The sequence below is a fragment of the Quercus suber genome, unplaced genomic scaffold, assembly GCF_002906115.3.
Source record: "Quercus suber isolate HL8 unplaced genomic scaffold, Cork oak 2.0 scaffold_393, whole genome shotgun sequence".
NCBI lineage: Eukaryota > Viridiplantae > Streptophyta > Magnoliopsida > Fagales > Fagaceae > Quercus > Quercus suber.
The window spans coordinates 510057-582145 of record NW_027069845.1 but is presented as its reverse complement, the minus strand read 5'-3'; the positions used below and the strand labels follow the sequence as shown (position 1 = coordinate 582145).

General features: G+C 33.9%; 2 protein-coding genes across 3 annotated transcripts; both read left to right on the top strand.

Annotated features, from left to right (window-relative positions):
• The first annotated feature begins 42280 nt into the window (after positions 1-42280).
• On the top strand, positions 42281-59500 carry LOC111993465 (uncharacterized). Of its 2 annotated transcripts, XM_065761049.1 has the most exons (8): positions 42281-43036; positions 43666-43815; positions 44407-44574; positions 52356-52475; positions 53563-53649; positions 54131-54442; positions 56583-57043; positions 58719-59500. In XM_065761049.1, the coding sequence occupies exons 1-8, from the start codon at positions 42505-42507 to the stop codon at positions 59328-59330; spliced, it is 2442 nt and encodes an 813-aa protein (XP_065617121.1). In that variant the 5' UTR covers positions 42281-42504; the 3' UTR covers positions 59331-59500. The 2 variants fall into 2 exon arrangements, with proteins under 2 accessions (XP_065617121.1, XP_065617122.1); XM_065761050.1 differs by lacking the exon at positions 43666-43815.
• A 5154-nt stretch (positions 59501-64654) lies between these two features.
• Positions 64655-67380, top strand: LOC111992035 (uncharacterized). The gene is made up of 3 exons (XM_065761046.1): positions 64655-65547; positions 65769-65918; positions 66993-67380. Exons 1-3 carry the CDS (start codon positions 65058-65060, stop codon positions 67286-67288), a joined length of 936 nt encoding a protein of 311 aa, XP_065617118.1. The 5' UTR covers positions 64655-65057; the 3' UTR covers positions 67289-67380.
• Positions 67381-72089: the final 4709 nt, after the last annotated feature.

Here is a 72089-nt window from a genome sequence, read left to right as displayed (position 1 = left end):
TTTTAACACATACGGCAACCATTAGGGACCAAAATAATAACTTACTCTCACTACAAAAAAACTGTACTATTGTGACGGGCCAAAACCGTCGCAAAGCCCAAAAAACTGCCACTAAAGGTCTATCTAGCCTATTACGGCGGGGGCTATTGCAGCAGTTCTACCCACCATTGTTGTGGTGCCACTATAGATCTGTTGCGGCAGTCACAAAAAGCGCCGCAATAGATCACCCATTTAGCAGCACTTTTGGCCTATTGCGGCAAGCAGAAAACCATCGCCATATGAAGTTACCATTCAGGTCAAATGACCCTTTAGCGGTGGGCATTAAGCGCCATTATAGGGTTTATTAAATAATAGACTATACGCAACTTTTAGCAGCGATTACTCTCGCCGCTATATGTGTAAGGCTTTAGCAGCGGGCTATAAACGCCGCTATAGGTTTCCAATTATTTCGTAATTTTAGTTCTTCAGCAGTGTTTTTTGCTCGCCGCTATAGGTTAATTTTTTTTCCCTCCTGCGTTCTAAAACCACATTTCTATTACAAATAACCTATAACAATTTTAGCTCCACTAAGACATTACCACAAATGTAACTTGATAACACCACAAATGTCTTCAAATAGGGCTGTAAACGAGCCAAGCTCGAGCGAGTAGTGCCTGTTTGAGCTTGGCTCATCGATAAAAATAAAATGCTCAAGCTTGGCTCGAGCTTGAGACAAGCTTAAATATAATGTTTGAACTCGAGCTCGTGGGAAAACCCAAAAGCTTGAGCTCAGCTTGGCTTGGCTTGATAAATTAATCAAGCCAAGCTCGAGCTTAACATTAAGCTCAAACTCAAGCTCAAGTCAAGCTTTTTTGCTCAAGATCTAACAAAATTGCATTATCAAGTGCTCAAATCTCCAACAATCAAGTAAACAAAAATAAGAAAATAATATACTCTTTTGTTCATGCTTCTAATTCCACTTGTGATTAGCAATTACTCAAATTAAAGCTTTACATAATTAAATCTACCCATTCCAACTACATACCAGGCTCCACAACCACAATCCACTAATTACAAAGTTAAGTTATTATCAACGAATTCAACCAACAAAGATTTTTCTAAGTTATATAGAAATTTCATAAACAATCATAACTTGGAAATCAAAACGATTTTGCAATATCAAACAAACTACAGTGCAAACAACTATAAAAGTATATAGAAAATTTTTAAACATGAAAATTTACCTATGGTGAGAGAAGGCTATGAATGTCCTGGAGGATGGAGGTAGAAAGTCAAATACTACACCGGAACTAGAGCTATTGTCGGAGCTCTTTGCACACCCATTAGAACCCTTAAATTACATGGTGATTCGGTGAACACCGGACTCTAAATCCTCTTTGCTAGAATCTAACTCTTCCAAATCTAGGACTTGTTCATTTGTTGCAAAGAGATATAGGGCAGATTTGGTGGAATTTCTTGGCCTCACGAGAGAGAGAGAGAGCTGATCAATTCAAACCTTGAGAATTTGGGGAAGAGAAAGAAACTGATAATAGAGAGAAAGATTAAAGCTTCTCAAAGAAGCTTCAGTCTTTCCAAGAAAGCCTAAGAGTTTTAGGCTGCAGACTGCATAGGACAGAAATGGACTTAATTGAGTGACAGCCGAGAATTTCAGTTTGAATGAAACTGAATTGGGTTTTTTTTGTTCAATGATAGTTTCGATAGAGAGAACTCAGAGAAGAAACTAAACTAGTAAACTGACTTGGGTTTTTTTTTCGATGGAAAGACCGAAACTAAACTAGTAAACTAACTAGTAGAGAGAACTCAAATGGAAAGGATACTTAGCATTACTTTTATTTACTTTACTTAGAAAATGACTAAACTAGTAAACTGGCAACAAAGGGACACCTAAGGGCTAAGATGGTGAAGTCCAACTGTATGCATGAAGTACTATTGTACTGGAGAACTCTAAAAGAGTAGAAGTGGAAACTGAAAAGTCTAGAAAAAGCAAGAATTCCGGTCTTGTTTTATTCATTTATTTTATTTGCTAAAAATGTTTATAAAAAATAAAAATAAAAATAAATATAAAAAAAGAAAGAAAGAAAAAAACTTAAAGTAATGGGTACTAAAAGTGGTCTCACGTGGAAAATTTTATTATTAAAATATGTGTAATGTAAAAATATTTAGTTTATTTAGCAAATATATACCAAGCCTTTTATGAAGCTGCACACAAGCTTAAGCTTGGCTTGTGCTAAGGCTCAAGCTTGGCTTATTTATAAACAAACAAACATGAATGAGCTTTTTATTGAGACGAGCTCAAGTTGTTCACAATCAGCTTGGTTCGTTTACAGCCCTATCTCCAAACTAACATTATATTAATATAGAAATATATTATCAAATACATAACATTGTCTATAACCATCATCAAAGTTCCAAGCTAATACCACAATCAAAATTCCAAAGTATTTAAACAATCAATCAAGTCCCACCAATATGAAATTAAGATTAAGTAAACAAATGGCAAAATTTGCAAACCAAATGGATTTATGGTAGGAAGGTAGCAAGATCACATAAACTAAAGGCCCTCACCTTGATAGCATACTTCCTCATGGGGAACTACATCTCCTTCTTCTTCTCCCATTCAATCTTCAATGATGCCTATGCAAACAAAAAGAAAGTAAAATAAATCAGGCAATAGCCAAGCCAAACACCCCAAGCACAAATATAAACATGTTAATGGGACAAGACTATACAAGTACACAACGCAAAATGTAAACCCTTCTTATTTTCTCAACAAGCTATGAACATAATTTTAGCTCCACTAAGACATTACCACAAATGTAACTTGATAACACCACAAATGTCTTCAAATAGGGCTGTAAACGAGCCAAGCTCGAGCGAGTAGTGCCTGTTTGAGCTTGGCTCATCGATAAAAATAAAATGCTCAAGCTTGGCTCGAGCTTGAGACAAGCTTAAATATAATGTTTGAACTCGAGCTCGTGGGAAAACCCAAAAGCTTGAGCTCAGCTTGGCTTGGCTTGATAAATTAATCAAGCCAAGCTCGAGCTTAACATTAAGCTCAAACTCAAGCTCAAGTCGAGCTTTTTTGCTCAAGATCTAACAAAATTGCATTATCAAGTGCTCAAATCTCCAACAATCAAGTAAGCAAAAATAAGAAAATAATATACTCTTTTGTTCATGCTTCTAATTCCACTTGTGATTAGCAATTACTCAAATTAAAGCTTTACATAATTAAATCTACCCATTCCAACTACATACCAGGCTCCACAACCACAATCCACTAATTACAAAGTTAAGTTATTATCAACGAATTCAACCAACAAGATTTTTCTAAGTTATATAGAAATTTCATAAACAATCATAACTTGGAAATCAAAACGATTTTGCAATATCAAACAAACTACAGTGCAAACAACTATAAAAGTATATAGAAAATTTTTAAACATGAAAATTTACCTATGGTGAGAGAAGGCTATGAATGTCCTGGAGGATGGAGGTAGAAAGTCAAATACTACACCGGAACTAGAGCTATTGTCAGAGCTCTTTGCACACCCATTAGAACCCTTAAATTACATGGTGATTTGGTGAACACCGGACTCTAAATCCTCTTTGCTAGAATCTAACTCTTCCAAATCTAGGACTTGTTCATTTGTTGCAAAGAGATATAGGACAGATTTGGTGGAATTTCTTGGCCTCACGAGAGAGAGAGAGAGAGCTGATCAATTCAAACCTTGAGAATTTGGGGAAGAGAAAGAAACTGATAATAGAGAGAAAGATTAAAGCTTCTCAAAGAAGCTTCAGTCTTTCAAAGAAAGCCTAAGAGTTTTAGGCTGCAGACTGCATAGGACAGAAATGGACTTAATTTAGTGATAGCCGAGAATTTCAGTTTGAATGAAACTGAATTGGGTTTTTTTTGTTCAATGATAGTTTCGATAGAGAGAACTCAGAGAAGAAACTAAACTAGTAAACTGACTTGGGTTTTTTTTTCGATGGAAAGACCGAAACTAAACTAGTAAACTAACTAGTAGAGAGAACTCAAATGGAAAGGATACTTAGCATTACTTTTATTTACTTTACTTAGAAAATGACTAACCTAGTAAACTGGCAACAAAGGGACACCTAAGGGCTAAGATGGTGAAGTCCAATTGTATGCATGAAGTACTATTGTACTGGAGAACTCTAAAAGAGTAGAAGTGGAAATTGAAAAGTCTAGAAAAAGCAAGAATTCCGGTCTTGTTTTATTCATTTATTTTATTTGCTAAAAATGTTTATAAAAAAAATAAAAAATAAAAAATAAAAAGAAAGAAAAAAAACTTAAAGTAATGGGTACTAAAAGTGGTCTCACGTGGAAAATTTTATTATTAAAATATGTGTAATGTAAAAATATTTAGTTTATTTAGCAAATATATACCAAGCCTTTTATGAAGCTGCACACAAGCTTAAGCTTGGCTTGTGCTAAGGCTCAAGCTTGGCTTATTTATAAACAAACAAACATGAATGAGCTTTTTATCGAGCTGAGCTCAAGTTGTTCACAATCAGCTTGGTTTGTTTACAGCCCTATCTCCAAACTAACATTATATTAATATAGAAATATATTTTCAAATACATAACATTGTCTATAACCATCATCAAAGTTCCAAGCTAATACCACAATCAAAATTCCAAAGTATTTAAACAATCAATCAAGTCCCACCAATATGAAATTAAGATTAAGTAAACAAATGGCAAAATTTGCAAACCAAATGGATTTATGGTAGGAAGGTAGCAAGATCACATAAACTAAAGGCCCTCACCTTGATAGCATACTTCCTCATGGGGAACTACATCTCCTTCTTCTTCTCCCGTTCAGTCTTCAATGATGCCTATGCAAACAAAAAGAAAGTAAAATAAATCAGGCAATAGCCAAGCCAAACACCCCAAGCACAAATATAAACATGTTAATGGGACAAGACTATACAAGTACACAACGCAAAATGTAAACCCTTCTTATTTTCTCAACAAGCTATGAACAACTAAAAGGTGAAAAAACCTATACAACATTAGTCCTACAATAATTCACCCAAAATGTTCCAAAACTTTATGGCAATTCCAATTTAACATTTTCCAGTTACCCCATATTTAATAACATAAACAAACACACAAAAAATTTTAAAAACTATCACAATAGATGAACCAAAATTGGAAATAGCATACCCAATAAAGTAAAAAGTAACAAGCATAAAAAAATGCATATATGAATCAAACTCGCAAACAAACATACCTGGCACTTGGTAAGCCTTCTCCTAATGGCCCTAGTCTTCTTGGTAAGCCAATCTTGTAATAGTTGACATGTACCAACAATACAAACAATTAGTCTGATCTTAACATAGCCAAGTCTCAAATAATTGCATTAGAACATAATGAATTCTTTAAGAAATTTCACACAAACATTGAGATATAATTTTAAGGAGAAGAAACTAACCAGAGAGAGGTTTTGAAACTCTAATCATTAAGGCAAAATATAATGAGTGATAACAAAAGTATTATATACACTCATCATCACTAGACTAATTCATCGCTAAACTCTTCATCATCGATAAAGTCTTGTTCAAGCAATTCATCTTCACTGATCAACGGTGTATCATTAATGGTTCCTTCTTCATTAACTCGAGCCCAAGCATGGCTGTCATTTGCATCATCACATGCATCATCAATAGTTATATTATAAGGAACATTCTCAAGATAGGTACCCACTTTATCATCATCATCATGTGAAGCATTAATACCAACATCAAACACCTCCCTAGGTTTTGTTTTAACCACCACCGCCCAATCATTATGTCTCACATCTTCCACATAAAACACTTGTAAAGCTTGAGATGCTAATACATAAGACTCATCAATCAATTAATCACCCATGTGTATCAATCGTGAAAAATTGACAAGGGAAAATCCAAACTCATCTTTTTTGCATCCTCTCCCACTAATAACGTCAACCCATTGATATTTCAATAGTACATATCGATATTTGTTAAAGTAGTTCAACTCAATAATATCGATTAGTACACTATAATAAGTAGCACCACCTTCAATAACAACACAAACTCCACTGTTTTGAGTTTTCCTAACTGCCTTAGAGTCTTCGGTGTGAAACTTCAAATCATTTATAACATAACACTTGAACTATTTTGCTTCATTATCTAGATATCGAGCAAGCCATATGACTTTATCAGAGAGTTTTTTTTTCTCTGATGCATCCATTGACATCACCTATAATAGACAATAACATTTATTATAAGTATTCTATCTAAAGTGTTACAACCAAGTTTTATATATAGACATTGACATCACCTATTATAGAAAATAAAGTTATATATATATATATATATGTTTTACTTACATAGTTCCTAAACCAACTGCAGAATTTTTCCAAGTGTTGCTTTTGAATAACATCATCGGTTACATAAAAACGGGAATTAACCTTAATCTTCACTATGTGTACACTATGTAGACAAATGTGTTAGTGTCAACTTAGAGTATTGTACTTGAATGTCATGAACGGATATGCAATGACATATTACTTACTCGTGAAATAGGGTGATTTCTTCATAATTGAATAGCACATAAATATGTGCTTGGATCCATGAATTTGAATTTAGTATTATAATGCTTACCACCGCACCCATGGATTTCTTGACATTCTTTACAGGCCAATTGAATGCAGTTTCAATAGATTTAAAATAGCATGAGCAGAATGCTAGGCATTCCTCTGCTATATACCCTTCTGCAATTGAGCCTTCTAGATAAGTTTTATTATGCACGTACGAATTAAGTCTTGACAAGTAACTATTGGAAAATCCAAGATCAACAACTAGAAATTGATAAGTTATCACGTACGAATTAAGTCTTGACAAGTAACTATTGGAAAATCCAAGATCAACAACTAGAAATTGATAAGTTAAGCAAAACCAAATAGACCAAGTTAACATATGTGTTACCTCTCTATGGAATACATCCAATGATAATGAATTAGGCCACCAACTTTGGCTTCACTAGCCAAATGCATGATTAGATGTACCATCACTATAAAGAAAGAGGGAGGGAATATCATTTCCAATTTACACAATATCAATGCAATTCTTTCTCTAGAGCCCCAAGTTCCTCCATATTTAATACTTTGGAGCATATCTCCCTAAAGAAACAAGTCTATTAAATGCCTACTCACTTCAGGGGGAAAAGATCCACGTATTGCTATTAGAAAAGTTATTGCATTAAGATGTGATTATCATGGCTCTTCATCCCACTAATCTTGCGTTCTTTGAGTTTAACGTAACATGAGATGTTTGAAGAGTATCCATTTGGCACTCTTACATCCTTCAAAACTTACTGAAAACTATCCTTTTCACAAGCATTCATATGGTAGCAGGCATGTGGCATACATGTCTGATCATTCCCAACTTTTTCCAAGTGAAGTTCACTTCTTATACCCATATCCTTTAAGTTTGACATGTTTTTAAGTTATCCTTTGTCTTGTTATCCAAGTTCAACAATGTGACGATTATATTATCGACTACATTCTTTTCAATATGTATCACATTAAGATTATGATGCAGCACATGGTGCTCCCAATAAAGGAATGTGAAAAATATACTTCTCTTCTTCTACAAAGTTAAGGCTTCCTCCTCTCTTATTCTTTTATTAGGCAAATTAACTGTTTTCTTTCCAAACACACAATCGACTACAACATCTGTTTGTAACATGATTTCTCCTCTGAATACTGTAATAGGAGCTAATCTCGTATCAACATACCTATCAAATGAATTTTTCTACTTACGAAATTTATGATCACTATCCAAGAATCGCCTATGTCCAATGTAACTAAATTTTTTTCTATACCTTAACCAACGAGACTAACTATCATAGTTACAAGGGAGACATGTAAGAGCACCTTTAGTGCTCCAACCCAAGATATCACCATATGTAGGAAAATCATTTATGGTCCACAACAATGTAGCATGCATTTGGAATGATTTTTTGGAAGACACATCAAACGTTTCTACTCCAACATCCCATAACTCCTTCAGTTCTTCTACTAAGGGTTGCAAGTACATGTCTATATCGTTCTCGGGTGAGGTTGAACCGGGAATTAATAATGATAGCATGAAAGAAGACATTTTCATGCACATCCATAGAGGGAGATTGTATGGGATCAAAATGATAGGCCATGTACTATGAGTACTATTCATATTTTCGTACAGGTTGAATCCATCAGCTACTAATCCAAGCCTCACATTACGAGGCTCGGATGAGAACTCTATATACTTAGAGCCAAATGATGTCCAAGCTTCAGAATTAGTAGGATGCCTTAGTAACTCGTCATTCACACAACCATTGGCATGCCATTTCATATGATTGGCTGTTTCAGAAGACATAAATAATCGTTACAATCTTAGCTTTAAGGGGAACCACCATAGGATCTTTGTAGGTCCCTTCTTTTTTTCTCCTTGGAGGAAGCATTAGTACTTTATTGACCTTTAGACTTATTACTTTCCCATCTTGAACAGTTACAGTTCGGACTGCTTGCTCACTCCCAAGTGCAAGAGATCGTAGCAATATAATTCTCGGAGTACCGAGGTCGAACCACATGGAGCAAGGTAAATTCAAAGACAATATAATTAAACAGTAATTTGGGTGAAGAAGAAAAATACTTTTGCTTGGTGATTGTTAACAAGAATAATAATAAAAACTAATTTAAATCAATAATGTAAATACTAGGGCATCGGGGTGTTTCCCTATATCGATATGAAATTCTTTGTGATCTAAGAAAATATATATTTCATAATTGATTGTTCTTATACAATTAAAAACTTATGATTCGGTTGAACTGAGACAATTCAAGAACGCATGATAACCTCAATTAATAATGCAGTTAGAAAAGTTTTCAGAAAAACCCATTCACTTTAAAACATGATTTCTATTTGAAACTATTAGAAATTCCTCTAAACAATAAGAAAAACATGATTGAACTTATTGAAAGTATGGAAGAACTAATACATCAAAAGAAATCTAATTGAACAATCAAATATGTCATTGATAAAATCCTAGAAAGAATCACATTGAATATTCATACCGTAGAGAAGAAACATAACCCCTAACCCTAGCAAAGAGTTTAGGCTGCCATTAGAGAAAGAAAAATACAAGGTTTTCTTTGCCAAAATTCGTTCTCACCACCTCCCTTCTAAAACCCTAATGTCTAAGTATCCAAAGAAAATAAAACTTTTCACTATTTAAATTTTCGTCCAGGTTTACAGTAGTAACTTGTGAGTTAATTTTGGCCTTCAAAAATTGATAATTTCGAAAAACTCAAAACTGGAAAGTTGTAGATATTTAAGTCACGGTTCTAACCCATCCAGTCTTGTGTCAATTGAATTTTTGAGTAGAGAGATACGCCCAAAATACTGATCAGTGCTCAAATCAGATTTTTCATTTTCAGATTCTGCCTCTTTGATTTCTTTCCTTATTTGAAGCTTCCAATCGTGTTAGATGATCCAAGCACTCCAGCTGCACCTCCTTAGACATTTAGGCATGGTCCTTTAGCTCCACTTTAATTCTAGTTTGGCCTCCATTATCTTTCTCACATGATTTCCTGAAAGTAGAAAATTACACACAATGAATAGCATCTTATTCAAGAAATTATGTAAAGATAAATAATAGGGACTAATACAAATCATGGCTTAATTATACAAATTCAGCATAGTAATAAGGAGATAACGCCCACATAAATATATAACAAGTACACATTTTAAGGCGTTATCACGGACAAGATTCAAGGTTGGCATTCTCCTTCCAATATAAAATACAATCTTTAGGACAAGCATGAATCTTCTCATAGCTCAAGCCCAAATCCTTAATAATCTTCATAGCCTCATAACAATCTTTTGGCAACTTAGCATTTGAAGGAATAAAATCAAGCAAAAATTGTAGTAACATGGTAAATAATTTGTTGGTCCCATTTCATTTGGTACAAATGCACAATAACTGACAATTTGCTAAAATGCTTACAATCTTCATAACAAGGTTGATTAGTAATAATGCAAAAAATCAACAGTTGAGGTCCTCGTCATAGTAAATGGACGATATTGTGGATGAGGTCATCTCTGTAGGTGAGAATCTTGCAGAATGAACTGAAGGGAAGAGTAACACGTCAGTGTGGCATCAGCCAAACCATCTCCTATGCTTAAGACAGTAAGGGAGAAAGATTCTAGAGAGAAAATGAGTTGAGAGTGATTTCGTAGAGTCTTTGTGTGTACCTTTAGCTTTTGTTGTCTTCTCTTTGTTTGGAGATCACAGCTCATTTTGTGACTATTTCTCCGTCCGTTACATTTCGTCATTAATGTTCGTAATAAATGTGTCACATCTTATCTAGGTGAATGACGATCTATGTGAAGTGACGATGGTAATTTTCTGGTTCATCAACTGCCCCTTGTTCATTTTCTCGTCTTTCAGACGAGATAAGAACAAATTCGTCTAACCTTTTGTATTCCATGTACTGCGCATTTATGACGATTTGGTGCATGGGTGGTTGGGCGCCACGTGTACGTCTAGGATGTGTTCGATGTGTGAACATGTCTCAGTTTTCCCGTGTGAGTTTCGACCACTTGTTTTGCATTTTTCCCTCCTCTTCCTTTTTTCTGTGTTTTTCCTTATTCAACTTCCTATTCTAGGGTTTGTCTTCTCCTCTGAGCTTCATCTCTCTGTCCTACATTTCCTAATAAGTCCCTTGCACTTCTTCTTTTCTGATTTTTCCATGGTAGATTATTCTGTTGTTAGAGTAGATTGTCCTTCGATAGCTTTCTTTTTCGCTTACTTAGGTAGTTTACTTAAGTCCGTAGAGGGAGAGTGTCTTGATAGGGTCTTCGTAGAAGAGGACTGTCCATATACTTCTGTCCTTACTTCTTTGTTTCCTTTAGTTTCCCATTCTACTGAGGTAGCTAGGTTACTAAAGATGTCCAGGTAAGATCTAGTGACTTGGAGATGGGGTTACCCTTGTTTGATGATCGTGTGGTCTCAGATGCCACTTCTATTTCCACCCCTTATAAAACTTGGAAAATTTCGTGTTCCCTTATGAGGAAGGACGAATAGCGAATTATAGACAAATTTCAGTTCCCTAATTCTGTAAAAATTAGTATCCCAAGTGACGAAGAGAGGGCTTGTCACTTGTATGCTGATAAGGTTTGCTACTATAAGGCAGACTTTACCAGTGGTCTTCGTTTCCCTGCTTATCTCTTTGTTAGGGAACTTTTTTCTTACCTGCATCTTGCTTCGGCACAGTTGGTACCTAATTCTTGGCAAATCCTTGTTTCTTGCATGGTGGTGTGGATGTCCACCAATGATGGTGATGTTATTAGGGGGGACGAATTCCACCACTTTTATCGTCTTAGAAAATCCAAAGACCCTAGCTATTATGAGTTCAAACCGTGGGATAGGGCTTCTAGGTTAATTCTTTATTACCCCTCGTCTCTTCGAAACTGGAAGCCAAATTTCTTTTTTGTCTTTGGAAGTAGTTGGGAGTTCGTCCTTGGTGAGGACTTGGACGAAGCCCCTAAATTTTTTCATAGTTGGGGAGTTCTTGTGTCTGGTGCGTCTTTTCAGTTGTTTTTCTCTTTTTTCCTGAGTGACAATGATAAATGACTTACTTGCACTTTTACTTTGCAGTTTCCCAGCATCCTTGTCTGAAGAGAGATACCAGCGTCGTGCTGAGAAAGTGAAGGAGTATCTTGAGTCCGTCAAGGATTTTAATGAACTTGTTTCCCTTCAGTCTTTGTTTTTACATTTTTTTGGGTCTAGAACCATCTACCAAGGTTTAGAAAAATTTGGAAGTTGTGAGAAAGAGTACGTATTTCTACCCTCTTCTTTCTTTCTTTCTTTGTTTCTTCTTCTTCTTCTTCTTTTTCTTCTCCTTCTTTTTTTAATATTATTATTATTTCTGTTAGTGGTCTCTAGTCTAGGAAAAAGGTCGGTGATGCCTCTAAGAAAGATACTATGATAACGCCTCCTCCTACCCATTCGCCTGCCAAGCACCCTGCCTCCCCCATTTCGTCATTAGAGATGATTGCTTCTGGTGGGGAGGAGACTAGGAAGAAGAAGAAAGTTGGTGGTAAGTCTTTCCTTCCTACCTTCTAGGACAATATTGATGCAGTGGCTTTAAAGGCTCATGATGCGCTTTCTGTGGATGATCTAAGCCCTCTGATGGCGAAGTCATCTAGTGAGGTGATATCGTCTCATATCTAGAAGCTTGTGCAGGTAAGCATTGTGGGCTAGTTTTTTACTTATTCCTTCTCTTTGTTTTACTTCTACTAAAGGAAAAATATCTTGTAGGCTTTAGGGGAGTCTTGTTCGTCTCTGGAAGCTCCTAGTCTTAGAGAGGAAGGTGGCCACGTTGAGCCCTTGGTCAAGTCCTTATCTGCTGAGAATGAGATGTTGAAAAACAAGGTTGCTATTCTTATTGTCGAAGCCGAAAACGACAAGGAGCATGTGGCAACCTTGGAAAAAAGCCTACAACTAAAGAAGGACTTTTGCAAGCTAAAGGACAAGCAGATTGGTGATCTTGAGTTGAAACTACAAAATGTTAGGTCGTGGCTATACAAGACTTCAAAGACTCTGACAAGCATTTTGATGACTTGTGCAAGTACTACGTGGAGGGCTTTGATCTCCTTGTAAAGTGGATGGCCAAGCATCATCCTGACTTGGACATCTTTGGCTTAGTTGTTGGCAATGTTGAGAAGGAGCTCATGGCTAATCGTCCTTCTGAGGTTACACAGAGAATGTGATAGAGGAAGCCACAGAGTTGCAAGTGATGGAGGAGGCTGCAATTACAACCCCTATAGAGCCTATCCCTGATGACCAGTAACTTTACTTTTTCTTTTTCTTTTTCTTTTTTCCTTGCAAGGCAAGAACAATATTCCTCTTTGGGCCTGTTGTTTTGGGCAACTAAACAATTCTTTTGGACCATTGTTTTGGGCAACTCTTATGGATTTCTTGCTTTTAGTTGTAGTAACCAACTCTTTTATGCTTTGACTTTGAACGGCTTCTTATTGAGTTATATTTGAATGACGGTGTTAGTTGTGTTTGATCAACTTAACATTTTTTAGCTGTGCTTGAATAGCTTTTTGTTTAGTCATGTTTGAATAACGATGTTAGTTGTGTTTGAACAACTTAGCATTTTTTAGCTATGTTTGAACAGTTTTTTATTGAGTCATGTTTGAATGACGATGTTAGTTGTGTTTAAATAACTTAGTATTTTTTAGCTGTGTTTGAATAGCTTTTTGTTTAGCCATGTTTGAATGACGATGTTAGTTGTATTTGAACAACTTAACATTTTTTAGCTGTGTTTAAACAGCTTTTTATTTAGCTATGTTTGAATGACGATGTTAGTTGTGTTTGAACAATTTAGCATTTTTTAGCTGTGTTTGAAGAACTTTTTGTTGAGTCATGTTTGAATGACGATGTTAGTTGTGTTTGAACAACTTAGTATTTTTTAGCTGTATTTGAACAGCTTTTTGTTTGAATAACGATGTTGTGCTCTACTCATGACTTAAAGTCGTGGTATTGGAGCATCTTTTAGGTTAACCATTTTTGTTTCATCTTGAATGATGATTATATTGGTTGTATTTGAACACCTCTAATTTTGTCGACTTTGGTAGTTGTGTATCAACAAATTTAATGGCTATGATGCCGTTAACTGTGCGTAAATAGCTTTTGGTTCGAAATTTTAATGACGGAGGTCCATGAGACATCTCCTAAGGATGACTCTACATTTTAACATGATATCTCCTTTGCTTTAAGTAGAAGCAGCCACATAACCTACTAATAAACCAACGATAAAAATTAAAACTAAATGAAACCTCATTAAATTTCAAGCAAAAACTAATAGAGCCCACCTAAGACTAATGTTGTTTCTAATGCTTCCTGCCACTGTGAACTTTAATGTATAAATGTAAAATGATAGAGAGTTGAGGAATGCTAGAATTCGCATTAACTGTATTGAATATTAAACAAAAGGAAAAAACTATATTTTCGTCCCTACATTTTCACGCGATTCTCACTTTGATTCCTATATTTTATTTTCATTGCTTGTAATCCCTATTTAGAAAAATGTCATCTATTTTAGTCCTTTCCATCAATGCCCTAACAACAAAGTCCTAGGTGGCAAACGGAGTGCATCGCTGGCACACTAAATGCTGACATCAGAATTAAAATAATAATATAATATATTATTTAGCATTTTAAAAATGCCAAGTCATCTTTTAAAAACAAAAAATTAATTTTTGAATTTTAACTAAATGAAAAAAGAAAAAAAGAAAAAAAAAGAGAGGAAAAACAGAAATAAAAACAAAAAATAATATAAATTGAGATCTAGCTTTATTTAAATATGTATGTGAAGCTCCTTTTTGGTGACTTCAACCCAAGTTTTTGCTTTCTCTCAGCCACAAAAATTTTGTACTTGTAAAATGGTCATCATGCAAAGGGTACGGTAGTAATTTAACTCATTGATGAACAATCAAACTGTTTATGCAATCCTATACGGTGCATGTGACCAAATTAGATATTCATGTCATCAGATCTTCTCATTATGCTACACCCATCTAACAGCTAATATTGAAGCATTTGGCCTATAAAATGGTAGTAAGGCACAAAGCTCGGAAAGCTATCCCAATTCTGAAACCCAAGTATTTGATTCTAATAGCTTAAAAATGGGCTCCATGGGTTCAGAAGAAACCCCAAAACCCCATGCAGTTTTTCTCCCATACCCATCACAAGGCCATGTAACTCCCATGATGCGACTAGCCAAGCTCCTTCACTCAAGGGGCTTTCATATAACCTTTGTTAACACTAAGTTCAACCACAGACGCTTAATCAAGTCCAAAGGACTTGACTATGTAAAGGGCCTGCCTGATTTTCGATTTGAAACAATACCAGACGGGTTGCCACCGTTCGATCGTGATGCAAAACAAGATATCCCAGCACTATGTGAAACCCTTTATTATAAAATATATATATATATAGCGCTATGTGAAACCCTTTATTATAATATATATATATATATATATATTTTTTTTTATATATTTTTTTTTTTTTTATATGGGAAAATAAGTAAATAAACCCCGTCAGTGTTTATCAAAAAAAAAAAAAAATTAGTGACCCATTGTTCTTTCCTGATATCAGAAACATGAAATCAACGATATGTTGATTTCATCAGAAACCAAGACCTGACAGTCATCCAATGCCTCGTTCTATTCGGAGAAAGACCAAGAGTCATTGATGGGTCAGACCATAGCACATCACTAGGAATCAGATTTAAGCCTTCCCATGGAGGATCAAGAACCGACCTTCGAGCTCTAGATAATTCCTCCAAAGAACCAAGAGATAATGACTTGGGCTCGAAATTGAAACTTACTCTACACCTCTTCTTTTGTTTTGCTCTCTTTGATTTGAAGCCTTCCCACCTTCTTCTTTCTTGAATGTTACACCACTACGGGCTGCAGCTATCATTATGCCAGAATCTCAAAAATGCTGGGTTAATGGCTCTGTGGGTATTTTGTTTAAATTTGGGTGGGAGTTGTGTTTGATTTTCTGGGTTTGTGCTCATGTGTTTTGGGTTTGATTTTCTTGTGTTCTTGTGTTTGATTTTCTGGGTTTGTGCTTGAAATTTTTGAGTTTGTGTTAATTTTCTGGGTTTGTATTCTTTGGGTTTTGAAAATTTTGGGTGCTCAATCTGGGTTTTTTCTCTCATCTCACATTAGATTTTTAAAAAATATTTTTTTTTTTAACCAATCTATGGTATTTCTGGGTTTTGGCTAATCATGTGTGTTTCAGCTGATATTGTGTTTGGTTGCCAACAAAACAATGACTGGGTTTGTGTTCTTGTCTGTTCTTACTCAAAATAAAATTAGATCTCAATTTATATTATTTTTTGTTTTTATTTCTATTTTTTCATTTAGTTAAAATTCAAAAATTAATTTTTTGTTTTTAAAAAATGATGTGGCATTTTTAATGCTAAATAATATATTATACTATTATTATAATGCTGACATCAGCATTTAGTGTGCTAGCGATGCACTCCTTTTGCCACCTAGAACTTTGCCATTAGAGCATTGACGGAAATGACTAAAATAGATGACGTTTTTCTAAATAAGGACTAAAAGTGGTGAAAATAAAATATTGATACTAAAGTGGGAATCGCGTGAAAATGTAGGGATGAAAATGTGGTTTTCGCCTAAACAAAATGAGTCAAGTAAAATAATTACTAACTAAGCTACTTATATACAATCATAAAACAAAGCATGGCTCTAGGCGCGAAACAAGCTAATAGAATTTTAACTAACTAACTAATGGCAAATTGACAGCTGTTTCCTCTAACTGAATTCTTCTTTCCCTTTGCACGTGTGACTTCTGTGAGTTCATTAATCAAAACTCCCCGTTTTGAACTTCTTCTTTTCTTCGTCGTTTCACTCTTAAGTCTACCTTTACCTCTGTCGTTTGCAATTTCTTTGTCTTCAACAAATTTAACCAACACATCGTTGTCTTCACAACACACGCCTAAAAAATTAAAAATAAAAAGGCTTATTCTTTTCTAAAACAATGCTTAATTGATATTTTGTGCTTTCTTATTTAGCCTTTAGGCCAACATGTTCCCTCTTTCTTTCCATTTTTTGGAACGTAGAGACCTCTTTCTCTGTTTTAGATATTAGTATGGCAAGGTTCTAGAGATGACGATGAAAGTGAAACTACTCATTCCGGCAAATGATATGGAATATTAGTATATTACTATACTAGCCACTGTTTAATGTTTACTCTTCTTAAAGGCGTTGGTTAATTACACAACAACTGATCAAGGAGATGCTTGCTAACAAGAAGAAAAGCTTAGAATGGCAGTGACCTAAACAATTCAAATGCTTAAATTATTAAAAAATATATATGATTATAGAAAGTAACTAGCCATTAATTATAGTTGTTGTCTGTTACCTAAATGTCCATCTGCATTGCCGAAGCTGATCCTTCATTGGGGATAGCACGCAACGAGGACGGTGAGACCCTTCTCTTCTTGGCCGCGCTTCATGGTGAAATAGACATCTTCCTTCAACTCCATTCCATCTGTTGCTGCAAGCTAAACTCCTACTATAGAAAAAATAGTGGTGAGACTATTCTACGTACACTGTGCCATCAAGAGGGAGTGTTGGGGTGAGCATTTTAATTTGTTGAAAGTTTTTAAGTTCACCTATATATCAAATGCACAGGAATAGATTGTGTTACTTTATAATGTTTAATTTCCCCTCTCCATCAATTTGATGTCAGATCATCTTACCAAAAGTTGCTATATGTAATATTTAACATCATGAATAATCATGTCTACTTGCAACAAAATTTTAGACATTACACAACACTGCTAATTACTGTCATTTGGCAGATTTGGCATATGAGATACTTCAACTGCACAAAGAACTTGCTAATAGTGTGAACGAGAAAAGGAATAGGGCCTCTCCATCTCTTAGCAGAAAAGCCTTCCGCCTTCTGAAGTGGTTGCTATCTTGGATGGTGGAACAGCATCATTTATTATTGTTAAGTGTTATACTAAATTCGAGTTAAACATAACATTATTAGAGGGATTATTGCTATTATTATTATTTGGATAATTCAATAGTTACAAACTTAAAATAAAGAGAGGGTTAATTTGAATTCCGAACATCCACTTTAAAAATACTAAAATGTACTGATTAGGTTACAATGCTATTGGCTTTGCTTAAGAAATTATTAGTTGCAACTAATACACTTAATAATTTCTTTGCATTGACATACTTTTTTTCCATTTGTGAATATATGCACGTACATATCTCTTTTCTTCAAAGGTTACCTTTAAGTGATATCTATGGTACAATATTACATGTTATTATTCTCTGTTACTGTTTTGGAAGGTACAACGGCTGATTTGCCCAAGGAAATCAATACAACATTACTAAACAAATTTCCAAAGAACGACCAAACATGCATCAACTTCATCCAATTTCTGTACAATATGGTTCAAGCTGGTAAGTGAAATGAATCCTTACATTAAGAATAACTTATTACAAAGGCATTGCAAAACCAAATTACAGAACACGAAATCTCATGGCAACTAAAGCACTAGGCTTTCGAATTGAAGTAAGAGTTTTCACATTCACCTTTTCACTTCATATTTAAATGTGGGCATTATCTTTTCACCTTTTAAACTGTGGATGTAAATTGTATATAAGAAAATATTTTCTCTTAAAATAATAAGCGAATATGACTGCTACATCGCACATGCATATATAGATCATGATTAAAACTTTAGCACATACACTATAAAAACAATGTAAATCAATTTTTTAATTTTTTTAATTGCTGTGTGCCTAAGTCTGCCACGAAGCTACCTTCCTTTTCTAGTATTTACCGGCGTAAGACCATATAATAAAGGCAAGAAAGCAGATGAAGAGAATCCCAAAGGATCGATTTATGTCACTCTCAAATCAAGTCAAGAAGGTGAGGAATTCAAATTGTTACAGAATCATACATCGGTTGAGTTTAAGACTTCACTACACTTGGGACTTTATAAGGGAACAAAACGGATATAATAGAAAAATAAAAAATTAAGATAGAATGTTAATCGCTCTTTTTTGAATGTTTGAAAGAAAATGACTGGAATAGAATAGAAAGTAACTTGTTTGAGAGTTATTATTAAACTCTCAAACAAGAGAATGAAATAAATATTTTAAAAAATCTTTTTTATTCTCTCCTATTTTCCTCTCCAAAATAAATTGTTACCATATATTAATGCTAAATCTTACAAATACCAGTTACCTTAATGTTATTGATCAAGCCCAACTCAAAACTAAATTTGCTAATTTACCTTATAATTATTTGCATATTATAATGAACCGTTTATTTTGTAAAGGAACATCCCAAACCGAAAGTGAAGATTGCAATAGTGTCAGAGCAAAATTGGGCAGTCTTGGATTTGGTATACCATCTTATTAGCATTTTAGCCTTTTCTTATTAAGATTAAATTACACTTTTGATTCTTAAATTTGGATTTTCTTTTTCTTTTTTTGTCTCTTAAGTTTAAAATTTGTAAACCATAATGAAAATTCTCAAACTAAGAGACCACAATGAAAATAAATCCAAATGTTAAGAATCAAAAGTGTAAACCAGTTTAATATTAATGTTTCAGATAAGACGTGTACACATGAGGTGAGCATGGTAAACATGTTCATGTTACTATGTGCATATCAAAATATTTTTTTTGTTCATAAATAACATATATCAATTTTATGATTGCGAGGATTAGAGGAAATAAAGAAGATAAAAGAGAAGCACTTATTTTCCGCTGCAATCTTGAAATTTGTTGCCGGATCTATAAAAGTAGAACAGTTCTTCGAACACGGGAGAGACCCTGTTCTAACACCATATAAAACTGATCAGTCAGATTTTGTCAGTGTTCCTGAAGAAGAGCCTACTGATGGTGAGAAGGGCAGCAATCCGCAACCAGAGTTAAAAAATGAGTCACCATGTAAAACTGATCAGTCTGATGAATCTGATACTAAGATTACCAAGATTTCTAAATAAAATCCTGATGCTGAGAAGGGCAGCAGTCTACCCCTAAAGTTAAAATATGAGTCACCCTTATTGACTGCAGCAAAAAATGGTATCATGGAAATGGTCAAGGAAATACTAAACAGATTTCCAATGGCTATCCATGCCACAATCAAAGAAGAAAAACATAATACTGGTGGCAGTAGAGAACAGACAACCTCAAATATATCAACTATTGTCCAGGAGCAAATTACGGGCAAATTTACGGACAAATAGCATGTTTCAAGCACGGGATAAAGACAAAAACAACGTATTGCATCTTGCCGCTAAGCTAGAAGAGCATCAGTCTTGGCTAATTCCTGGGGCTGCATTGCAAATGCAGTCAGAGATCAAGTGGTACGAGGTATGAACTCAAAACCATATAAGGATCATCCCTATATGAAATTGAACTAAATATTATAGATCGAAAAGTATATCCAATATCACGTAACTTTATAAACTGTATTTGGGATAAAATATAAACCTTGAAATAGTTCTCGATTTTACTTGAAATTCATTTCACTTATATTAAGACCTTATTTTCAGATTTTTTTTTTTTTTTGGGTGGGAATTGGACATTTGAATAATGTTAAGGATATGATATTTTTCATAACTACCAATATGACCTGTGTTATAATTGGAGCAACCAGATCACTTTGAACAAAACTCAACACTGATACATTTTGTTAGAAAAAAAAGTGTTAAATCCCTATAATTTTTATTTTATTGTATTTTATAATATAGAGTTATATCCCTTCACTTGAGAGACTTGTCTGTTTTACCTTTTTCATCATTAAATGTATAATTTCTACTCAAATTGTTTAAAGACACTCAAAACTGCACGTGTTACGTATATGTATTATTTTTTCAATGCAGCTTGTCAAGAGCACCGTGCCAAAATACTTACTTTACCAAACCGACAACGACAGTAAGACCCCTGCAGATATTTTCACTGAAAGTCACAAGAATCTTGTCAAAGAGGGAGGTGAATGGCTAAACAAAACCTCTGAATCCTGCTCAGTTGTGGCTGCACTCATTGCCACTGTTGCCTTTGCAACGTCAACCACTGTCCCAGGTGGTGTCAAGGCAAATAGTGGCACGCCAATCCCCGAAAGTCATCCAGCATTCGATATCTTTGTTGTAACCTCACTTGTTGCCCTATGTTTCTCCGTCATTGCCTTGTTCTTGTTCCTCTCCATTCTCCCTTCTCGGTACCAAGAAAAAGATTTCCGTGTAGACTTACCAGGGAAACTTTTGCTTGGCTTAACTTCATTGTTCGTATCCAATTGCCGCGATGTTAATATCTTTCTGTGCTGGACATTTCTTTGTGCTCAAGGATAAACTTAAAGACAGGGCACTTCCAGTGTATGTGGTGTCGTGCCTGCCCAATACATTTAATGCCGTTTCACAATTCCCGCTCTACTTTGATCTTGTAAGGGCTCATTTTAAGAATGTACCTCGGCCGAGACACACGATGGTGTCTCTCTGGGGTGTTTCTGCTGTCTGCTGCTACATTCTGCTGCTTTATGTTTTAATATTTTACTTTTTCTCTATCCATCGAGTTTCTTGGCTTACTTCATGTTTGAAATAATTAAGCTGCTTGTTTTACGAGTTCTATGTCAAGCAATATATCTGCTTGTGTATGTCTTTTATTTGGGCTTGGAATTTTGACTTTAAAGAAAGGTTTGGACTGTGAATATAATTATTGAATAATAGAGTTCTTCAATGTTAAATCTCATCCTCTCTCTGACACAAGAAATCTCACCTCCGAACTTGATTTATAGAAAATAACGTATATTTTCACAATTTGAAATCCTCAATTAAGCATGGTTCGTAATGGAATGATAGATATCTCAATTATTTCTTTCTCATTACATACTCATTTCTAGCCAAACCAAGTTATCCACATAAATTCGAGTGGTAAAACGTTTTTGCAATACCTCTACAAAATGAGGCATTTAATCTACAAGTGGTATAAAAGCTTTTTGAATTTCCTAACTTTCAACAACTAATTAAGACAATTTGTTGAGAAGCACCTAATTTTCAACCGTGTGTTAAGTGTAGTTTGTGCTTCAATCGCAAATTGGATTTTTAATTTTAATTTTTTTTTTTAATTATAGAGTTTCAACCCATGGCATTTTCTTTTTTGATGATTGCGCTCTTTATCATTAGACCAAAACACTGATCAGATTTTTGATGTAAATAGGAATTGAACCGTAAATCTCTTATTCAACTATTAGAGACTACTAGTTACCTGAAACCCACTTAAAAAAAAAAAGTTTTGGTAGACAGTTATCTCTGTATTTTATCCTAACAACTAATTACTAATTATAAGTTTACCTGCTTGTAAAGTTTTGGTAGACGTACATTCTTCATCTTCAGGAATCAACTAAAAATTGTGTCATCCACCTTGTATATAGTGGCCCACCTACCGGCAACATTGTTTTCTATGGGAGTGTTTCTACTCTACTTTCATTTGGCATGGGCTACCTTGAAGAAGGTGCCACAAAGTAAATACATGGTGAATACTCATCACTGGCTTTTGGAAGATAATTAACTAGTATTTACATTCCAATCTTCTTCAAGGGTTTGATGGCTCAAGTTATTGATTGATATACTTTTTCCACTAATATTGATGCTGGACTTGTATTGTGTGTTCTATTTCAAAAAAAGTAAAACAATTTTTTGTGTGAATTCAATATTATCTTCCTTCTTAATTAATTTATTGGACTACAATTAATAGTTGGAAGTTCAATTTGTTTGAATGTTCTATTTTGAGTAAATTGTAAATTACACCTCTAAAGTTTGGGAGTGTTTTGATTTCACACGCTAAAGTTTAAGAATTTGAATTTCACCCCCTAAAGTTTTGGGGTGTTTGGATTTTACACCCTCAAATTCTGAAACTTCAAGAGGTAAAATCCAAACACCCCCAAACTTTAGGAAGTAAAACTCAAACACCCTTAAAATTTAGAGGGTAAAATCCAAATTCTAAAACATCAGGGGCATAAAATCCAAATACCTCCAAACTTCAGGGGGTAAAATCCAAATTTTAAAACTTTAGTATAAAATCCAAACACTCATAAACTTTAATGGTGAAATTTGTATGTGAGTTCAACTTTCTATATAGTTAATTTGTAGGGAAAAAAAATTATAGGGTTGGTTATTTTCATTTAAATTTGTTAGATTAGTCATTGTCTAACCAAATATATATATATATATATAATTGTAATTTCCAACTAGCCTTTGTTGTCTTTAATTCTGTATCAAATTTGATTGTAATTTCTTCAATCATTTCCCTATATTTATGTGGATTTATTTGTAAGGGATAAGTGTGAGAGATTGGTGAGAATCAAGCGTCAAAGAAGAATCAGTGCAGTTCGCAAGTAGTTCGTGAGAAGAGTAACTTGCGAAAGGCAACGTGTGAAGCACATGACTAGAAGTTAAAGAGTCATGCCAGGTTATCAAATTCGCGAGTACTTCACGAGAAATGCCATCTCATGAGGTACCCACAAAACTCTCTATTTGGCAAAAAGAAAAAGTGTTTTATCAAAAATTTTACTCACACTATATATACCCTCATTACCCACGAAATGTAAGAAGTACTTTTCAGAGAGGAAACCCTAGTAAAAATACTTAAGAGTTAAAGATTGTTATACCCACAATCATCTACACATTTTCTCTTGGTTTTTCGCCGAGTTCTTCAGTTTCCTCTTCGATAACACGTCTTGGTGTTATCTTATGTTTGCATCTCTCTTTCCTACTCTGTAAGCTTTTCTTTTATTGTTCTTTGTGGTTGAATATGGCTTAGAGTTTGTTACCGGTTTATTGCGTTCATTTACTCTTGTTTCGCACTTTGATAAGTTAGAGTAAAAGCAATCTAGCCGTATTTTTAAAATTGGAGTCTAAACAAGCTTTAATGTTTTCACACCAATTTGAGCTTTCAATTGGTATCAGAGCTAATTAGGCATGGGACTATAAATAAGTTGTGCTATTTATGAAGAACTAGTCATTCTTCCATTCATTGTATGGATAGTTAAATAAAAATTACACACACACACACACACACACACATATATATATATATAAATTTATTTCTTTATTTTACTTGAAGGTATAATCAACCTCATGTAATCCATTTAAAAGTAATGATGTTAAAACAAATGAATAATTATCCTAACAATTACAATCGTATTATTGTATATTCCTAACCTTCATGTTTGGAAAGACTTTCACTTAAATTTAAAGGGGCTGAAAAATTACGTTGATGTGGCTCAATAAGAAGGTAGCAATAATAAATGTTATTCTTAAGATTTTAGATATTACAAGTTGAGATCTATATATATATATATATATTTAATAAATTTGGATTTAGAATAGGTGCTCTAAATTGAAACTTGTCTTTTCCTATTATATAAGTGCACAAAAATGGACCAAATGTACTGAAAGGACCGAAATAGACTATAATGGACTGAATTAGACCACATGGATCAAATTGACCGAATAGGACTGAGGTGGACAAAATAAGACCGAATAGGACCGAATAAGACTGAATGGACTGAATAGGATCAAAGTAGACATAATGGACTGAATAAGACCGATGTTGACAAAATAAGACCAAAGTGGAATGAATAGAACTGAAGTGGACGGAATAAAACCAAATGGACCGAATAGGACCAAAGTAGACCGAATAAAACCGAATAGGACCAAAGTGTATAGAATGGGCCCAAGTGGATAGAATGGACCAAAGAGGACTGAATAAGACCAAAGAGGACCAGATAAACCTAAATGGACCGAATAGAACCAAGTTGATCGAATAGGACCAAATGGACCGAATATGATTGAATAGGTCCAAATAGGACCAAGGTGGACTGAATAGGACGAAATTAGACTAGAAAAGACTGAATAGGACCAAATAAACCTAAGGACCGAATAGGACTAAATTGGACTGAATGAGACCAACTGGACTGAATAGAACTAAAGTGGACCAAATAGGACCATATAAATCCAAAGTGGACCAAATATGACCGAATAGGACCAAAGTGGACAGAATGAACTAAATATGACCGAAGTGCATAGAATAGATCGAAGAGGACTGAAAAAGACCAAAATGGACTAAATATAACCAATTGGACCAAGTAGGACTAAATTGGATCAGATAAGATTGAATAGGACCAAATAAAACCTAAATGGACCAAATTGGACTAAATTGGACCGAATAAGACCAAATTGGACTAAATAGAACTAAAGTGTACTAAATAAGACCAAATAAAACCAAAGTGGACAGAATTGACCAAATATGACCGAAGTGGACTGAATAGGACCAAAGTGGATCAAATAAGACTAAAGTGGGCTAAAATAGAACCAAAGTGGAGCGAATAAGACAGAATGAACCGAATATGACCAAAGTGGACCGAATAGAACCAAAGTGAACCGAATAGGAGCAAATGGACTGAATAAGATTGAATGGACTGAATAATACTAAAGTGAACAAAATGGACCGAATATGACTAAAATAAACAAAATAGACCGGAGTGGACCAATTAAGACTGTAGTGGACTAACTTGTGTATAAAGAGTTTATTATGATAAAGTCAAATCCTAAATCTACCGCTAAGAATGAATGCTTTTAGGATAGGGTGACTAAGGAATATTTGTCCAAGTCATTGATTTATTTTTATTATTATTATTGCGGTTAAAGGTACAAATCATTAATTAGCCTATTCTTTTTTTAAACTAATTAATGCACCACTAGTATCATGTGTATTCCCATTTAAGTTAACATATTTCTTCTTTTCCTTTTTTCCTTTTTGTCCCCCTCTCTTTTTTTAAGGCAAGGTTCTAGACTTCTAGTTCCTCCTTCTTTATTTTATTTTATTTTATTTTATGGTATAAACAAAAGAGAAGGCTGAGTTCTTGTTAAAAGTTGACAAAGAGGGGTAATTATTGGGTATTCATGGAGTACCATAAATGATAATCCCCCCTCTCACATAATGAAGGTTCCACTAATTAAATTTATGGTGAGACCCACAATTCATGTGAGAGTGAAGAGTACACATTTATAGTATTCCCAGAGTATTCAATAATTTTTTGAAAAAAAGACCACCCTAGCCATGGTTTATTCTTGTTGAAGCAGTTCATTACATTAGATCCAATGCTTAATTATAGAAAGTAACTAGATATTGATTTTTTTTTTTTTTTTTTGCCAAGGGCCTTGTGGTTGAATTGGTATCTTCCCATACACAAAGCGCTTGGGGTCTAGGGGGAAGGGTTTTCTAACTATCTCTTTTTTTGTGGGAGAAACAATAAGGTAGACACTAAATATTGATAATATCATAAAAACAAAATTTAGCTATAAAACTTGTTGTAGCCTAAAACTACAACTTTACTCAATAAAGTAAATGCTATTACATATTTTGAAAATTGAACCGTTAAATTGCATGTTCTACATGCTCTTGATACACATGCCAAATTTTGTATCAATTGGATATTATTTACTATATAATCTATAAACTTATATATTATGCATAATTTTAATTACAAAAACTTTCAATTTAAACAAATTATTGATGACATAGCTATTAATTTTTAATTTTTTAGAAATTTTGCAAGTATGAAGGATATAAAAAGAAGATGTAATCCAATTGTGGATTTTTCAAAATTCACCTTAAATAAAAAGATATTGACTATAACCAATTTTGTAGCCTTAGGCTATAACCAATTTTGTAGTTTTTTAAAAAATTTTTTTTTTAAGAACCAATTTTGTAATTAAACTTTGTCCATATCATAATAGTTATTGTATGTTATCAATATTATATTGGAGTCACTCCTTATATAGAACTGATGTCAATATTTATTACCTTTTCAATTGTCAAAAAATAAAAAGAAAGGTATTTATTACTTTTTTCGTATTTCCTTAATTTCAGCCATCCTTCACTGTGGCAGTACTGAATATTAGGTTACGGCTGTAACCATCCTCGGAGGAGTGAAAAATTTCATCAAACTGAGATCGTGATTTTCAGTAGTATATCCTGAGGTTTTCTATGATGGGGTTTAACTGGTTCTCTCATATTTGGTGTCGGACACGGATTCTCAGACATTCTATTCGCTATATTTGGTTATTCTGGTCGGGCAGTTTGTCCTTGTTGGACACTCTACATTTTTTTTTTTTTTTTTGGAACTGATGTACATAACGTAACAACGTTGGCATTTCTACAGTTATTGCATGCATGTTCATATCTCCCATTCCAATCGTTTCCTTAAAGTATGAACTATGCACAATTGATGATCCCGTGAATGCTTTCTCATTTAAGTTGTTAATGTTCCCTCTTTAGTTTTTCTCTTTTTCAAGGCAAGGTTCTAATTGATTGAAAAACAGTAGGTTGAATGAAATGTCACTCTTACAAAGTCACAATATTGTAGTATTTTTTATATTCTGTTTATATATTTGANAAAAAAAAAATCCTAAGAAGCAAATTAAAAAAAAAAAAAAAAAAAAAACAACAACAACAACAACAACAACAATAATAAGGCTAGTCCAACACCAATTGTATCTCAATATAATCATAACACTGTGCACTTCCTTCTCAAAAAAATAAATAAATAACACTGTGCACTTGATTGTTTTAATGTTGATTTTCATTTGCTTGTTATGTTAATTAATATGGATTTTTTTTTCTTGAATAAGAGGCATTTATTAGCACTAAAGAACATGAGGGCCTTAGCCATCTCGATTCACAGCACATGTGTGGTAGTAGCACTACAAGTTCCCAGCATGGAATAATTAATTATCCACTTTTTCTTTTTTCTTTTTTTCTTTCTCTTTCCTTGTCCATTTCTTTTTTTTTCCTGTGCCGACATCATTGGGCTTTGTTGATACTTTTTGATACTATAAAAATTGGTAGACAGTTCCGGCAGTGTGAGCTCCACAAACATACCTTTTGCATAAAATAGAAGTATGTTCTCCAGGGAGTTTAGTCCAGCAGCTCTTGAAAATTTGGAAGAAATTACAGAAAATTTCGAAGAAACTATCAATTTCGAAAAAAAAATATACAAAAAAATCAGGTCCTGGCAGTGGGCTGAAGTTGTCAACATATATCGGGAACATTTTGATCAGGCTCACAAGGTGATGGCGATGTTAAGGGAAACAGTCTTGCACTTAGCTATCGCCCATGGCTCAGAAGATATCGTTGAGGAACTCGTAAAAATAATTGATGATAACAAAGACCGGTTCAAGAATGTTCTACAATATAAAAACGATCAAGGGAATACCCCTTTGCATGTGGCAGCATCAACAGGGAGTCTGAGTACGTGTGTCTGCATTGCTAAAGCTGATCCATCAATGGGGAATGAACGTAACAAGGAGGGTAAGACCCCTCTCTTCTTGGCTGCTCTGCTTGGTAGAACAGAGATTTTCTTTCACCTCCATTCCATCTGTGGAAGCCACCTAGGCACATCCTTCTATAGAAAAGAAGATGGTGAGACAATTCTACACTGTGCCATCAAAAGGGAGTATTGGGGTGAGCATTTTAATTTATTTGTTGAAATTCACTTCATGCCTGTCAGATAATTTAATTTAATAAACTAATGTTTAAACCAATAGTTGCTACATGTTTACTTGTAACAAACTCATAGAATCTACGGTATATTGGTGAAATTGGCTGGCTGATTGAATACTTGCTAAACCATATTTTAAACATTGTGGTTGACAGATTTGGCATATCGGATACTTCTCCTACACGGAGAACTTGCTACTTGTGTGGATGAGAATGGAATATTGCCGATCCATCTCTTAGCAGAGAAGCCTTCTGCCTTCCGTAGTGGTTGCCACCTTGGATGGTGGAGCATCATCATTTATCATTGTAAGTGTTACTATATTGTCAAGCCGATGGGAATGCTCTTAGTTGTTAAAATCCGAGTTGTTCAATACATTCACGAGAGATTATTAGGTGCAATTAGCACACCTAATAATTTCTCTACGTTATACCTTCGAATTATTTCTGTTGTACAGCATTACATGTCATTATTTTCTGTTGTTTTTTCGAAGGGACACCGGTTGACGTGCCTAAGAAAATTGATAAGAGTCTTACAAGACCATTGAATAAAAGGCGTGAACACAAATTTCCGGAGAACTACCAAACATGCGTCAGCTTCATTCAATTGCTGTGGAGGTGGACTATAATTCAAGTTGGTAAGTGAAATAAAATCTTACATTAAGAATAACTAATTAAAGTCACTTAAAAAAATCACATTAAAACAAATGATAGAACAAGAAATTATGGCAATGGGAATGAATGAGTGATTTTGTTTTAGAAGGAAGGAATGAGCAGCAGTTCGAAACTTTTTCTCCCTAGAACCCTAAGCATTTTATATATAGGGAAGTACCAATTCAGTTATAAAGCATTTGGCCGTGATTAATACTTAATATAACATAACAGGTTCAAGACTATAAACTTAAGTTTTGGGGTTTAATATAATGTCCATGTATGCTATATTAGCTTCTCATTTGGAGTCTCCTATATTATTTTCTCAGCAAAAACTTTAACACACACAAAAATACATAACCAATGAAAAGCCTCTCTTTTTTCTTTTCTTTTTTTTATATTTATATTTAATTATGTGTGCACTTCGTCACATAACCAAACTAGTTCCTAATTTCTCTCCTAATCTCTATTGGCTATTATAGGAAAAGTATGTGACAAAGTCAAAAATGCAGATGAAGAGAATCCTGAAAGATCGAATGTTACCACTAAATCGAGACATGAAGGTGAGTAGTGCAATTGTAACAAGTGTGTTCTAAATGCTAAAAATCCTGCATCGGTTGGGTTCAAGACTTAGTAAAGGTTTATGTCCAAGTTGGTCCTCTCCACCTATTAATTTTTGGGTTGGATACTTTAATGGCCTTCTAATACTATGCTAAATCTTACATATGCCATTTAACTTTGTGCCCATAAAATTCTATTCTTTTAGGTTAAAATTAATTCCGGTCTATTCTGGCCTGTTTCATTCATTTCGGCAAGTTCCAGTGTATATTGGCCGGTAAACAAATTTCGGCCGATGCCCAATAAACTCTTAACTTTCTCTTTTCCCACCGTTAATCACAAATTTTTCCCATTTCATCACTCATTTCTAACTACTAAGCCAAGAGCAGAGATGAATTTAAGAAAGGACCTATTCATTGCTTTGGAGGTTGAGATTTGAGATCCATTAGAGTATTTTTTTTTTTTTTTTTGGTGCTAAGATGCCGTTGGTGATACTTCAGAGCCATGGATGATAACGATGAACTAAAAAATAAAAGCACATCCCAGTGTAGATCTACGACGAAGCAAGTTTAGCTTCAAGATTAGCTTTTTTTTCTACTTGAATGGGTGATTTGCAGATGGGTATTTGCTGTTAGTCAGCGATGTGAAATGGGTATTTTGGGCTAATAGGTAATTTTGAGTTTATCAATACGTGGTGGAGAGCTAGTGAGTGACTATCCCTACACGCCTAACAAATCACTCACACCATAAGGTTTAATGTTAAGGGTCCTATCAAAAAAAAAAAAAATGTTAAGGGCATTTTTGTTTGGATAATAAATCAAACAGGCCCAAGGCCCACTAGCCCATTGACCGACAGAATCAAGCTTAGATTATAGACAGGGCCCGTGCAAGGTAGTTATGAGAGAGGAGGGATCACCAACATAAGTTATGGATGTCATAAGCAAAATGGAAAACACTGATCCGGCCCAGACTGCGAGGCCCAACACCAGTCAAGTAGGAGCTTCGGCTAAGCCATTTTTCCAAGTTAATTTCGCCTTTTTTAAATTTTAGGCAAAAATGTAAAATTTACTCTTTAAATTTTATCATAATTCATTTTAGTTCTCTAATTTTGCTTTTGTTTAATTATGTTCTCTAAGTTTCAAAAGTATTCAATTAAGGCCTTTCATTAAACTCCGTTAAATTGATCCATTAGATACACTTAAAATGGTGTTATTTTGGTCATTTTGAAATATTTATTGAATAAAATTTTGGTAATTTTGGTAATTTCAAATTATTATTTTATTATTATTTCAAAATTAATAAAAAAAAAAAAAGTTAAGTTTTTTTTTTTTTTTAAAAAAACTAAAAACTGAAACCTAGAATCAACTATCAAACCCAAGTTCTTTTACCCCAAATAATAGAACCAAAAAACATTCCACCTTCTAAGATCCGAAATTAAACCAAAAACAAAAACGTAAGTATTGGAAACTGAAAAGTACTTCTTCTTCTCAATTACCTCCAAAAGCAACGAGGGAGACAAAGAAGATGACTAGTCATGAGTGCAAAGGGTGCTCATCTTTGAGCAGGTACTATTTGATGATTGAAGAACCTAAACTTGTGACCAATTCTCTCACAAAAAGGCTCTCCAATTCTTTTCCACAAATACAAACCCTTTCCCAACTTTCTAGCAATGTAGAGGCGAAAATGTTAGAGTTACAATTTTTTTTACAAATTAGGTGGGTAGTTATTAATAAGTAAAAAAGTGATATTAGTAATGAGCTCAGTTGAGAACTAGTAAGAATTGGCTACATCAATAATTTGTAAAAACAATATAAAATAGTTTGTAGTAATAACATTACTCATGTAGGGGCCTTCTCACACAAAATACTGTAGCAAAATAATTTTTAAATGTGTGAATAGTGTCGTGAGACCATTTTTAATGAAAAAATTGCTGAAAAAAGAAGTTTGTGAGTCCTGTGAATAGTGCACGAGACCCACTGAACAGCCAACAGCCATAGAAAATCACAGCTCAAAAAAAAAAAAAAAAAGGAAACACAGACGCAAAACGTGCTGCTTTTCATCGATACCCAAACGAGTACTAAATTTTCAGTTTTCAGTTTCAGCAAAATAAGTTTAAAGTACATTTAGATAGTAAATTTTTCAATTTTGCTTAAATTTTAATTGAATTCCAATTTTTGTATTAATTTTTGTAATATTGGAATGCAAGGATCTGTCAAAGATGGAGATGTAGCCGCATAGGGACAAAGCCAAAAATCTGCTGGGCGGGGGGAACCTCTAGGACCAAATATGATGACGCTCAAATTTTACAAATCACATATCAAACAATCAGAGCAAAAAGTAACGGTCAAATTCACTCACTTTATCAACCTGATCCACCATTTTTCTCTAAAATTACAATGAAAGTTAAATTAAATTTTTTTTCACAAACACTATGATAGGATTTTAGTATAGTTCAGGTTTTGTTTTTGAGTTTTTTTATTTATTTAATTTTACTAATGTCATGTGGCAGCATGCACATGGCATAAATTGATTGTTGGGCTCTATAGAGTCTAGTTGTTTTTAATTCGGATTATAACTCAACTAGATAAAAAAGTGGGTTTTTAATGAGTTTTGTTTTGAGGCTTAGTCCACGGAACAAAGGTTTGACCTGAAACCATAATCTGAAACAACGGTATTTCTATCATGCACAAAGGATCCACAATGGGCTAAAAACAAGCCAAAAACTATACTGCCACATCTTATATTTTTCCTTGTGAATAGTAAAATCACAACAACTCCGTGGACATAAGCAAATTACTGAATCATGTAAATATTGTCTTGTATAATTGTTTTCTTTAGTGCATATTGTTTTTCTCTATTTTTGCATCTCATAGATCTTGAAATTTCGTGTATATTCCCTTCATTGACTACACACATTGAGTTTAAATTACAAATCAGTAGTATTGATTAATTCAAATCCCAGAAAGTGAATAATTTTTAATATATAGAAGGAATCATGAGCCATGTTTGATTTAATTATTGTACGATGAATATTAATTGTGTGTTTTTTTTCTATGTGTAATTAAAGAATACAATCTTACACTTCACCATCAAGGGTGGTTGGTCTAGTGATCATGGGCTCAATCCTAAGGGTTTGGGAGGTGAAGGTCCTATGTTCAAATCTTGCAATGGGAAAGGCCTGGAAAATTACTCTATGCTCTCAGCTCATGCTCACTAGCGTCTTCGATGGGGCTGGGTGCACAGCTATGGCTCATTCAGATCCTCTGCTCCAGCAGGTCTAAGCTCGACGGGTAGAGTATCACTATAGTTACACTCAAGTGAAAGAGTAGAGTATCACTATAGTTACGCTCAAGTGAAAGATACCAACTCAGGTCGCCCCCTTCTACCATTTTTTTCTCGACAAAGAAGAATACAATCTTACACTTCTATCAAGAGCTTTCCAGTTTAATAGTACTGTCTTATTATTATGTAAAAGAGACCCCCATCTCCCACCTTGATATAAGCACCCAAAAAACAAAAGAAAGACGAAGAAGATACCCCTACAGGCCTACATGTCTCTTTTTAAAGCGAGGTAAGAAATATTTTTGTTCAAAAGGAAAAGCTTGGAATCTAATGAAAAATATGGGGTCAAATCAACATCATTTGGAACATAATTCGCTTGAGGTCCAAGTCAAGCCTCTCCTTTATTTATTTATTTTTTTTTTTTTGGAGAATCTAGTCTCTCCTTTTTAACTTGATGTTCGATTCGACGTTATATTTCCCATATACAAGAGCCAAATGATCCAATTTGAGCATTTTTAAGTCTTCATAAGAAAACAACCCAAAATAGGAATTTATGCACACAAACAAACAAAATAAAACAAAAAAAAATAAATGATAGACATGATTGAAAAAATCAACTAGTCAAAAGTCAACAATCAGAAGGTTATTAAGTAGTCAAAGAAAGTCAAAGACTTAGTAGTATTAGATCCAAGTCAAAATTAGTTTGAGATTTCAGGTCATATAAAAAACAAGATTTATTGACATAGCAAGTGTCGTATATCATTGACATCATTGGTATGTGCTTAGGGCTAAAGAGAAATTACTAAATTGTAACACATGGAATGTCATTCAAATCTCTTGCAGCATTAAACATTAGCCTGGAAAAAACTCGAGCAATAATGCAACTTTAGGGTGCCAATTGATAACCTTTCGTGATCATTAACGTCATTGAGTCAATTGCCCTTCTAGGATTGTTCAAAAAGTTTGGTTGTGTTAGGTCTTGGCTTTAAATATAAAGTTTCTAAGTCTAATGTTCAAAGTTCAATTACACAAATCTTAGATAAAATGAAAGAATTGAGTAACCATTCTTTTATATATATACACATACAGAGGTTTTTTTGTATTAGTCATTTGTTATGCCCCAAAGTAAATGCAAAAATTGTAAATTTGAAACTTTATATTACCTAGAAATAAAATAAAACCAAACGAGGTTATAGTTAGAAGTTGTATCACTTCAAATATAAAGTAAATGACATTTTAAGAAAACAACCATACTTTTTATCTTTCTTTTTAATATTAGTCACATCATTTCAAAGCTAGAAATGTAAATTAGAATCATGGGAGAACTATGTTGTACTTGAATTCATAACCTTGTTAATTAATGATCCTATATGGTTGAGTGTCTATAAATTATTATCAAAAATAGTCTTTTGGATTTTAACATTGAATCCATGCAACAATGGCTGGGAAGGTGTTTAAAATTTTGGTGGCCTACCACTGTTATATACAATAGCCCGAGAAAAAAAAATTCCAAATTATTTTATTATATAAATTTCTTGATGAAATTCCAAAATCCTTTGAGCCATTAGTCTTTTGTTATTGTAGTGGTCATTGTTTCCTTTGGTCTTAATGAATACAACACATAATGAAGTCCATGCCACGAGGCTTCCTTCATCTCTCCAACAAAGATGGCAAAACTCCAGGGGACATCTTCATGGATACGCATAATGCTCTTGTGGAAGATGGTGGGAAGTGGCTAAGCAACACATGGAATGCATGCTCAATTGTAGCAGATCTCTTTGTCATAGTTGCCTTTAACATGTCAACCACTGTACCTGGTGATGTGGATGAAAAAGCTAGAAGCCTGAAATGAATTATAGTGAAACTTAGATAGTAAAATTTTCAATTTTACTTAAATTTTAATTAAATTCCAATTTTTATATAAAGTTTCTTAATATTGGAATGCAAGGATCTATCAAATATGGAGGTGTAGCCGTGTGGGGACGGAGCCAAAAATCTACTGGGCAGGAGGAACCACTAGGACCAAATATGGTGAGGCTCAAATTTTTCAAATCACATATCAAATAATGAGAGAAAAAAGAAATGGTAAAATTCACTCACTTTATCAGTTTGATCCACCATTTTCCCCTAAAATTACAACAAAAGTGAAATTAAATTCATTTCACAAATGCTATGATAGGATTTTAGTTTAGTTCAGGTTTTGTTTTTGAGTTTATTTATTTATTTATTTATTTTCACTAAGGTCATGTCGTAGCATGAACGTGGCATAATTTGATTGTTAGGCTCTGTAGAGTCTAATTGTGTTTGATCCGGATTATAACCCAATTCGATAAAAAATGGGTTTTTAATGAGACTTTTTTTTAGGCTTAGTTCATGGAACAAAGACTTGACCTAAGACCCTAATTTGAAACAACGGTACTTCTATCATGCATAGAGGATCCACAATAGGCTAAAAACGAGCCAAAAATTATATTGCCGCATCTTATATTTTTCCTTGTAAATACTAAAATCACAACAACTTCATAGACGTAGGCAAATTGTTAAACCACGTAAATATTGTCTTGTATAATTGTTTTCCTTAGCATTATTTTCTCTATTTTTTGCATCTTATAGATTTGGAAATTTCGTGTATATTCCCTTCATTGAATAGCACATTGAGTTTGAATTACAAATCAATAGTATTGATCAATTCAAATCCCAAAAAGAATCATGAGCCATGTTTGATTTAATTATTGTACGATGAATATTAATTGTGTGCTTTTTGTGTAATTAAAGAATACAATCTTACATTTCACCACCGGGGGTGGTTGGTCTAGTGGTCATGGGCTCAATCCTAATATTTTGGGAGGTTTAGGTCCTAGGTTTGAATCCTGCAATGAAAAACGCTTGGAAAATTAATCCATGCTCTTGGCTCATACTTACTAGCATCTTCGATGGGACTCAGTACATAGCTATGGCTCATTCAAATCCCCTGCTTCCGCAGGTCCAAANTTTTTTTTTTTTTTTTGGTGCTAAGATGCCGTTGGTGATACTTCAGAGCCATGGATGATAACGATGAACTAAAAAATAAAAGCACATCCCAGTGTAGATCTACGACGAAGCAAGTTTAGCTTCAAGATTAGCTTTTTTTTCTACTTGAATGGGTGATTTGCAGATGGGTATTTGCTGTTAGTCAGCGATGTGAAATGGGTATTTTGGGCTAATAGGTAATTTTGAGTTTATCAATACGTGGTGGAGAGCTAGTGAGTGACTATCCCTACACGCCTAACAAATCACTCACACCATAAGGTTTAATGTTAAGGGTCCTATCAAAAAAAAAAAAAATGTTAAGGGCATTTTTGTTTGGATAATAAATCAAACAGGCCCAAGGCCCACTAGCCCATTGACCGACAGAATCAAGCTTAGATTATAGACAGGGCCCGTGCAAGGTAGTTATGAGAGAGGAGGGATCACCAACATAAGTTATGGATGTCATAAGCAAAATGGAAAACACTGATCCGGCCCAGACTGCGAGGCCCAACACCAGTCAAGTAGGAGCTTCGGCTAAGCCATTTTTCCAAGTTAATTTCGCCTTTTTTAAATTTTAGGCAAAAATGTAAAATTTACTCTTTAAATTTTATCATAATTCATTTTAGTTCTCTAATTTTGCTTTTGTTTAATTATGTTCTCTAAGTTTCAAAAGTATTCAATTAAGGCCTTTCATTAAACTCCGTTAAATTGATCCATTAGATACACTTAAAATGGTGTTATTTTGGTCATTTTGAAATATTTATTGAATAAAATTTTGGTAATTTTGGTAATTTCAAATTATTATTTTATTATTATTTCAAAATTAATAAAAAAAAAAAAAGTTAAGTTTTTTTTTTTTTTTAAAAAAACTAAAAACTGAAACCTAGAATCAACTATCAAACCCAAGTTCTTTTACCCCAAATAATAGAACCAAAAAACATTCCACCTTCTAAGATCCGAAATTAAACCAAAAACAAAAACGTAAGTATTGGAAACTGAAAAGTACTTCTTCTTCTCAATTACCTCCAAAAGCAACGAGGGAGACAAAGAAGATGACTAGTCATGAGTGCAAAGGGTGCTCATCTTTGAGCAGGTACTATTTGATGATTGAAGAACCTAAACTTGTGACCAATTCTCTCACAAAAAGGCTCTCCAATTCTTTTCCACAAATACAAACCCTTTCCCAACTTTCTAGCAATGTAGAGGCGAAAATGTTAGAGTTACAATTTTTTTTACAAATTAGGTGGGTAGTTATTAATAAGTAAAAAAGTGATATTAGTAATGAGCTCAGTTGAGAACTAGTAAGAATTGGCTACATCAATAATTTGTAAAAACAATATAAAATAGTTTGTAGTAATAACATTACTCATGTAGGGGCCTTCTCACACAAAATACTGTAGCAAAATAATTTTTAAATGTGTGAATAGTGTCGTGAGACCATTTTTAATGAAAAAATTGCTGAAAAAAGAAGTTTGTGAGTCCTGTGAATAGTGCACGAGACCCACTGAACAGCCAACAGCCATAGAAAATCACAGCTCAAAAAAAAAAAAAAAAAGGAAACACAGACGCAAAACGTGCTGCTTTTCATCGATACCCAAACGAGTACTAAATTTTCAGTTTTCAGTTTCAGCAAAATAAGTTTAAAGTACATTTAGATAGTAAATTTTTCAATTTTGCTTAAATTTTAATTGAATTCCAATTTTTGTATTAATTTTTGTAATATTGGAATGCAAGGATCTGTCAAAGATGGAGATGTAGCCGCATAGGGACAAAGCCAAAAATCTGCTGGGCGGGGGGAACCTCTAGGACCAAATATGATGACGCTCAAATTTTACAAATCACATATCAAACAATCAGAGCAAAAAGTAACGGTCAAATTCACTCACTTTATCAACCTGATCCACCATTTTTCTCTAAAATTACAATGAAAGTTAAATTAAATTTTTTTTCACAAACACTATGATAGGATTTTAGTATAGTTCAGGTTTTGTTTTTGAGTTTTTTTATTTATTTAATTTTACTAATGTCATGTGGCAGCATGCACATGGCATAAATTGATTGTTGGGCTCTATAGAGTCTAGTTGTTTTTAATTCGGATTATAACTCAACTAGATAAAAAAGTGGGTTTTTAATGAGTTTTGTTTTGAGGCTTAGTCCACGGAACAAAGGTTTGACCTGAAACCATAATCTGAAACAACGGTATTTCTATCATGCACAAAGGATCCACAATGGGCTAAAAACAAGCCAAAAACTATACTGCCACATCTTATATTTTTCCTTGTGAATAGTAAAATCACAACAACTCCGTGGACATAAGCAAATTACTGAATCATGTAAATATTGTCTTGTATAATTGTTTTCTTTAGTGCATATTGTTTTTCTCTATTTTTGCATCTCATAGATCTTGAAATTTCGTGTATATTCCCTTCATTGACTACACACATTGAGTTTAAATTACAAATCAGTAGTATTGATTAATTCAAATCCCAGAAAGTGAATAATTTTTAATATATAGAAGGAATCATGAGCCATGTTTGATTTAATTATTGTACGATGAATATTAATTGTGTGTTTTTTTTCTATGTGTAATTAAAGAATACAATCTTACACTTCACCATCAAGGGTGGTTGGTCTAGTGATCATGGGCTCAATCCTAAGGGTTTGGGAGGTGAAGGTCCTATGTTCAAATCTTGCAATGGGAAAGGCCTGGAAAATTACTCTATGCTCTCAGCTCATGCTCACTAGCGTCTTCGATGGGGCTGGGTGCACAGCTATGGCTCATTCAGATCCTCTGCTCCAGCAGGTCTAAGCTCGACGGGTAGAGTATCACTATAGTTACACTCAAGTGAAAGAGTAGAGTATCACTATAGTTACGCTCAAGTGAAAGATACCAACTCAGGTCGCCCCCTTCTACCATTTTTTTCTCGACAAAGAAGAATACAATCTTACACTTCTATCAAGAGCTTTCCAGTTTAATAGTACTGTCTTATTATTATGTAAAAGAGACCCCCATCTCCCACCTTGATATAAGCACCCAAAAAACAAAAGAAAGACGAAGAAGATACCCCTACAGGCCTACATGTCTCTTTTTAAAGCGAGGTAAGAAATATTTTTGTTCAAAAGGAAAAGCTTGGAATCTAATGAAAAATATGGGGTCAAATCAACATCATTTGGAACATAATTCGCTTGAGGTCCAAGTCAAGCCTCTCCTTTATTTATTTATTTTTTTTTTTTTGGAGAATCTAGTCTCTCCTTTTTAACTTGATGTTCGATTCGACGTTATATTTCCCATATACAAGAGCCAAATGATCCAATTTGAGCATTTTTAAGTCTTCATAAGAAAACAACCCAAAATAGGAATTTATGCACACAAACAAACAAAATAAAACAAAAAAAAATAAATGATAGACATGATTGAAAAAATCAACTAGTCAAAAGTCAACAATCAGAAGGTTATTAAGTAGTCAAAGAAAGTCAAAGACTTAGTAGTATTAGATCCAAGTCAAAATTAGTTTGAGATTTCAGGTCATATAAAAAACAAGATTTATTGACATAGCAAGTGTCGTATATCATTGACATCATTGGTATGTGCTTAGGGCTAAAGAGAAATTACTAAATTGTAACACATGGAATGTCATTCAAATCTCTTGCAGCATTAAACATTAGCCTGGAAAAAACTCGAGCAATAATGCAACTTTAGGGTGCCAATTGATAACCTTTCGTGATCATTAACGTCATTGAGTCAATTGCCCTTCTAGGATTGTTCAAAAAGTTTGGTTGTGTTAGGTCTTGGCTTTAAATATAAAGTTTCTAAGTCTAATGTTCAAAGTTCAATTACACAAATCTTAGATAAAATGAAAGAATTGAGTAACCATTCTTTTATATATATACACATACAGAGGTTTTTTTGTATTAGTCATTTGTTATGCCCCAAAGTAAATGCAAAAATTGTAAATTTGAAACTTTATATTACCTAGAAATAAAATAAAACCAAACGAGGTTATAGTTAGAAGTTGTATCACTTCAAATATAAAGTAAATGACATTTTAAGAAAACAACCATACTTTTTATCTTTCTTTTTAATATTAGTCACATCATTTCAAAGCTAGAAATGTAAATTAGAATCATGGGAGAACTATGTTGTACTTGAATTCATAACCTTGTTAATTAATGATCCTATATGGTTGAGTGTCTATAAATTATTATCAAAAATAGTCTTTTGGATTTTAACATTGAATCCATGCAACAATGGCTGGGAAGGTGTTTAAAATTTTGGTGGCCTACCACTGTTATATACAATAGCCCGAGAAAAAAAAATTCCAAATTATTTTATTATATAAATTTCTTGATGAAATTCCAAAATCCTTTGAGCCATTAGTCTTTTGTTATTGTAGTGGTCATTGTTTCCTTTGGTCTTAATGAATACAACACATAATGAAGTCCATGCCACGAGGCTTCCTTCATCTCTCCAACAAAGATGGCAAAACTCCAGGGGACATCTTCATGGATACGCATAATGCTCTTGTGGAAGATGGTGGGAAGTGGCTAAGCAACACATGGAATGCATGCTCAATTGTAGCAGATCTCTTTGTCATAGTTGCCTTTAACATGTCAACCACTGTACCTGGTGATGTGGATGAAAAAGCTAGAAGCCTGAAATGAATTATAGTGAAACTTAGATAGTAAAATTTTCAATTTTACTTAAATTTTAATTAAATTCCAATTTTTATATAAAGTTTCTTAATATTGGAATGCAAGGATCTATCAAATATGGAGGTGTAGCCGTGTGGGGACGGAGCCAAAAATCTACTGGGCAGGAGGAACCACTAGGACCAAATATGGTGAGGCTCAAATTTTTCAAATCACATATCAAATAATGAGAGAAAAAAGAAATGGTAAAATTCACTCACTTTATCAGTTTGATCCACCATTTTCCCCTAAAATTACAACAAAAGTGAAATTAAATTCATTTCACAAATGCTATGATAGGATTTTAGTTTAGTTCAGGTTTTGTTTTTGAGTTTATTTATTTATTTATTTATTTTCACTAAGGTCATGTCGTAGCATGAACGTGGCATAATTTGATTGTTAGGCTCTGTAGAGTCTAATTGTGTTTGATCCGGATTATAACCCAATTCGATAAAAAATGGGTTTTTAATGAGACTTTTTTTTAGGCTTAGTTCATGGAACAAAGACTTGACCTAAGACCCTAATTTGAAACAACGGTACTTCTATCATGCATAGAGGATCCACAATAGGCTAAAAACGAGCCAAAAATTATATTGCCGCATCTTATATTTTTCCTTGTAAATACTAAAATCACAACAACTTCATAGACGTAGGCAAATTGTTAAACCACGTAAATATTGTCTTGTATAATTGTTTTCCTTAGCATTATTTTCTCTATTTTTTGCATCTTATAGATTTGGAAATTTCGTGTATATTCCCTTCATTGAATAGCACATTGAGTTTGAATTACAAATCAATAGTATTGATCAATTCAAATCCCAAAAAGAATCATGAGCCATGTTTGATTTAATTATTGTACGATGAATATTAATTGTGTGCTTTTTGTGTAATTAAAGAATACAATCTTACATTTCACCACCGGGGGTGGTTGGTCTAGTGGTCATGGGCTCAATCCTAATATTTTGGGAGGTTTAGGTCCTAGGTTTGAATCCTGCAATGAAAAACGCTTGGAAAATTAATCCATGCTCTTGGCTCATACTTACTAGCATCTTCGATGGGACTCAGTACATAGCTATGGCTCATTCAAATCCCCTGCTTCCGCAGGTCCAAATCTAATGGATAGAGTACAGTATAATTACGCTCAGGTGAAAGACACCACCTTAAGTTGCCCCATTCTACTCATTTTTCTCCCGGAAAAAAAGAATGCAATCTTACAATTCTATCTAGAGCTTTCTAGTTTATTAATATTGTCTTATTATGATGTGAAAGAGACCCCCATCTCCCACCTTGATATAAGCACAAAAAAAAAATAAATAAATAAAAAAGAAAGAAAGAAAGAAGATACCCCCACATGTCTACACGTCTCTTTTTAAAGTGAGGTAAGAAATATTTTTGTTCAAAAGGAAAAGCTTGGATTCTGATGAAAAACATGGTGTCAAATCAACATCATTTGGAACATAATTCGCTTGAAGTCCAAGTCTAGTCTCTCCTTTTTTCTTTTTCTTTTTCTTTCTTTCTTTTCTTTTCTTTTCTTTTTTTTTTTTTTTTTTGTGAGAATCCAGTTTCTCCTTTTTAGCTTGATGTTCAATTCGACGTTATATTTTCCAAACTTATTTGGTAGAAATTCCCCCAAATTATGTTCTATCAGTCTGTTAGTATATGTTTTTCAAAAGCCAAAATAATATTGGACAACTATTTGTTATTGTTGTTTAAACAATAATTTTTAATATTTAAATAACATTACACATATTTTTACACACTTGTTACCTATATATACTTTCAAAAAATACAAACAATGTTACCTATTGCTGTTGATTCTCTTTCCGGTTTTTATTTGTTTCTGTCTTTCCCATTGTCAGCAGCAAAAGTGTTTTTTTTTTTTTTTTTAGTTCTTTTTTTGAATACTAAGACAAACTTCGAGACGAGGTAGTCTCAGTCTACAAGCTACAAATATGCTAGTAAACACAACAGCATGTGGAAAAAACTTTCCTTAAAGTACTGTTTGTGTATGTTTCTTTGTAGCACTAGCACAGAACTCGGTCGATCTCTAGTATAAAATCAAAACACAAGTCCCAGTTAGTTTCACCATCTCCTACTCATCTAACTCCACTCGTTTCCTGTCCTCCTTGTTCCTGTTAGCGAAAATGACTTCCACCATAGATCAAACGGATCCGGAAATTGAGAAAATTGAGAAAATCAAGAAAAAATTGTTCAAAAGTGCCATGAGAGGCCAATGGGAAAACGTGCTTGAAATATATAGCGAAAATAATACGGTCCACAAAGCCAAGCTCACAAGTTCAGGGGACACAGCACTACACATTGCTGTCTCCGATGGCAAAGAAGAGGTAGTCAGAAAACTTGTGCGATATATCTCCGCTCAACCAGATGGAAAAGAGGTTCTGCAAATTAAAAACGAGCAAGGGAGTACCCCTCTCCATATTGCTGCATCAATGGGGAATGTGGCAATGTGTGAGTGCATTGCAAAAGTTGATCCATCATTGGTGGGTGCTCGTAATGATGACAATGAGACTCCTTTTTTCTTGGCAGCGCTCTCTGGTAAAAAAGACGCCTTTCTCCGTCTTCACCAGATCTGTGGTACCGAAAATGGCTATGAATATTCAAGGAGGAAGGATGGTGACACTATTCTTCATTGCGCCATCGCTGGAGATTATTTTGGTGAGTAGTTTAACTGTTTAAATATATCTTTCTTTAATAATTTCTAACCATAACTAATAACTTTCTATAATTTGTTTTCATTTTAAATTTTAATTATTTTTTAAGGAAGGAAAAACAAATATGAGCTATGTTATAATTAGGAAAGCATAAAGTAAAACATGATTAAAATCGATTTTCATTCAAAATAGTGTAGGCAGAAACTTGTTATTTTAGAGAATTTGGGCTTACTGATATGGAGTACTTTTATCTTCTTTCTATTTTGGTACTAAGTATGGGTTTGGATAGGGGGGTTAGTTGCGGCGCGTTTCCTCTGTGCGTTTTCTCCTTTTTTTTTTTTTTTTTTTTTTTTCTTTTTTCGCACTTGTTGACTTTGGGGGACAAAATTTACTGTACGTGTACTGTGCGTGCACTGTTCACACACTGTTCACGTAATATTTAATATTAAAAGTGGGTCCCACAACACTATTCACACATTTAAAATTATTTTACTACAGTGTTTTCAGCAACAATCAGTTTTTATCAACTTTCAGCAATAATAAGTGCTATCCAAACGGACCCTAAGACATGTTTCAAATGTTGCTCTTTTTTTTTTTCTTTTTTTCTTTTTTTGTGTGTGTGTGTGTGGACAGATTTGGCATTTAGAATAATTCACTTGTATGAAAAGCTAGTTAACTCTTTCAATGAGAAAGGATGGACCCCTCTTCATTTGCTAGCGAGCAAGCCTTCCGCCTTCAGAAGTGGTAGCCACCTTGGAGGATGGTATAAAATGATTTATTACTGTAAGTATCACTAAATGAGCAATCATGAACAGAATCATGTTATAGATTTAAAATAGAGTCTGGCTTTGGCAAGGTTGGTTGTAAAATTCATGTTTTACATCATTTAATAAGAGATTATCATATCAACTTTTTATTTAAAACTTAATATATCTTACTGTCTCAATAAACTCACATTTAAGTTAGATTTAATTTCAAATGTGTATTAGAATTTCAAATGCTTATAAGAATTGATTGAGTGTGGTCATACATATTTTTAAAATGTAATATGATGATGTGGTATATTAGGATTAGATGGATACAATTTGAGTTTTACACTACATCCTTATAAAATTTAATCTCCTAAATTATATGTTTTGAAATGAAATAGTTCCCTAATTTATTTGACTGTTTTACATATATTGTAGTATGACTTGTATCTCATAATCGGCAAAAATCAGTTATCGCGGTATGTGTGACTTGGTATTAAATACGTATATTCTAGATTTAATTAAGAATCATAAAAATATGGATTTTAGATTTAAGAATCATGGCCTAAAATAGTTTTATATTTTAAATATGGATTTTATTTTATTTTTTCTTATTTTTTGGAAGGTATCTTTGTTGATGGGCTCGAGCCTGACAATCAGAATTTTCAAGAGACCATTAAATCATCTGATCACCAGTCAACGGGACCTGAAAACGATCTCAATGACCAAAAGAAACAGGATTATCCAGAGAACTACAGAACATGCCTCGACTTCTTGCAACTTTTTCGGAAAGGTGACTTTTTCTTCTTCTTATGCCTCGACTTCTTTGTGTGTGTGTGTGTGTGTGTGTGTTAGTTATAGCTGCTAGTAAAATATATCATAATTATGAACATCATACCGACAGAATGGAATCATATATTATATGAATTGATCATTTTATTTTGTTTGTGTTTGATTGTTAATTATTTATTATCAACCCATAGGACTTGTCTTTCTTTCTTTCATCATCATCATCATCATCTTCTTCTTCTTCTTCTTCTTCTTCTTTGTGAATTAATCCATAGGACTTGTCACTATTTACAATTTATCAACGAGTGATAAAACTAAGATTAATTAAGTACAATAACAGCAAATACCAAATTTTAAAAATAAAGAAATTAACAAGAGGGGCACTTAGATCTAGTAACTACTTTCTTCTCCAAAAAAAAAAAAAAAAAAAAAAAAGGATCTGTGGTAACAAAGTTAAGAACCAATGAAGAATGACTCTAAATGAAAAAACACTCCCAGAGTACTAACCTACCCCAATTAAGACAACTCACTGTAGAAAGAAAAGTTAATACTTTAGCTCAAAAACCTTTAAGTACTCTATGTGAAAAACTAATTTGGGAAAAATGATTTCATTGCATTAATTAGAATTACAGAATCTAATCTATATGTACAAGCTAAAGGAAGTAACTAACTCTAACTAAATCCCAAAAAATGTGCTAATCAAAAAAACTTAATACTAACAACTCTTGGCACGTGTATTACTAACAGTAGTTGGCACATGTGAAACATATATACAATATACTACTAACTAAACTACAAGTTGTATATAGCAACTAACTACATGTCGTGCTCTGTTCTTCTATATCTTGACTTCCCTTGTTTTCTGTGTGTATGAGCTTATCTGCAGCAATTGGTTCTTTGACAGTAGATTCAGCTTGACCAGAAGGCTTCTTCTTTTGATACTCCCTCTCAAGATGGAGAAATTATAGAGTACACTAGTGGACTACGTCACTTGTCCACCATTTCACTAAAAAACTTCAACTTGTTTAAAATTGCTGAGTCAGTAATTAATTTCTGTTTAAAAAATTTTTCTAACTAACAATTTTAAACAAGTGGCAATTTTTTAGTGGAATGGTGAACCACATCACTTATCCACTATGTGGATCTTATAATTTCTCCTCAAGATGGACTGAGGGCAAATGAATATTGATTAGTCCCATCTTGGAAATGAGCTCCGAGAAGTGATTAAAACTCAAAGCTAAGTTAGCACATCAGCCAATTGGCATTGAGTCCTTACATGAATTAACTTTATCACCTTAGCCAACACCTTGTCCCTGACCACATGACAGTCAATCTCTATGTGTTTGGTTCTTTCATGAAACACTAGATTGAAACCAATGTGGAGAGTAGATTGACTATCACAAAAGAGCAAAGCTTCTCTGTCATGCCTTACTTGAATATCCCTTAGAAGTTAAAGAATCCATACCACTTCACATGTAGCTATTGCCATTGCTCTATATTCAGCTTCTACTGAAGATCAAGAGACAGTGGACTGTTTCTTGGATTTCCAAGAAATTAAGGAGTCTCCAATGAAGATGCAATATCTAGTCACTAATCTTCTTGCATTTGGACATACAACCCAATTTGAATCAGTAAAACCTTTCACATGCAACTCTGAGGCAGCTAAAAAGAACACTCCCTTCCCTAGTTCATTCTTCAAATACTGCAAGACTCTATAGGCTGCTTCAAGGTGTGGTATTCTTGGTTTGGACATAAACTGACTCAACTTATGAACATCATAAGTGATGTCAGGTCTGGTGATTGTCAAATACAACAGCCTCCCCACTATCTCCTGTACTTGTTAGGATCATTGAGCAAATCACCATTATACTTGCTCAAATTAAGATTTTGCTCCATTAGAACCTTAGAAGGTTTACAACCAAGCATACCAGCATCACTTAGTACTTCCATTGCATACTTTCTTTGACAAATGGTTATATCCTTATCAGTCCTTGCAACTTCTAGACTAAGGAAAAACTTTAAATCTCCCAAATCCTTAAGCTTGAACTTTTGATCCAATAAAACCTTGAACTGATCAACCTTGTCCTTGTCATTGCTGGCAATTAATACATCGTCCACATAGACTAATAAGGCAATAAAGACTCACCCTGCTGTCCAGTAAANCACCATTATACTTGCTCAAATTAAGATTTTGCTCCATTAGAACCTTAGAAGGTTTACAACCAAGCATACCAGCATCACTTAGTACTTCCATTGCATACTTTCTTTGACAAATGGTTATATCCTTATCAGTCCTTGCAACTTCTAGACTAAGGAAAAACTTTAAATCTCCCAAATCCTTAAGCTTGAACTTTTGATCCAATAAAACCTTGAACTGATCAACCTTGTCCTTGTCATTGCTGGCAATTAATACATCGTCCACATAGACTAATAAGGCAATAAAGACTCACCCTGCTGTCCAGTAAACAGTGAGAGTCTGCTTTAGACTGCACAAAGCCTAATTGAATCAAGGCTTCAGAGAACTTGGAGAACCATTGCCGAGATGCTTATTACTTCAAGCCATAAAGAGATTTGTTTAATTTGCAAAAAAACCTCCCCTTGCTGGGAAGCCAGGTGGAAGAGCCATATAAACATCCTCAAGCAAATCCCCATGAAGGAATGCATTGTTGACATTAAGTTGGCTCAAAAACCAACCTTTCACAATAGCCACTGCCAACAAGCACTCCACAGAGACCATTTTGGCAACAAGACTGAAGGTCTCAATATAATCCAAGCCTTCTTTTTGGGTAAACCCCTTTGCAACCAACTGAGCCTTGTACCTCTCCACAGAGCCATCAAACATATACTTAACCTTGTAAACCCACTTACAACCAATGGCCTTTTTGTTGGGTGGAAGAGGAGTAAAGGTCCAAGTGTTATTTGCCTCCAATGCTGTAATTTCAGCATCCATAGTAGCTTGCCACTTAGGGTCAGACATAGCTTGAGAATAGTATTGTGGTTCAACAATAGCAGAGATGGAGTAACAAAATGATTTATAGGATGGAGACAAGTGATCATAAGAAAGAAAAGAAGAAAGAGGATGAGATGTACCTGGCTAAGGTAGATTAGAAGTAGGAACTGAGGTTACCTGACTGCAATGGTAAGCTTGAAGATAAGATGGAGGCTTAGAGACTCTAATAGACCGCCTAAGATGAAGATTAGGAACCAAAGGCTCATCTAGAGCCTCAAGAAGATCCTGAGGGAGATCCTCATCAAGATCATAATGAATATCAATGATGGTGTCATCAGAAATGTTATGGGAAGAAGCTAAAGGAAAAGAAGAACATTGTGGAGAAGCATCACAAAAATAAGATGGAATGGGGGACATTGCAGGAAGTGGAATAAGAGAAGAAGAAGAGGAAACAGCTTCAAGCACAGAAAAATGAAAAACTATCTCATGAAAAACTACATCCCTAGATACAAGAACAGTGTGAGATAAGAGATCAAAGAGCTTATAACCCTTGATATTGTAGGGATATCTAATAAAAACACACTTCCTTGCTCTAGGAGAGAACTTGGAAGAATTAGGACCAGTGGTGGAAGCAAAACAGAGACAACCAAAAGCCCTAAGATGGGAATAAGAAGGAACCTTCCCAAACAGAAGTTCATAGGGAGTTTTATGCTGTAAGAGAGGAGAGGGCAATCTGTTAATAAGATATATAGTAGTGAGCACACAATCACCCCAAAAGGAAAGAGGCAGATTGGACTGGATTTGTAAAGCCCTAGCAGTAGACAAGATATGTTGATGTTTTCTCTCCACAACAGAATTTTGTTGTGGAGTATAAACACAACTAGTTTAGTGAATTATGCCTTTAGCAGAATTAAAATCAAAAAGTTTGAATTCAATAGCATTATCAGATCTAAAACATTTGATTTTAACATTGAATTGAATGAAAACCATGTTATAAAAGGAAACAATCAAGGCTTTGACTTCAGATTTTGGCTTCATGAGAAAAGCCAAGTTGCCCTAGTTGCATCATCAACTAAAGTAAGGAAATATCTATGACCAGCTGAGGTAGGAACAGAAAATGGACCCCAAACATCCAGATGCACCAAATCAAAAGGAGAATCACACATTTTATTATTGAAGGGAAAGGGCAATCTTTTCTGTTTTGCCAATGGACAAACAGTACATTGTTTGGTACAACAATTTTGCAAGAAAGGAAAAACATTGCTCAAAGTTTGAAGCTTAACATCAGAGGGATGTCCTAGTCTAGAATGCCACAAAGAATACAGATTATTGTGATGAGTATTAGAAGAAAAGACAGTAAAAGAACTTATGTTGTGCTTGGACAAGTAATCAACTAGAAAACTAGAAGCTGATAACAAGCTTGATTGTTGCAGCAAGTACAGACCATCAGACATTTGACCCATTCCAATATTAATGCTCCAGTTGGTAAGGTCCTGTATAAAGCAATGAGCAGAAAGGAAAACAAGACAAAGGGGTTCTGTTTTAGTCATGGAACTGACAGATAAAAAGTTAAAAGAAAAAGAAGGTACACAAAGGACATTTGTAAGGATTAGATGTGAAGACAGTTGAATTATTCCAATATGTGTGACAATAGTTGATTCCCCATTAGGTAGTTGTACAATAGAATGTGAAATAGCAGTAATTGTGGTTAGTAAACTCACAGAACAGACTATGTGATCAATAGCCCTAGTATCACTAACCCAAGTCTCCATATTATAAGCTTTTCTATTAACAAGTTGAGCAGAAAAGATAGAATGCTTGAAGTTTAGAGACATACCTGCTACTGTGTTATTAGGAAAACCCACAGTATTGGCCATGTGGTACTCCTGCCCAGTATAATGCTACTGAGATGGCCTTGGTAGTGCACCAATCAAAGCTAGCAGTTGTTGGTACTAATCTGTTGTGAAAGAAGGAGCATGAGTGGTGACAGCTACATGGCCAGGCACACCTTCTTGAGGAGTTAGTGCCATATGATTGTGAAGTTGATCTGGAATAGTAGAAAAGACCAGATGGGCCATGGACTTGTTCTTGGATTTGTAACCTGGTGGAAATCCGTGTAACTTTTAACACTTGTCAATGTTATGGCCTAGCTTGCCTCAATGAGTACACAATGGTCTGTCTTTGCCATTACCATTAGAACCCCTATTAGTGAAATTCTGAGTCTTGGTGACTAAAGCTGTAGATTCAACCCTTGTACCCATACTAACACTCCTTTGCATCTCTTCTTGGATCAACAAAGAATGCATCTTGTTAACAGAAGGTAGAGGATCCATGAGTAAAATCTGAGTTCTGACTTGAGAAAAAGAATCATTCAGTCCCACGAGGAACTTCATCACTGATTCTTTGGCTTAAAGATCAGTAAGCCTTTGATTCACATTGCACTGACATTTTCCACAAGTGCACAAAGGAAAAGGGCTGAGACTTTGCAATTGATCCCACAAGACCTTCAACTGTGTGAAGAAATCAGTGATTGAAACTTCACCTTGATGGAGCTTTGAGATTTGCTTCTGCAAATTGAAGATCTTTGGACCATTCTTATGACAGAAAGTATCTCTCAAATCATTCCAAATTTCCAAAGTAGTTTCCCTATAGACAATACTAGCCTGAAGCCTTGGAGAGACAGAATTGATTATCCAAGTCCCTACCATATTGTCTACACGAATCCAAGCTTGAATTGCAGTTGGAGAATCTACAATTGGAGATGACAAGGTGAGAGAAACATCTATGAAGCCAAGCTTATTCTTAGCAATGAGTGACTTCCTAACAGACCAAGCCCAAGCAGGATAATTTTCTCCACCAATTAGAGGTTGAGAAACAAGAACAGCACCAAGATTTTCTCCATGGTGTAAAAACAAAGGATCGATCATTCACATTTGATGAATCCTATGTTGAAGATTGAGTTTCAGAGGTTGAAGCAGTAGCTATACCAATGGTAGCCATGGAAGGAGCTTCGAAGCTTTTGAAGAAGACGAAGAAAAACGAAGAAGAAAGTTCTCAAATCTGTTAAAAGAAGAAAACCCTAGGTTTTGTACTTTGATACCATGTGAAAAACTAATTTGGGAAAAATAATTTCATTGCATTAATTAGAATTAAGAACTAATCTATATTACAAGCTAAAGGAAGTAACTAACTCTAACTCCCAAAAATGTGCTAATCAAAAAACTAAATACTAACACTCTTGGCGTGTGTATTACTAACAGTAGTTGGCACGTATGAAACATATATACAATATACTACTAACTAAACTACAAGTTATATAGCAACTAACTACATGTCGTGCTCTGTTCTTCTATATCTTGACTTCTCCTGTTTTCTTGGTATGAGCTTATCTGCAGCAATTGGTTCTTTGACAGTAGATTCAGCTTGACCAGAAGGCTTCTTCTTTTGATGCTCCACACACGACCAGTATATAAACATAGTACTATGACCCACTACAGTTTTAGAATTTTTGAACACTTCGTACAAGAATTCATGAATGGCCTGCCCATGTTCATAACCAAAACTTTTGACCAACTGTTCCTTTAAAAAAAAACTTTTGACCAACTCCAGTGACCCACCTTGAAGGTTTGAATACTGCAGTGACGCGCTTGGCTATGTGGATTCAACTCTTGATCACTAATAGGCAGTAACACCGTGTTGAACATTCGCTTTCTAACTTCTAAGCTCACGGGTGCGCAGCAATGGCTCTATAACACGTATCCTATATCAAGATTGTAAACACCAACATATGTGAAAAATAAAATGGATATTAATAAAACACACAAGCATTCAACTTAGTTTGATATGAAAGTGAATGGTTACAAAACCAATTGTCCATAAACTATAAGGAAAAAATAGACAATAAATAACGACTCCCCCTATATATCAGGCGCACCCCCCCCCCCCCCCCCCTTCTCTCATCAAAAAAGAAATACATACAGTCCCCCTAAAAAGTACACACACACTGAAATATACTTCAAAACACTCCCTTCTTGTCATGAGAGACAATGGGTACACAAGAATCAGCAAGAGGAGGAAATCGGCTCTCCAAACGAGTCAACTGAGAATGGTAAGAGGGGTACGCTGGGTGGCCATGAGCTACTGTAAACAATAGCCCATCACATTGCTCAAAGATGGAGTAGCACGAGAGGAGAAATGACCGGGCACATTGTCCTAAGCAGCAATAGCAGCATCTTCAGTAGCATCAGTATCGTCTAAATCATTGTCTGGCTCAGAAGTGAAGAGCAAGGTTGAGGTCGTTTCTGCTGAGACCTACTCAAGATAAGGGTACCACAACCAATAGCAAAAGGGAGGGGGACACGGTTCAGACCAGGTTAAATAACGACTCCTAAGTGCAAAAGGATCCTAGTGATCACGACTGAAAAGGGAAGGACAATCTGCTTAGAATTGTTCCAGTGTTTGTCTATTATGGTCTGAGTTATATATGTGCCTACGCAAATCTATAGGAACATGTATGCCTAGTGCCCACTTTGTGTAGTAGTTGTTATTTATTTCTATTCAAGTAAAATTAAAGTAGATGAGAGGAGTGGATATGTTATAAGTGTAAATCCCAAGTGCATCTCAAAATGCTTTATGCATTGGGCATTTATAAAGCTAACATCTAATTTCCTCTTTCTTTCTTTGCTTTTTGTGATAGTTAATTTCCTCTTTGGATTTACACATTTATAAAAAGATTGACATACACAAAGCGCAAAGCCATAACTAATACATATTCTTATAGTTATGACTTATTTGCTATCTGCTAGTGAACAAACTTTTTTTTTTCTTCTTGTCAGTCGAAAAAAAGAACGGGGTGAGAAAGGATGCACAGAACCATGAAAAATCAGATGTTAAATCTACAGCAGAAACAAAGAGTGAATTGGCAACAGATGTAGAGAACCCTAAAGCTGAAGCAGGTAATCAAGCTGAGGTGTGACACCTCAGATATTATAAATTAAATTTTATAAAGGTATTACACGAACATGTCTAATCTAAGAATAGTAAGTACAAAGTTGATCTGAAAAATAAAAAATAGTTACGGAGAATCCCAAATATAATCAATATTTTTGGGATATCACAGGAAAGGTTATATATGGTGTAATGTAAGGGTTATCACAATATCCCTTTCGATAAATGATAAAATGACATATATAATACTAGCGTGTCTGTCAGCTATAGTTTTAATGCCACTTTGGTGCTACTAAGTAGTACTAACTAAGCAAATATTGTTAAAAAGTTAAAAGTCTTGCAAATTATAAAAACAAGTAATTGAATTGTTTTCCAGCCTAACCATAATAGGGTGAAGGCTCTACATTTATATATAAATGTACAAATGATCAGATACAAAGTATTTGAGATACAATGAGTTTGAAATACAGAGAAGTTTGACATACAAATAACTCTTCTTATCTTATCACAATCTACAAATTTGGTTGAGTTTGTATTTTATATTGTAGTTATCACTTATCACAAATATTTGAACTCTTGGATTCTATGAGCTGGCTTTTATCCTTAACACAAATTAACTGGCATGCACCTTTTGGTGTTATCAACAAAAATATCCAAAGTTCAAATCTATTATTCTTCTTTATAACTATCAAATTTATCCAAAAAAGAAAAAACAACAAAGCAAATATTTGTAGCAAAGAATAGGAAAAAAAAAGATTGAATTAGATATTTTTTTTGAGATAGTTTTAACCTATAACTTTCGCTCCAAAAAACAAATACCTTGTCTTTACATGCTAATTTTTAATTCCTCACCAAAAAAAAAAAAATCCGAGTTTCATAATTATTAAACCAGTCATACTGGCTAGTTTTAATACAATGGAGAAAAAATAAATTAAATAAAATGTTACGTGAGCCAATTTTTGGGACGGATCAAATTGTTAAATCAATGAGGTCCTATATTCTTCTGACTTAATCTTTAACACTGAGGTCCCAGAATTGTAGTCTATAACTCTTGAACCTTGTTATTTAAGCATCGCAATCATCTATCTCATCCAGGGCATCAACTGGTTCCAGCTAATTATGGCACCTGCTTTGAGTTTGTCAAGTTCGCATCCAAGGCAATGCTGGTCATTTTTGGACTAGGTAATGTCATTATAGAAGAATGCTATGAAGTATAAACACAGTTTTTGTTCACAATCTTGTTTACAACTTACTAAAATAGCAAATTTTGATCGAAGAAACGTCTTCACTTGAATCCATCCTCCTACCACTTTACTATATCACAATCAAAATAGGTCATTTCAACAATTATTTTCACTAGATGTTTTAGTCATTATATAACCATATATCTTCACCTCTGCCTTTTTTGTTTATAATATTATTTTTCTTAAAATATTACAGCATGCCACAAATATTTTAATATTAAACGAGATGGTATTTACATTATCACATTTTTCTTTCCCCACTAAGGCTATCTCCTAAGATACTTTTTCTTCTCTCTTTCGTTCAAAAAATAAAAAGTGCATGCACACACAAGGTAGAGACGTACTCATGCATTATGTACATATACAAGATAATTCACATGGTCTCTAATTTACAATATAAATTGTATTATGTTAAAAAGGATCTACTGGGATAAGAAAGATACAAGAGAAGAAACAGAAGCACACATGGGCCGTTCAGATCATGAACGAACTTCTTCGTTATACTTCATCATATGAATATGATGCCACTGCTGGGGCGAACCCCGTGGCAGCAACAATATCCCCAACAGTGGCAACAGATACAGAGACAGTGCCTTATGATGCTATCAAATTCGCAGGTGAATCCTCCTCCGAGGATCAGAAGCCTACAGCTCTCTCAAATACTGGTACTTCGAAAACTAACCAAGAAGACAAAAACAAAGAAACTGGCGATAACTATAACACAAAACAAGGTATATATAATCCGCTATATATCCTTCTCACTTGTGAACTTTCTGATTAGCTTACAAAACTCATAGAGGGAATTCATTAATCACTAAAACAAAAACAAAAAATCCTAGGGGGTATTTAGGATTTTTTTTTTTTTTTTTTTTTAACAAGATAGAAATTATACTCTAACCTAATTTAAGTATATGTATGTGTGAAGTTGGTTTATGAAGATTTGAATCCCAGCTCTTACCTCCACACTTCAAAAGTACTTATACATATGAAGTAACCATCTCTCTAAGGATGCACGGTGGTAAAAAAATTAAAAAAAATAAATAAATAAATAAAAATTAAAATTGTTTAAAAGGGTAGGAGTTTATAAGATTTTTTCCCCTTAAGGAAAGTGAAAATTTTTCAAGAAAAATAAATAAGTATAATATTAGGGCGAGTCCCAGCATCCAACTTTGTCACTTGTGAGCCTACTTACCAAATAAGAAAATAGCAAATCTAAGAGACACTTTACATCAATTTTGTTGCTGTTGTTGTACATCTATCAAACGTGACACCTTAATACTTGTAAAAAAAAAATTATAAAATTTCCTGGGCCTTTAGACTTATTGAAGAGAAATGGTCCACATGTGAGACAAAGCCAACAAATACATATCACAAAAGGAGTAGTGTTTATTATGCACACACTTTTACACACAACTGAAATTATGATTTTGTGTCTTGAAGAATTAAAGTCACGATTTTAAAGTTAGAAGTCGTGACTTGAAGTCATGATTTCAATTGCATTTTTAATTGTGTGTAGAAGTGTATGCAACGGTATTTATGGATTTTTTTTTCAAAATAACATAAAATTTCAAACTATTTTGTTAGTTAGCATCATTTTTAAATTATTTAGCAAATTAACATCTCGAGGCTAAGAGACTTGAGGCCATTGTAGCAAATCGAGTATCACATACTCAATTTCAATGAAATTTCACCTGGAACTTGAGTTTTAAACACTCGAGTTCCACAAAAGAAAACCAAAAAACCTCAACCTCTTCTTCTTCTTCCCCGTCTCCCTCTGGAAAAAAAAAAAAAAATACAAAAACGACAACCAAAGAAACAACAAAAACACAAACACAAACAAGAGATCAAAGCAGAAACCACACAAAGCAAGAGATCAACCAAGAACCCAGCAGTGAACCCACAAACCCAGTCAGCGAACCCAAGCGGCAAACCCAGCGATGAACCCAAGCAACAAAACCCACGAACTCAAGCGGCAAACCCATGAACCTAGGCGGCGAAACCCACGAACCCAAACTCAAATTGAACCCACGAATGTGTGTGATTCCTCGGGTGAAGGTCGTTTTCCCTCTATTTCTCTCTTTTTTATTTGTGCAGAGTAGGAACTCGAGTCTCTAATACTTGAGTTCCACTAGAAATCATTTCCTAGAGACTTGAGTTCCATAGGAAATCAATTCCTACAAACTCGAGTTGCTACAGTGAACTCGCGTCTAAAAGACTTGAGATGTTAGTTTTATAAATAATTTGGAAACGATGCTAACTAACAAAATTGTTTGATAATGGGCGATATTTTGAAAAAAAAAATCCCAACATTTATCCTTTCAAAAAGCATTATTTGGCTGGATAATTCAGGTCTCATTAAGGCTCGCCTCCAAAAAACACAGCATAACTTTTCCGTGCTTTCCTCTCCATTTTTTTTTCCTTTTTACTTTTTGTTTTTTTTTTATTAGCAATATTTCAATAATTCATTGAGTCATTTGACTATTTTGCTCCTCTCAACTTAAAACTATCCCCTTTTTTTTTTCTTTTTTTTTTTTGAAATTTTATAGCTACAATAGAAGGTCTTTTTGTTGAAAGTATAATAAAATATCAATTGAATTATAAGATTTTTAAACATTAATTTATTTAAAAATAACGTAAATCTTACGTTAATAGTACAATGTAAACTAAGAATATTTCTAGCCAAATTATTGAAATGAACTAAAAAGTTAGAGGGACGATAATAGAAAGCTACCCAACTAGGGGAAAAAATAAAGATTTATTTGCTTCACGTACCTATTGCCACTTTAACAATATATATATATATATATATATGTTGCAAACAGTTTAAACAAAGACCAAACATTGCTTAAGTGCCCCTTGTGTTATTGGCAGCGAAGGAGAAACACTCTGAAAAGGTATTAAATGCAACTAAGATTGGTATCACTGAAATTGTGGAGAAGATCGTGGAACTTTTTCCCGTTGCCCTACCTGACTTATTGGCAACGAAGGAGAAACTTGCTGAAAAGGTAAAGGTAAAGAGGGAGACTCCTGTATTAATTGCAGCTAAGAATGGTATCACTGAAATTGTGGAGAAGATCTTGGAACTTTTTCCCGTTGCCATACATGACATGAATGAACACAAGAAGAATATAGTGTTGTTGGCGGTGGAGAACAGGCAACCACATGTATATCAGTTTCTGCTACAAAAAAATATAATGAAAGATAGCGTGTTTCGGAGAGTGGATGACGAAGGTAATAGTGCCTTGCATCTCGCGGCAAAGCTTGGAGAGCATAAGCCTTGGCTAATTCCTGGAGCAGCATTGCAAATGCAATGGGAAATCAAGTGGCATGAGGTATGATTCTTCAGTAAAATTGGTGAACTCATGAGCTCTCTAGTTCATTACCAGAATCCTTTTCTAGATTAATCTAATTAGTTTAATTTGCCATGTCAATTTTTCCGCTTGTCTCTATTCTTCTACTCATGTTTTGCATTACAACCCTAGTTAAATCAATGAGTTAAAAATATCCTAAAAACGAGTAAATTAATTAGTCGAAAATTAAGATTACCTTAGAAAATATATGTTAGAATTATGGTTAAATAATTAAATTTATTATTCTCTAATATCTTATGTTTTTCAAACCATTAGTAATCTATCATGTTATAAGGGCAAGTTGCCAAGAGCCCCTTAAGCTTGTTATTCAATTAATTGGCATCTACTGATATTTTCAATACAGACATTCAAAATTCAAATCCTCATTTTCTCATTGTAACTATTGAATTTCAAAAAAACAAAAAAAAGAGCTTGCTTGTTAGGTTCTAAGGATTTAGGATCTAAATGTTTTAGAACTTCAATACATAATGTTGGTAAACCATGATCAAAACTTAGAGTCTAGATTTAAGCTGCTCAAAGTATGTTTATTGTGAAATTGGAATCGAGTAATTGCAAAAAATTACTATTCACTTTCTGCAAGGCTCGATCGATCAAAAATTAGACTCAATCTATCGAAACTTGTGCAGATTGTTTTTCTGCAGAATTTTTCAACTTAGCCCAAGCCCATATGACGTGTAGGGTTTTATATTTTGTCTTAAGTATAAAAGGAAAAACCCTAGCCACATTTTTAGATTGTCGATATGTTGTGTGTATAAATCTCTTATGAGATCTAGAGGTGTTTATCTTCATACATACTTAGGGTTATTAAGATCAAGATTGATATTGAGAGCTTGGTGATAACTTCAATTGCTGCATAAAGAGCTTAAAGAAAAACACAAGTGGGAGTACTTGTGGTTGCTCTGAATCCAAAAAAGAAGTAATCTGTGAACTCGGAGCTGTCACGTGGTCGTGGTAATAAGTTGCTATTGTAAAATTTCAATTCTTTCATAGTGGATCTGTTTTACCTTGAAGATAGTTAGGTTAAATCTTCCTTAGATTTTTTACCGGTTTGATTTTCCTGGGTTATCATATCGTTGTGTTCTTTTCTTTCCGCATTGTTTACATTATATGATTTACTTGTGTTAACCTAGATTTGAATAATTTACCTAAGTAATCACTTGGCTACATAACTAGGTTAATCAACTTGTGTTTAAAGGGGTTTAAAAACGTACACTTGTAATTCAATTAGTTGGCAATTACCTACAAACTAATCAAACTTTTTATCCAATTCCACTCAACATTAATTTGTTGAGTTTAATGTTGACTCATTAGGTTGTAAAACTCCTATAGAAAAGCTAGCTGACATGTGCACAATGCATACATAGTTACATACAATTACTTAAATGTGATCTAGTAATTAAACACACATCATCTTTCTATTGTTGGTTGTAACCCAAATTTATAGCCAAACATTGTCACAAATAATGTATCCAAGAGTAACAATGTCATATATTTTTGTTAAGAAAATGCTAAAGTTGTAACAAAATCAGTATAATAAATTAATAAATCTTTGAATGATTTATTGTAATTAATGACACAGAATTGTATACTAGAATTAGTACTATAATCACTCTTTTTTAACCTTTTGTTATTTCAGTTTGTCAAAGAGTCCATGCCCTTCCACTTCTTCCAACGCTACAACAACAAGGGCGAGACCTCAAGAGAGATATTCACCGAAACCCACAAGGATCTCGTCAAAGATGGCAGCGAATGGCTAACCAGCACCTCTGAATCTTGCTCCGTAGTCGCTGCACTCATAGCCACCGTGGCCTTTGCCAGCGCCACCACAGTCCCCGGAGGCGTTAAGCAGGATATTGGCACTCCAACACTTGAAAACCAGCCTGCATTCGACGCCTTTGCCATCTCATCACTCATTGCGCTCTGCTTCTCCGTCACGGCTTTGGTCATGTTCCTCTCCATCTTAACATCTCGGTACCAAGAGAAGGATTTTGGTAGTGACCTGCCAAAGAAACTTCTGCTGGGTTTGACATCACTGTTCGTTTCCATAGCTTCCATGTTGATTGCCTTCTGTGCGGGACATTTCTTTGTGCTAAAGGATAAACTGAAATACGCGGCGTTTCCAGTGTATGCGGTGACCTGCCTGCCGATAACATTTTTTGCAGTAGCGCAGTTTCCACTGTACTTTGATCTTATATGGGCTACCTTCTTGAAGGTGCCACAACGTAGCTACAAGGTGGTTCCTCTTTAATGTGTGAGTTTATTTCATTATTATAATTATTTTATTTTTATTTTTTCATTTTATGGAATTTGATGATTAAGAGTGTTTCAAAGATATTACAAATTTTATTATTTGAGCTTTACAAACATGTATTAATTTTAAATACACAAGAAAAAAAAAATTTAATATTTAGTGTTATATTGGTTTGTAAGTTTGTAAGTTAAAAAAAAAAATTAGTAATAATTTTAACTTTCTTTGTTAATTATTTATGATTACATCATTTTTGTTATTTAAACATATTACAATAATTCAAATAAGCCATAGTACTTGATTTTATAACATGGTGGCTCTAAATTATATCTCAAAAGAATGGGGCGAGGATGGGGACACTTGATCCAATCTTGTCCCGCCATATTACCATCCCTAACTTTGCTTATTGGGGCAAAAAAATAATTTTAGTGTTAAGTTCAAATTTGAACCAATAACAACACCACTATTAATTTCTTTAAAACATTCTCCCATCTCCTTTTGTATGTGTGTGTTTTAAAATACTTAGTATTTTTTTTTTAAAAAAAAACTATGATTTGTTATAAAAATGTTGTGGACATAGCATCTCTCATTTATTTATACCCAACTCATTTTTTTAACAACATAAACCTACAAAATAAGCTCCCACAAACACAGAGAATCATAACTTGTGATGAATTATGATTATCATCATCCCTTGTCCTCTCTCTCAGCTCTCTTCTTTTTCTTTTATTAGTATCAATCCACCTCTTTAAGGATATGACAAAACATCTCCACCCAACACCGATCTGCTGATCCAATATTCCCAATTTATGTGAGTTCTCGCACTAAAGAGAGGGCTTGATAGAGACGATACGCCCATTATCCAACCACATAATGCACGCTAAACATTGTACAGTGAAATATCTAAGGATAGAATGATCTAAACATGAAGCCACATTGTTAGATTTTATTTATTACACATACAAAAACTCAATTACCGTTTCAAGATTATAGATAAATTTAAGCCGACATTAATATCTACCTAGTGATTTTTTTTTTTTTTTTTTTGGGTACTCTTTAAAAGTCTCTCTATGAATTCACAAATTAACAAGACTTCTCTGCAAATATTACATCTTATCCTCCAATTGACTTCAAATCTTGTCTGTAAGATCCAATAAAGGAACCAAATCATGAAAATATGAAATTGTCTCGATGGTGGTCATTAATCATTATCCTAAAATATTATCACACAGTCCGAGTGAAACCTGTTGAGATACACCTAAATCAATGACTACTCGAATCTCTTTGAGTGCTTTCTTGATCTGACCTAGCTCTAGTAAAAATTAAAAATAATGAAGTCTAATGACACAAAGTTTTCATAACCTTTTTGAGTGCTCCATAGTCCATTCTAAAATGTAAACCTTAATAACAAAAATTTGGCCATCCAAGGTTTTTCATTATAGAAGCATCTTAATAGCAAAAATAACTATAATCTTAGAGGCTCACATATATGAGCCTCTAAGATTATATCTATTTTCTTCTACATATTTTGTTTATATACTTTATCATTGTACTAAATCCTTGTCTCTCCTTTTCTAACATGTATCGAAGTTTCCTTTTTATCTTTTGTAACAACCATGCATTTAAAATTTGAGTTAAAAATCTTTTTAATCTCATTCCAACCCTAGCTCAAATGAAGTTTTGTCAGAATTCTCCAACCACCCCTACCCTAATAAAAAAATAAAATAAAAAGTCAAAAAGGGGGGGGGGGGGGTGATGAGGTGAATGTAGACATATTATGTAAACTTGTGTGACGTTTCAGTAAAATTTGCTATTAATAGCATGAAAAATATGATTATGGGCTGGCATTTAGTCTTTTCCCCTAATAATTATATCAGGGTTCCGTTGTACTTACATTTGACATAGGCTATCTTCAAGAAAGTGCCACATCATCACCACATGATAACTCTGGCTGGTTTTCATATTAAACATTAAGTAAAAAATTAATGTTCATTCCTATCTTATTCAAGACCAGTACTGATGAGTCAGATTTAATGTCAACAAAGTCATTTATTTATTTTCTATGATAATCAACTTGTACTGTGTGTGTGATCTATTGAATATTAAATTTCTTCTTAATTAATACTAGTGAGATGTTCTGCAACTGCCAAAAGAGTTATAAGACTAGAATTTTATCATTGGGAGTCTCAATAATTTGTCTAGAGCTATCATGATTCTTGACTGCCTACTCCTGCATTATTTTCTACCTTACAAATGGGGACAAAATAGGCTTTTGCCATTTTCGGGAAAAAATAACAACTTTTTACCTCTTTTTCTAAACTAATTAGAGAAATGTCCTTCTTTTAAAACTCGATTTGTAATAAATCGAGTTAGGCCTTATAGCGGAGTTTTTAAGGAGCCTATAGTGACGTTTTGTAACTTGACCTATATAAAATAGAGTTATAGGTAAAAAAAAAAAAAAAAAAAAAATTGCGTATAACTCGATTTCATGGAGGTCGAGTTACAAAACGCCACTATAGGTCCTTAAAACATCACTATAGATCCTTAAAAACGTCGCTATAAGGCTCTAGAATTTTTTTTTTTTTTAATAACTCGATTTATCATAAACCGAGTTTCAAAAGAGTGACATTTCCCTAATTAGTATGAGAAAGAGGGCAAAATGCTGGATTGTTTTTTTAAAAATGGCAAAAGCCAATTTTTTCCTACAAATGGCACCCTCAACCCTTTTGCAACAGAAATGATACAGGTTCTTGTACCAAAAAGAAAAAAAGTGTACCCCACTTACAATTTCATGGTTAAAGAAGGGACAGCAAAAGACGAGGAACATATTCCTTTTTCCCTACCTTAGGAGAGTTGTGCTCGACACCCTTTGATGAATTGGTTTCAGGTTTATGAGAGAGATTGGCTTCCTAGTTCCTACACAAAAGAGAGCCATACCTTGTTAGCACCTAATTAGTCACAAAAAAAAAAAAAAAAAAAAAGACCAGTATAGGTAAAGTAAAACCATTTTGCATTTTCCTTGTTGATTTCAATCTCAACATCCTTTTTTAGATTTGGAAATCCATGGAGGTGACATATTGTGGAACAAGGGCAAAATTTGCTAAATAGCATATTTTTGGAAAAATATTAGAAAAATAGTATACGGCTGAAAGTATTTAGCAAGTTGGACTATTTTTGGAACTCGAGTTTGTGAAACTCGAGTTCCAACCCAAAATCGAGTTTCCCAAACTCGATTTACTCTTGGATTAATCTTTCGTGTATTTAAAAAAATAAATAAATAAAAATAGAGGTACTCGAGTTTAGTAAACTCGAGTACCTTTGATATATTTTTTTTCCCTTGCAAGTAAACACAGAGGTACTCTTGTAGGTAAATTTTTTTAAAATGGAACTCGAGGTTACTATACTCGAGTTCCATGTGGTTTGTTTGTTTGTTTGTTTTTTTTTTTTTTTTTTTTTTTAAATGCACGTCAGATGAATCCAAGAGTAAATTGAGTTTCCCAAACTTGATTTTGGGTTTTTGGGTTGGAACTCAAGTTTCACAAACTCGAGTTTCACAAACTCGAGTTCCAAAAACAATCCAGCTTACTATATTGTTTTATTCGCATACTATTTTACTAATATTTTTTCAAATATTGCTGTTTAGCAAAATTTGCCGCCAAACAAGGGTTAGGGTTCTGTTCGGCTTAGTCCAAAGAAAGGAGAAGAGAATTGTGGGGCTTGATGGGAATAAAGGGCAGTTTTGATTCTGAAGCAAGTTAACGTTTAAACTTAAAACACAAGGCAAATGACCCACGAACGCATTATTGTTTGGATAACAAGTCAAACAGGCCCAAGGCCCACCAGCCCATTGACCGACAAAATCAAGCTTAGATTATAAACAGGCCCCGTGCAAGGTTGTTATGAGATTGACTCAAAATGGGCCCATAAAAAGCCCAGCTCCTGACCACAAAAGTTTGGCCCATATGCATGCCTAGCCGAGTCAACATACAACAACATCTCTCCGCCGCTTTGTGCGGCGGTCATTTGAAATATTTTAAAATATATATATATATATATATTAGAAGCACAGTGTGGTTGAAAATTGGTTTCACTGTAGGCTTGTAAGTTGTAAATGTAAATAACAATTATGGGCTTGGGTAATGTTTTGAAGTGGGCCTATTCTACAAGGGTAATAGCGGCTTTTGGATTTTGGAATGGTGTGGACTGTGGACTGTCTTCTAGCTAAAACCTAAAAGGCCGAATGTGTAGGATGTGGAAATTAATATTCAGGTATTTTATTAAAAATATAAGAGAAATTATTTTAGTGGCCAAATCAAAACGAACCTTGAAATGGAATTCCAGGATTTCAAGTGATCATACACCTTATCCACCATGTACGCCAATATTGATCATTTGTGGCATCAATATTATATATTGATCATTTGTTTTATGTTGTATATGATTTTTTTGGGGGTACTGTACATGATGTTAATTTTACTCTTTTTCTATTTACTTGTTTTGTTGAGCCCATCTTATTGTTTTCTTTTCAATAACTTTAGAGTCACAAAAATTTTAATAAAATTATTAAGTCAGCAAATTGTTAATAATAAATAATAAAGTAATATAAATGACAAACCAAATAAGAATAAATACATGCAAATAAGTCAATTCAACTTTTGTAAAAATTTATATATCTATGACATTACTATTTTCTTTTACCTTTTCTTTTGCATACATTCCCTATCTTTTTCTTTTACTTTTTCTTTGAATACATTCTTAAAAGAAGAACCGAAACGCATGCCAAATGAACAAATGCTTCTTTTTTAAAAGGACAATGCATCTTTCAAGAGAGAGTAGCTGTTTCCCTAATTTTTTTTTTCTTAAAAAATAGTGGTGTTTTTTTTTTTTTTTTTTTTTTTTTTGAGAAGGAAAAAAGATAGTAGTTGTTTAGATAGCGGAAGAAGTTCTAGAGAAGAATAAATTTTAATCTATGTTGTATGGTATATAAATCCAATATAGGGTGTTTGAATGTAGCTTTTTACAGAAAAAATCTATTTGTTGAAAATTTATTGAAATATAATTGCGTATCGAAAATATATAGCTTTAAAAACCGTATAAAGTGAGGTAAGAATCTTTTTTGTTCAAAAGGAAAAGCTTGGATTCTGGTGTGAAAAACAGGGGGTCGAATCCTCATCATTGGAACATACTTCGCTTGAGGTCCAAGTCTAGTGGGATAATCTATTGTTTTTTAACTTGACATTCTATTCGACGTTATATTTCTTAAACTTATTTGGTAGAAATTCCCCAAATTATGTTCACTGTCACTAATTTCATCAAAAGCCAAATTGACTCCTATAATGTTGCACAATTAATTGCACTGTTTGTTATTTTCTTTCCAGTTTCTATTAGTTTCTGTCTTTCTGATTGGCAGGCCGCGGCAAAAGTTTTTTTCCTGATCCTTTTTTTAAAGGATTTTACTAACTACAAACTTCAAGACGAGGTAGTCTTAATCTTAATCTACAAGCTACAAATATGCTAGTAAAAACTGCAGCATGTGGAAGAAGCTTTCCTTAAAAGTGTTAAGTGTGTTTATTTATGGCACTAGCACAGACTCGGTCTCTAGTATAATATATCAATACACAAGTCCCAGTTTCACCCATCTTCTACTCATCTAACTCCACTCATTTCTCTCCTCCTTTGTTACTGTTAGAAAAAACGGCTTCCTCCATTGACCAACTGAATCCAGAGATGGAGAGCATCAAGAAAGATTTGTTCAAAATGGCCATGAAAGGCGAATGGGATAACGTGGTTGAAATATATAGGAAAAATGCAATGGCCCACACGGCCAAGCTCACCAGGTCAGGGGACACAGCATTACACATTGCTGTCTCCGATAGCCAAGAAGACATGGTCCAAGAACTTCTAGAATGTATTTCCACTCAAGAAAAAGGCAAAGAGGTTCTAGAAATTGGAAACGAACAAGGGAATACTCCTCTCCATATTGCTGCATCGATAGGGAGTGTGGCTATGTGTCAGTGCATTGCAGAAATTGATAAATCATTGGTGGGTGCTCGTAATCACGACAAAGAGACCCCTTTTTCCTTGGCAGTTCTCTATGGTAAAAAAAAAGCCTTTCTTTGCCTTCACCAGCTCTGTGGTACCAAGAATGGCTATGCATATTCAAGGAGGATGGATGGTGACACTATTCTTCATTGCGCTATCTCTGGAGACTATTTTGGTGAGTATTTTAACTATTTATATATATGTATGCTTCTTTACTAATTCAGTAATTTGCAACATATGTTACGTATTAAAGAGGTTGAGGAAGCAGCAAAATACTTGTTATTTAGAGAATTTGGGCTACTGATTTTTTATTTGGGTACTAAGACATGTTTCAAAATTTTTTTTTTTTTTTTGAGAAGCAAGACATGTTTCAAATTATTGTTGCTTTTTTGACAGATTTGGCATTTAGAATAATTCACCTGTATGACAAACTAGTTAACCCTTTCAATGAGCAAGGATGGACCCCTCTTCATTTATTAGCGAGCAAGCCTTCTGTTTTCAGAAGTGGTAGCCACCTTGGACGATGGTATAAAATGATTTATCATTGTAAGTAACACTGTATAGTATATAGTCACATTGAACAAAGTGTTTTCAAATTTCATCCTCCTTTGTAATTGCATTAATTTACAACAACTTATTACTTCCCGACCTCCTTCCCCCCCCCCCCCCCCAAAAAAAAAAAAAAATCGCGAACTCAAAATTCTAGTCTTACATATATATATTTTTATATAATTAAAATATATAATTAAAATAGAACTTTTTAAGTGTACGTACATTTATATATTTTAATATAAGCTAAATCTATTTTATAAATTGATACATTTAAGATTCAAATTTCTAATGAATGTATGGGCATGAGATACATAATCAATCCTTTTTCCTTCCTTCCTCCCCATTTTTTTTTTTTTTTTTTTTTTTTTTTGGCATCCACGATGTGTGCATGAAATTAAGTGCTCTCTTTAATTATTGAGATAGTTTACTTAATTTTTAAAATACTTTATTTTAGGTAAAACTTTATTACCTAAGTTTCAAGAATTTAAAATTCTACTCCAGATAAAATTATATATCAAAAGTTTCAAATAATTTAAAAATAAAATATTATGTTTTTCTTAATTATTTAGATTATATGATAATTTTGGTTTTTAATATACATGAAAAAGCTTGTACATTATATATCGTAAATTCGTAATATAACAAGCAACTCAATTCACACGTATTATACGTTGTAATGTGTTTGTCACATGGCTCAATAATTCTTAATCTATTTTCAGTGATATTAGTAAAAAAAAAAATATATATATATATATATATATTTACATATAGTTAATATTTTTTATTTATGTATTATTTTTAATTACAGCACACTGCAGGCTACTAATAATAATTTAATAATAAAAAATTGAATAAGAAAAGATGAAATGGGACTTTTCCTATGATATAGACACTTTAACTTTAACCTCTTTTTCAGTCAAAAATTAAAAAAAACTTTAACTTTATTTTATTTCTCTAAGTGGCACTTTAACTTTAATTTATTATTTTATTTTTTATTAATATAATCAATATTCAATATCCGATCTATCACGGATCATTGATTTACCATCCTCTATTGTTATTTGGAAGGTATCTTTGTTGATGAGCTCAAGAAGGAACCATCTGATGACCATCCAACGGGACCAAATAACAATCTCAATCACCAAAAGAAGAAGAAGTATCCAGAGAATTACAGAACATGTATCAACTTCTGGAAATTAATGTATTGGAATGTGGTTTTACTCATCAACTTCCTCCAGTGGTTTTGGAATGTGGTTACTGGTGGTATGAGACTGAATCTTTGTTTTAATATTTGTTTAAGTACAGTAAATATCTTACAAACATCATACCAACGGGATCATATTGTGTCTGATTTAATTGTTTGATATAAATGGCCCTCCTTGCGCGCAGATGCCCTAAGATAAAATTATGTTCCCTCATTTTGATTTTACAATGAAATACTTCTTTCTTATATAAATAAAAGTATCAATTATATTAAAAAAGAAGTACAATAAACATGATAATAATTAAATGAATTGATATTATATATTAGCGGCATAATAAATATTTTTTCATGATTAAAATCTTATTTTATATACATTTTAATTGAGAGAAAACAATACAAACTTTAAATATCTTTACTGAAAATATTAAGAAAGTGTAAATTTTCGAGAGATGAAATAAAAAATAAAATAAATATAAAAAAGCCTCCACTTTTGAAGGGGAAAATATCGTCTGAGCCCGCACCAAAGAACAATCTACTAACTAGATATGGCCCCACAAATGGTGGGACTCATAATTTGTGAGTAATCCATTCCATAACTGGGCTCATAAGAGTATTAGCATTCGATTTCTAAAAAAAATCTCATTTTATCATCTCAAAAGTTACTTTATCTATTATACCATACTATTTTACAGCATACCCAACATCCCAAATTTTATTTTTACATACAACACATTAAAATAGTATAAATTACACAATAACATAATATAAAAAAAAAAAAAAAATCTATTTGTCTTCTCTCTTCATCTGTGTTCTCTCTCTAATTTCTGTCTCTCCGTTTCCTTCTCTCAACTACCCGCCACCAACCCAAACCCAAACCCAAAACAACCACCCACCACCAAACCCAAACCCAGAACAACCACCACCAAACCCAATCAGCACCACCATCAAACCCAATCAACACGACCACCAAACTAACCCAAACCCAATGAACATCGCCACCAAACCCAATCAGCACCACCACTATACCCAATCAGCACCCACGGCAAAAACCTAAATCCACAGCAAAAACCCATGGCAAACTCACATACAAAAACCCATGGCAAACCCACAGCAAACCCAAATACAAAAATTTGGAGAAAACCCCCAACAAACCACCACCATCAATCCACGCCAATATTTGTCGTGATAGAAGTTGCCACTACTGTCGAACCCCAACTTCCCTTTTAGGTATTTTTCGCTTTTGCACTCTGATCTGATTTTTCATTTGGTTCTCAAAAAAAAAAAAAAAAAAAAAAAAAAAAAAAAAAAAAAAAAAAAAAAAAAAAAAAAAAAAAAAAAAAAAAAAAACTAAACCGATTTGAGTTCCACCTCATACGCCACTCCATGCTAATCTGAGAGTAAGAAAGGATAGAGAGACTGAGATAGAGAGGGTGGGAAGAGAGAGAGAGGTTGGAGAGCTGAGATGAGATGAGAACGACTTGGAGAGAGAGAGAGAGAGAGAAGTGCGTCAGGGAGAGATCGAGAGAGGAAGAGGAAGAAGCTTTTGAGGAGAATAAATTTAAAAAAAAAAACAGTATTTAATTTTTGCAAGTGAGCTACAATATCGTCCATAAATTTAGAATGGTACTATAGCACAATTATAAACATTTTTACAATTACAAGACGGGGTAATGAGAATTTTTTGTACTTTGATACTAAAATATAACATATTATACCATATGCAAGACTGGGTACTGATGCTCTAAATAAGATAATTGGTCCCATCGGAGGCTTGGAGCTTAAATAAAGTAATACATATGTCTTGCTATTGACCAAACCTTCTCCTTCTTCTTCTTCTTCTTCTTCAATTTTTTTTTTTTTTTTTTTAGCTACATGCGTACTTAACATCTAAATAAGATTGGCATCCACGAAGCCCAAAGCCACACGGACATAATGCCTATGTAGTTATGACTCGTTTCCTTTGTGCTTGCTATTGACGAAACTTTGTTTTTTAGCTCAAAAAAAGATGGTGCGAACAGATGCACACAACTTTGGTGAAAGATCAAAGGTTATAAACACAGCAGATAATAATAGTGGAGTACCAACAGATGTAGAGAACCCTAAAGGATCAAAGATGAAACCAGCTGGAGGAGGTAATCAAGGTGAGCCTACTTTTTGCACGGCTCATTCCTTAATCTTTAATCACTGGGGTCCACGCTATTTGTAAACTTCAACTCTTGAACTATATTATTTCTCGTTCAGGATCCGATGCTACCAATGGGGCTCAGGGGCATAAACTGTTTCCAGCTAATTGTGGCACCTGCTTTGAGTTTGTCAAGTTTGGATCTAAGGCAATGCTGGTCATTTTGGGACTAGGTACGTCATTAACATAGAGCAATGCCATGAAGTGTGAATAAAATAATTTTTACAACTTGTTAAAATGTAAATCATGATTAGAGTAACATCTCTCATAATTCATCACTCATACCATTTTTATCAGACGATAAGAAAAACAAATTATGTCAACAGTTAAAAAAAAAATCTTATTGCTAGATTTCTTGGTCATTATATAACCATTCCCACTTCTTATATATATATATATATATAACTTAAAAATACCGTTCCTAATTTGTCAAATACTCAAAAAGGCATTTCAATTAAAGTTTTACTCCCTACAGAATATGGAAAACATGCAGACGCCTTGCTCAGGTGAATGTAAGATTGAATCTTAAGTCCCTGTCTGATATCTCTGAGTCTGACGATACTAATTAACACCTTCATTATCATGCCAAGCTAGCTAGTGTGGCCTTGCACACGCATAAGCTAAGCTGCGTGTTTCTCCTTCACTTCACACAAGCATGCATGCGTGCGTGCGTGCTTGCACATACTCATATATGTTCAAGATCATTCACACTGTTTCTATTTTATAATATGAATTCATTGAATTGTACTATGTTAATAAGGATCTACTGTGATAAGAAAGATAGAAGAGAAGAAACAGAAGCACACATGGGCTGTTCAGATCATGAACGAACTTCTACAATCTACTTCAACATACGAATATGATGACGCAGCGGGGACGAGCCCCATGGCAGTAACAGATAGTGATCCGACAAAGCCTTATGCTGTTAGTACTGATGGCGGCACTGTCAACTTTGCAGGCGAGGGCTCCACGTTGGATCCAGAAGCTCTGACAACTGATACTGTGGGAACTAAACCAGAAGAAAAAAACAGGGTAATTGGCGGTACCGATAATACAGACCAAGGTATAAATAGGGCCGGCTGAAGCTATAGGCGAGCTGGGCCGCCGCCTAAGGCCCACCTTCTTAGAGGGCCCCCAAATAATAATAATAATATAGTATATAATATTATTTTTCTATCTGAAAAAAAAAAAAAAAAAAAAATTTACAAACGGCCTGTTCCTTACAAAGGCCTTCTCACCCAAAAAAAAAAAAAAAAAAAATTTAGGGTAAAATATCATTTTCGTCCCTAAACTATCACAAAAGTTCGTTTTTCGTCCCTAAACTTTCAAAAGTTCTATTTTCGTCCCTAAACTATCACAAAAGTTCGTTTTTCATCCTTAAACTTTCAAAAGTTCTATTTTCGTCCCTAAATTTTCAAAAGTTTTGACGGAGTGCTGACGTGGCTTGATAGAGTGTTGATGTAGGAGGGACGAAAATCAATACGTTTGGAAAAGTTTAGGGACGAAAATAGAACGTTTGAAAGTTTAGGGACGAAAAACGAACTTTTGTGATAGTTTAGGGACGAAAATAGAACTTTTGAAAGTTTAGGGACGAAAAACGAACTTTTGTGATAGTTTAGGGATGAAAATTATATTTTACCCAAAAATTTACAAACGGCCTGTTCCTTACAGAGGCCCGTTTCTCACCAAAAAAAAAAAAAATTTATTAATGTCAAACGGCTATCACAATATCTCATCAGGCACCCGTTTCTCACAGATTTCTCACAGAGGCCCTGTTTCTCACAGTCACAGAGGCCCGTTTCTCACAGAAAAAAAAGCTGAAGTGACAAACTGACAATGTGACTAATCCCATCAGATCAGACCATCACCAAATCTTTAACTTGCATAAGAAAAGATTACAAACGGCAAAAATTATTAGCTGAAGAAAATATTATAAAAGCAGAAAGAAGAGGCAAATAAGAAAAGAAAGAAAAAAGAAAGAAGAAAAAAAAAACTCATTCTCTGACTCCCTCTATCTGACTATCTTGATTCTAAAAAAAACACTCATTAGTTGGCTTACTCATCAACTGTATTGGCAATAGACTTGTGTGTTCACTGAAGGTTCGTTTTTTTGTTTGTCTTCCTTTGTCTCTTTCATCTTCAGGGCCGGCTCAATGAATTCGGGGGCCCTAGGCGAAAGCTTTAAACGGGGCCTTTTATTATATTTAATTATAAATTCATATATTTTTTTCAATTAAAATTTATTTTTCTTGCTTTTTGAGAGGCAAAATTACTAATTAAATTTTTGCATTCAAGTTCCGCTAACATTTCTTTTTCAATTGATAATATAGCTAATCCACTTAATCTTTCTTGTGACATAGTTGATCTTAAATAGGATTTTATTAATTTTAATTTTGAAAAACTTCTTTCTGCGGAAGCAACTGTAACAGGTATAGTTAATAATATTCTGAAAGCAATACATGCATTTGAAAAAGATTCTAGCCTCTTTATATAATTTAGTACATTAATTGGAGAGTTATCATTTATTTGCAAAACTTCTTTTAAAACTTTTAGTTCTGAATATAAATCTAAACAATCAATATCAGAATGAGTTTCATGTGTGAGAAAACATTCAAGATTAAGACAATTTTTTTTCAAACTATCATCATCTAGTGATTTTAGTTTTTCAAAATTAAATAAAAAACCAAAAATATTTTCATATATTTGAAATTGTTCAAACCTTCTTTCAATTGAAGAAATAGCTTGATCTACTATATATAAAAAATAATTAATTCTAAAA

Coding starts and splice junctions, on each gene's coding strand:
- LOC111992035 (XM_065761046.1), top strand. CDS start 65,058: ATGGAGAGCATCAAGAAAGATTTGTTCAAAATGGCCATGAAAGGCGAA. Junction 65,548..65,768: donor TATCTCTGGAGACTATTTTG/GTGAGTATTTTA, acceptor CTTTTTTGACAG/ATTTGGCATTTAGAATAATT. Junction 65,919..66,992: donor GTATAAAATGATTTATCATT/GTAAGTAACACT, acceptor GTTATTTGGAAG/GTATCTTTGTTGATGAGCTC.
- LOC111993465 (XM_065761049.1), top strand. CDS start 42,505: ATGACTTCCACCATAGATCAAACGGATCCGGAAATTGAGAAAATTGAG. Junction 43,816..44,406: donor GTATAAAATGATTTATTACT/GTAAGTATCACT, acceptor ATTTTTTGGAAG/GTATCTTTGTTGATGGGCTC. Junction 53,650..54,130: donor GCTGGTCATTTTTGGACTAG/GTAATGTCATTA, acceptor TATGTTAAAAAG/GATCTACTGGGATAAGAAAG.